Source organism: Drosophila hydei, unplaced genomic scaffold (assembly GCF_003285905.1).
Source record: "Drosophila hydei strain 15085-1641.00,03,60 unplaced genomic scaffold, DhydRS2 tig00000001-arrow-pilon, whole genome shotgun sequence".
In the NCBI taxonomy this organism is placed as follows: Eukaryota; Metazoa; Arthropoda; class Insecta; order Diptera; family Drosophilidae; genus Drosophila; species Drosophila hydei.
Window position 1 is genome coordinate 13,338,669 of NW_022045643.1, and position 71,069 is coordinate 13,409,737.

The window sequence follows — 71,069 nt, forward strand, 5'->3', positions numbered from 1 at the left end:
GAAGCTAGTAAGCAGTTGGGAGATATGTGAGCTATCCGAGCTGATTACGCCTCAGCCTCAGCCTCAGCCTCAGCCTCAGCCTCAGCCTCAGCTCTCACTTTCAACCTCTATCATTGGCATCTTCGAGCGCCTTGCCAAAATTAGCACTCGGAATGGACCCGAGTGAATTGAATAGCTGATTTATGATCGCACTTAATGTGTAAATATGTAGCCAGGAGACCCACTGTCCACTCCGCGCCGTCTCCTGCCCTGTCCCTGCTATCTGGCTGAGCAGCTTGTTTGTTTATGCAGCGCACATAGGCAAAGGAGATAAGATTGCCAAAGGACAGATGTGAGAGGGGCAGAGCAGCTGCTCCCCTCCCGGCTACCCAACTGAATTGACCAACATTTGCTTAAGCAGGCGTGTGAAAATTGACCATTAGCAATGCAATATATTCTCAATCTCAGTATGATATAACTTGTTGGTGTGTGTGAATGTGCGTGTGTGTGGGGCTCTGATAATTGGTGTAAAGACCGCAGGCATTGGCAAGGGACAAGCGCCAGAAATAGGCTCATTTATTGTCTCTCGCTCGCACACACACACACACACACACACACACACACACACACGCATGCGTTTAATATGCAGCTGCATAACTTATGGCAGTGGGAGCCATTAATTTGAGTCTGCACACATGCAAGACACATGCAGCAAAGGGAACAAAGGGCACACAAGCAGCCAGGCAGGCAGACAACAAACGTTGCATAGCCGCAGGCGCACGTGCGTGACCAGAGCAGCCTGCCTGCTAGGTGACAGCTAGGTACATATATATATATATATATAAATGTGGCACATATTTTATTTTAATTTGCTTGACAATAGCCAAAACGAAAACGAATGTTCGTTTGGTTTGCCGGTTGTCGCCGTCGCCGCTGCGTTGGCATCTTCGGCGTCATTACGAGTGCTTCATTTGCCTTATTGAATCTGTCACACGTTTCACAATAGTTGACGCTATGTAGCTGAGGAAATCACAATGGAAGCACAAAACAATATGCAAACAATTTTTACCGTTACATGACTGAAATACACAAAATGCCAAAGGGACGGCCATGGCAATGGCAATGGCAAAGGCAAAGGCAAAGGCAACCCAGACGCACTTATGGTCACGTGCGTGCTATATATATATATATATATATATATATATAAATATATATATATATATATATATATATATATATATATATTTATGTTATAAATGTAGATCTATATATATTTGCTAAATAGTTCACAACTGACCAGACACGAAACTGTTTGGGCGCCCAGTGAAATAATTTCACAGGTCTCGGGTCGCAGCCTGCCTCGATTTTCATTTATGTTTGCAGATATCGTATGTAATTCTATCAGAGCTGCGGCATCGTGCACATCATATTTTCTGTATCCAACAAATTCTTATTTAATGCAAGTAAAATAGCGCCAAATTCAAATTATGCTTTAGCAAAAAAATAAAAATAAAAAATATGGCAACGCTGAACGCCCACAGACTCCACGTCTCAGTTCACAGTTCGCAGCTGCTTTGCATGTTAATTAGCTGGTCCTTTAAGAGTTTGCATTCAGCTTTGCTCCACTCACCAATTTATATTGGTATTAACTTGATCGACATTTTCCTCCTTTTAACGCACAAAAACTTGTCTGTCATGACGTGAGTGCGTGCGCGTGAGCGAACGTGCGTGTAATTTAAGAGTATGTGAGTCCTCAGTGATTGATGGTGTCCTACGAAAGGGTAGGGTAAAAACGGTAAGGCCAAATCCGAGTTGACAATGCAATTATAATTTAATTTGGATATTTTCCAAGGACCAAGCAGTAAATATCCCTATGAGGTGTAATATTTTAGACCTAATAGCTAATACACATCGGAATATAAAAGTTGACACAAAATATTAACATTTCCCATGCAGTGTTTGTGTTATCGTTGTGTTTGAAACTGTAAGAAGCTAATTCGTTAAGTGTGGAGCGCAGTCCTAAAGTGTGGAGCATATTCGTTAGGTGAGGAGCCGTCATCACTTTCGTCAAATAAACTTGATTCGTCAAATTTAGAACAGTATTATAACTTACGTTAAGTATGTAATAGCAAAAGTAGCATACAGTGGAGAAGAGCGCATTCTTTAAAAATAGTTGTTTATTTGGCATTAGCGCTCCTTAGACGTAAACCACGCGTGCTGTGTATTGTGAGAGTGCTACCAGACAGTTCAATTTAGGGATTAGCAAAGTGCGCAACCTTGTTATACGCGTAATCGGTTTTATTTTGAGTAACATAAATATTAACCTAGTGTATTTGCTCTCTTAACAGCACTGTTAATATTACGAAAATCCCAATTTTAAATTTAATTTTTATTTATATTATTATATATTTATTATTTATTTATAATATCCGCACGTTATTTATCATTCATTTATTTGTGTTGCGATTCACTCAAGCGAAATGCTTAGCATGGAGTACCACTGGCGTTGAATAAGCAAAAGTTCTTGCTGAGCAGACCAAATCCTTTTAACAAATTAAATTTTTGTTTGCTTTCCGTGGGATGCCTGTGGCTTGGCTGCAGCTTTGTGAGCTGCTCCATAATATCCGTCAACATTTGCTGAGCAATGTTCGCCTTGCGCCTGAGCCACTCCAAGCCCAAGTTCCCCATATCCTCCACATCCATAAGACCTGAGCCAGGCTGCAGCCCACTGCATCCCCTACAGGCCTTCGGCGGCCCCCTCGCCTTCGACTGCTCGCCTGGGCTGCTGTTAGCCGGTGACATTTCTGCTCTTGCTCCCACTGGCTTACACACGACACTGATAACAATTGAACTTACGTAGTTGCTGCGGCAGCTGCTGCTGCTGCTGCTGCTTTACTTGATACACAAATCATTCTGTTGGCAGCTCCAAAGCTTTGATAGCCAACGGGTAAACGTTTAGGCAGCAGCTCGACTGCTGTTTTCCTGCGCCCCGCTCTGCGATACCCCTCTTATTATTCCGTGCTGACTCGTTAAATACTGCCGACGTTAAGCAGCCGCTGGCGCTGACTGCGTTTGCTAACGAAATAATCGTTTAAGCCAAAGAGTACACAGAATCCAAGGAAAACGTAAGAGTGATCCCAACTAGCGGCTACCCTGTATACAAATCCCATCCGCACACTCGATCACTTGCCTTTTCCTTATCTAAGAATGTCCCTCTGTGCATCTGCGTAATCCTCGAATGCCAGAGACTTGAAACTTCAGATATACATTAAGTAGCTCAAGCATGTTCTGATTATTGATCATTGAAGCTAGAGGCACAAATTACTACCAGTTATACGCAGTCTTCATACTAAGTGAGTTATCTCTCTGATTTATATCAGTATCAGACACACATAGTTATACATATATATTTACAATTTCGCCTGTAGCAGCTTGGTGTAGTTTCCAAATGATGATTGTGGCGTAATGTTGCAGTAGTATTGGTGTGATGCGGAGAGTTTGTGTAGAGTTGCAAAAGTGTTATCCGAGTGAGTGTGTCTTAGCTTAGCTACTGCTGCTGAGCGAAGACCCGGCTGTGGCAGAGTGAGAGCGAGATGGCTATATAGGAAACTACCGGATATTTCTGTTAGTGAAGTACAGCACCTCGGAAAGGTGACCATATATTTAATATAAAGTTCTGATAAACTTTCCGCCGTTGCAGAAAGCAATATGCCCAATTTTGCTCTATTTCAATGAGTATTCAGATAACATATAAAAACATTTTTGATTATTTAATTTTTATGTTCTTTAATGGTTTCCTTTTAGTTTCTTTTTTGTTTTTACATTAATAGTTTTTATTTTGTAGTTTTTTGTTTTGTTTTGTTTTTTTTTTTTTTTTTTGGTTTGTGCTAATTATATTGTTAAACATAAAAATGCTGTTTGCTTATTTTACCCATACAGACATAAGTATATCGTTTGGTTGTTTTTGCCTTTTGATTGTATTTTCTGGTTGTTCGAGTAAAATGCGATCTTTTGATTCAATCTAATTCGATTTGATTCAATTTGATTTGGTTTGGTTTGTAGACTTGCTATGTGATGTGATTTTCCTTTTGCAACTTTGTGTTAAATTCGTAAAATTCGATGTTAAATTTAATAAACCATTTATTACACATTATATAAATAAATGCATATAAAAACGGATTAAAAATACTGCAACGCCATTGCTGGACTATAAATATATATATGATTTATATACATATATATAGATAAATAATAATTAAAAAAGTGCTGCGTACGAATTCTATCAAGTGTCTAGTTCTGCTTAAATACTTTTTGTTCGCAAATGAAACTCGAATATGCAGACTCTCTTGGCTGTCCAGGGTCCATGCAATGGTCCGCCCTGGCCCTCTTCTGCCTGCCTGACAACCTATATATGGATGTATATATATATGTATCTCTGAAGTTGCTATATTCTTATAGATATATATATTTATTTATTTTGGTTTTATCTGTGGAGCTAATAAATCCAGTGAGGGCTTTATTTATTGTATATTTTGTTAATACGGTTTCTTGTTGACTTTGCTTCTAAACAAATTTTGGCACATGGTTTCCTAAACGGTTCTGAAGGTTCTCTCATATTTGCTCGGCTAGATTTCATATAAGTTTTGTTGGCTAGTTTAAAATACATCTAATTAATATGTGGAGTATTCATATGCACTAATTGTAATTTGTAGTTTGTTTTCTGCTCTCTTAACTTGGCCTTTCGATCTCTCCTTCCTCGCTTCTTAACGTTAAACTCGAGAGTTGTTGAATGTTTGCTTCTAATTTGATTACGATTTGCTTTTGATTTCTATACTTTGGTGTTAAAAACATCTATCTACACGTTGACGAACGATCGTTTATTGTAATGGAAACACTAATTGTGTAGATGCTGCGATATCGTGTCATATAACATATATCAAATACCATCATATCATCTATCAAATATGAATACTGATTCAGCTGGCGACTCGTACTCGTGTATACATTGAATATATCAAATACATTTAGTTAACATTCTTCATTCTATATATATTGGCTATATATGAAGTTATTTCTGTTTCTGTTTCTGTTTTGGTTTCTTGTTTCAGTCAATTTCTTTTTTTTTTTTGTGACTATTTACAAAATGTAGCGCTAACAACTAGAGATTTTCTTGGAGTGTGACTGTATATATGTGTGTGAGTGTGTGAGTGTATACGTGTGTGTGTGTGTATGTACAGACATTTAGATTAATATTTTAGACATAAATATAAATATATTTGTACACATTGTATGTCTTGAGTTAATTATTAGTTTGAATTTCGTGTTTTAAATTCCTCGTTTTACAAGTGGAGAATGCGGAATCAATTCGAGAGAACTTACAAAAATATCTCAAGTGCCTAAACATTAGCTATATGTATGCAAGTTAAAAAAGAAACAGTTTTTGCATTGATCAAACCACAAAATTCGTACAACCTCTCTACATACATACATTCATAGAAAAACAGTTGGATTGTGAGTAGTACGAGTAATACGCGTTAGTATGCAATAGTATTCGAGTTACACGTCGTTAGTAGTTCGAGTTACACAAGTCGTTAGTACTTAACGCTAGATTAGATTAGATTAGATTAAGTTAGGTGTATAACGTATATATGCGTATAAATATATGAATCTATATACAACATTTTGGAAGTTCGATAACTGACCTGGGTTGTGGGTGCATGCCGTACAACATGCACAAATCGTAATTACCTATGTAGTTGTTATTAATATTTGTATATTTGTATATGTAATACGGTTATACGAGCGCTATGTGATTACGGGGAAATGGAGAGTAACAAATGGGATGTGTGTGCGTGTGTGTGTGCGTGTGCGTTGGGCGAGAGTCCTCGCCTCTCGATGGTTGTGCAAATAATTTTGATATTGATTGTCCGAAAGTTCTTGTGTTGTCTTTGTGTTGGGGTTAGGTTGTCAAACTGGTTACTGGGTCTATGCAGTGGACTGGGGCAGTGTGGACTTGGGGTAGAGCGGATGTAATGGGAGTTGTTGGCATTACAAAGATGTAGGTACGGCTCAGCTGTTGTTGTTGTTGTTGTTGTTGTTGCATACCTAAAATTCACTCAAGGAGTCTTAAGACTCACGAATGCTGCCCAAATTTTGTTTTATTTCAATTGATTGCAATCTGGTGGTCTATTGGCCCGACCTCATCCTAGCTGCTGATCAGGCTTGGATCAGATCTTACCAATGTCTCACACAGATATCGAATAATCCGATTTCTCGCTAAGCAATTTCTGGCCTGGAGCGGGTGAATGTTGTTGTGGGCGTTGCTGTTGTAGGGGCTGCTGTTGTTGCGGCTGTGGAGACTTTGAATGTGCTCGCTTGTGTGGTGGTTGCTGTTGCTGTTGCTGGTGCTGTTGTTGCTGACGCTGCTGCTGCTGCTGCTGCTGTTGCTGATGCTCCTGCTGTAATTGGGATGTGGTGGAATTGGGGCGCGACCACAGCGAGGAGCGCTGACCCAGCTTCAGCTTCTTAATCGTATCTACATCGCACTCAACCTCGGCCAGCTCAATGTGATCGCCCCCATCACGTTCGCCATGGTGGAAGGCGCCGGCGCTGCACTCGGCCTGCAGCTGCAGTGGATGCAGCGTGCGCAGGATGCCAGCTCTGCATGGTTTTGTAAGGGGAAGAAGAGTATCCAGAGTTGTTTGATACTATTTGAGTTTCTCTAGCAACCAACACTCAAGCATTCAGAATAACAGAGAGAGAGAGAGACTTAGTTGTGTTCAAGTGTTCCAAGTTGTGTACATGGTGGTTGTTGGTGGTGTGATGTGCTTGCTGGCTGCTGATTAATGGGCTCCCTCAGGTCCACACACCTCACCGTAGGCCAAGTCTCATGTGTGATCTATGGGATCCATATAGGTGCACGATATCTCGCCGCCATTATAGCCAAAGCTGCTACTATCAGCCCCGCCACCGCCGCCATACTCACTCCCCCCATTGGCCGTATCCTATTTGGGCAACGGCAGCGTTGGCGCCGTAAAGAACTTCGAGGACAGCAGAGCCGTCGAGGGATTCAGCAGGCCGGTGCCTGAGACACCGCCCTGATGTAGCTGCTGATGGTGGTTTTGGTGTGAGTCATGCGCGGGCATTATGGACTTGTGTGGAATGGGTCGAAACTGTGAAGAGGGTGGCATGCAAGTTACGGGCACAACAGATGCTAGGGTACTAACGCCTCCATCCAAGCCCAACAGCTCCTGGCCATTTGCATGCGTGGGCGTCGGCTCTAGCTGGTGGAGCTTGGGCTGGATCAACAGTGGCTGCTGTTGCTTCAAACTACTGCTACTACTGCACTGGGTCTGACTATGGTTGGGGTTTTGGTTCTGGTTCTGGTTCTGGCCGGGTTTGCTATTCGACTGTTGTTTGTGGAACTGTTTCTGGTGTTGTGTGCTTATCGATGGCGATTTGACCAACGTGGGTATGTGGCATTGTATGGAGTCTTGTGATTTGAATGTGCTCGAGATGGATTTCAGATTGCCGCTGCCGTTGCGCGGTGATAGAATTTTGTTCGAGTTGTTCACTGATGTGGCTGTGTTTGTGTTTGTGGCCGTGTTTGTGATGTTGTTGTTGCTTTTGTTGCTATTGTGATGACGCGGTGTAGTATTGGTGGAAAACTGATATTGCTGATGATGATACCTGGAGCGACCGCGTCGTGGTAATGATTTTTGTTCGGACATTGGTGACAGATCGGAGGATGTGCTTGATTGTGCTCCATGGTAGATGATGCCTGCATCGCATAGAGCATTAACGTTTCGGAAAGAGAGAAAGAAAGAAAGAAAATACGGGCAAATAGAGAATTGGCATGTGGATGGGGTAACACAAACTTAAGACTAATTTAACGCTAACCAGCGAACTTTACAATATTAATTAGTTTTTATTAGTCTGTCTTAGTTTACTTGCTCTTCATACTGGTCAAAGGTTATAGATTAGTTTATATAAGTGCATTGTGTGGCAAATGTGGTGCAAAGCGCGTTGATCTACTATAGATAAGTTATCGATATGTTGTGATTTGGAAATTGTTGTATTAGTCTAGAGTCTGAGTCTGCAAAGTAAAATAACGCAAAAAGAGAGAAAGAGAGCCAGTAGATTACTCCTTTTTATAAGTCCAAGTCCACTAAGAGCTAGGAGCTATTGCAGGAAATTATCTTAAAGCACCTGGAAACATCGCGCTACCAAAGCCTAACTTAGCTTTAATAGTTGCAACTAGAAATACATTACAAACTCTGGAAACCATACTCCAGATCTTTATTAGAAAAGACTCTAGTCGACAGTGCCGGACTAAGTGAGTAAATGTATGCGGACATCAGGATCCTAAAGTTAAATGTACTTGATATGTGTGTGTGCTAAACGCGAATAGCGAATGACCTAGAAAAAAGTAAACTAAATTTGCATTATTCATACGAGAAGTCATTATCTATGCCTTGCATAGGATAGTTCTCACAGACAAAACAACAGACAGTAGATGCAGTTCTATCAAGTATTTACTTTCTGGGCTGTCTGCCTCACGCATATGCTTATGCTTACACTAGAGTATATAGAGTATATCTGTAATCGATCTTCATATGCGATACTTCCCAGGTGCTGTGACTAGGACCAATGGGTTATGACTTACTGTGCTTGATCTTGCCCTCGTGCTGATTGGAAGACTCGGTGCGGCTGGAAGTCAGTTGATCCTGGTCGGACTCGGATTCCTCACTCTCTGGCTCTGTTTTGCGCGAGTGACGACGTCGATTCTTGGACTGCGCATAGAACAAAGCATAACATTAGCTGCGACTGGGTAGCTGACCGCCAATTACGACTAGCGACTACAAAAGCGCCTGGGGATGGTAAACGCTCTCAAACAAAACAAAGGATTAACTAAACCAAAAACTGGCATGTGACACGAGGCAGAGCGCTTCGCTCAATGCCCACATGATATACGGCATTGCACTTAATGGAACTTAGATAAAAGTAAGGCTCGAGCAGAGAAACAACATAAAAAGCACGTAGTATTCTATGGAAAAATACACACTAATTGTAGGTCTATTGCCCCCTATCGAGAGGGGGACACAGAAGTAGAGAGAGAGAGCTAAAATCAAAGAAATGAATAAACAAACGCACGATATTATGAAACGGTGAGGTTTGATAATAATTATGAATTGTCTTTTGTGGACGTTGGTTGTGGTGGTGGTGGTGATGGGTGGTGGTTGGTTTTAGTACCGCAACTGGTGGTGGCGACGAGCAGCCCTCTGCCAGAGCCCTCTCATGGTACATGAACGAGTGCAGCAGTGTATTGGCTGGACCGGCATGATGTGGCTGTGACATGTTGCCCGCTTCCGACAACTGGAAGGTGGCATACGGCGAAATGTCCTCAGAGGTTTCTGTGAAAAAGCCCTAGGCTTAGAGCCCGCTCGTGTCAACTGATTGAACAGACACTTACCCGGAATCTTGTCATTGTTCTGCATAGAAACCTTGTGTATGGTCGCATAGTAGCGCTCTCGCTGTGCCGCCTCGGAGTTGGCGCGATTCTCGAGCGACTCCTTTTGTATGTGATTGCTTTGTTCTGAGCCAGGCAAGACAGACTCTTAGTACATTACTAGATGCAGATGGGAGCTTACTTACTATGTCGGTAGCAAATGATAACCAAGGCTATGGTACAAATCATGCCAGAAACGGCAGCAATGCTGGGAATAAGCAGATTTACGTTCCCATAGAAAACACTCGGACCGCGCTGGCCGCGCTGCACGATCTCCGGTGGAGGCGGGTCACCGTCCTTGGTGAGTGTTACGAAGCTGAACTCGGCCTGCGACACGCCCGCCACATTGTGCGCCTCCATGCGCAGTTGATAGAGTGTCGACGGTTGCAGGTTGGAGATGACAACTCGACGTTGCGGCTTCAGAGCATTGGAGACTAAGACAGAAAATAAATATGATCAATTGTAGCTGCAACTTTAGTTGGGGTTCTACTCACCTAAAATCCATTCCTTGTCGGGGTCATCTGTGACCGCGCGATACTGAAGCACAAAATACATTAGGGGGCAGCCGTTGTCAGGCCAGGAGTGGAGTCGGATGAGCACCGACGTAGAGTTCGGGGCCAGCAAGCTTGTTGTGGCTGGCATACCGGGCGCCTGACCTTGCGTTCGTACATGCAGCATTATGCTTGCTGGAGAGCTGCCGACCTTGTTGTGAGCATTCAGATGTATCTGATAGGTGCTGCCGCAGACCAGGCCCTTCAGCTCGTGGCTGGAGGCGTGTCGTGAGAGCTGCATCTCATCAGTGTTGCCTGTGGCGCGCCGGTAGAACAAGGTGTAGCCTGTGATCGGCGCATTGCCAGTAAAGCCACACTTCCAGTGCATCAGAATGCTGCTCGATGTGGCGCTGGTCACATAGAGCACAGGGGCAGACGGTGGTACCTGCACGAGCAGCATGTGCGTAAGGCGATCCGTGCCGATGCCATTGTCCACCTGGCAGCTGTAGTTGCCGCCGTCGGCCAGCTGCAAGCTGGATATGATCAAGTCGCCGGTATCCAGCAGCTGTGAGTTGTGCAGGCCGCCTTGACGTAGCGCCACATCAGCTTTGAACCACTCGCGCTTGGGCTTGCCCACAGCAGTGCAGGGCAACGTAACTGTGGAGCGCCAAGGACGCACAACGGAACCACCGAAAGAAATTATTCTGGCTGGAACACGATTCGTGGTAATCTGGGAGACAACCCGTGAGCTCTTTCCCTCACCCACGCGAGTTGATGCTGTAACCCAGAACTGATACTCCATGTGGGGATGCAGATTTTTGGCCTCGTAATAGGCCTGTTGTGAGGGCAGACTACGCTTCTCATTGTTCAACTCCTCCCGGCCATTCACGACGCGTGTGTAGAGGCTGTACTTGGTGATGACGCCGTTGGGCTCGTTTGGCGATTGCCAGGATACGAAGAGTGACTGTGGTGAGCTGACAACAACTTTAATATCAGACGGTGCCTCGGGCACATCCTCTTCAGTGTGGCAGAAGAGTGGTTTGGAGAGGATGCCATCGCCCATGCGAGTGTGCGCCAATACCTGAATGCTGTAATTTGTGTACTTGCGCAGCCCAGTCAGCACAGTGGTCAAGGCAGTGGTCTTTCGCGACTCGACCTCATCCTTATTGGGCATAACGTCATCAATGATGGGCTCAAAGATGAGCTTGTAACCCTGCAGCAGACCGTTCGTATGATAAATTGGCGGTGGCTGCCACGAGACTTGCAGCGACTGGGACGTCAACGCAGCACAACGAACATCCTCCGGCGCCCGACTGGGCACTATAGAAGAAGCTTATTAATACTAAAGTTAGAGATCAAGAGTGCGAACTCACCATCTTCCATAGTTTGCGCCCCAGTTGGCTCTGACAGCGGACCAGGACCGACTTGATTGAAGGCCTGCACCACAATATTGTAGCGCGCAAATTTAGACAGACCACTGAGCAGTAGTTCTCCATTGCCGGCTTCACCATCGCCGGCAACGGATGTGAAGTTGTAGGCACTGTTGCCCGAGCTTATCAACTTGTAGCCCACATTGTAGCCCTGTATATCGCCGTGCCGCAACTCTGGCAAAGGCGCCGCCCAGCTAATGAGGAGTTCCGTGGAGGAAAGTGGACGTGCAGAAAGATTCAAAGGTGGCCCGGCCGGTCGTTGAGGCTCCGTGCGAACAATCAACTCCTGACTGGGTGCACTGCGCCCTGCATTGCCTTCAGCTATGACCCTGAACGCATAGCGAGTCGCCGGCTTCAGATTCTCGATTAATGCATTAAAGCTGGGTGGATCCTTGATTTCCATATGCTGCCACTGGTCGATGAAGAGAATGGCTAAAATAGAATAACGTAAATATAGAGACTTACGCCTGGTAATAATATGAGCATAATGTGTAGCTTACGATCTGCCTCGCGGTACTCCACTATATACTTCGACACATCGCCCGTGCTGACCGCCTTGGGCTGCCATTTGAGGTTCACAGATCGACTGCTTATCATGGCCGCCTCTAGTACACTGGGTGGCTGTGGTGGTTCCTGCACCTGCAGCTGCACAAGTTGCTGATCATTGCCATAGAGATTGCTGGCACGGCAGAAATATGGCCCACTGTCTGTGGCATCCACTGTGCGTATCTGTAGCTCCGCTGAAACACCATCCGGTGTGGCCTCCTGCTTAACCGAAATTCTGTGGGGATTTAAGATTGCTAAATCATTGAGCGCATGTTCGCCTTGTCACTCAACTCACTTGTAATTGGTTGACGGATTCAACGTATTCTTGCCCGAACGCATCCACACAATGTTAATCGGCTTGTCGCCGCTGACGGCGCATTGAAGCAGAGCCGTGTCGCCCTTTTTGACGGTGACCGAGCGCGAGGTAGAGGAGAAGTAAGGTGAGGCTGTGAAGCGATAGAATATTTCTCATATTTCAATGATACAAATGCAATTGAATCACATTTACTTTCGTTTCGTCACATAACCTTTCATTACGTTTAACATATACTCCTGATACTCACAATTTACTTTCAACTGTATGACCTTTCCAATGCCCGTGCCGATGCCATTGTTGGCCTGGCACAAATAGAATCCCTCACGATCCTCCTTCACATGCTGCAGCAGCATCGAGCCATTCCCTAATAGCTTGGTAAAGGGGCGTTCCCGAACCTCTTCATACTCGCCAGACTTGCTGCCTGTTGAGGATAATTCAACATTGACAGCAGGTAAGATGTTATGCTCCAAACAATTTTATATATAGTTTTTAGGAATTAAATAAATAATCTTAGTCTTAAATAATCTCTTCGCCCATCAGCGAAATCGCTTTCCGAATCCAACAATTTGTATCTTAGAAAACGTTTGCGGCTTTAAGTGAGATACTCGTAAAAAATGAACTTGACCTACCGATGCAAATTGAACCTCAGCAGTAGTCACAAAAAGTTATAACCTGAACTACTCAATACACATTTACATTCTAGAGCTCGAATGTGGATCTTCTTTGATTAGTTGTCTAAATGATTGTTCCTCTATAAACACTTATTTCCGAGTATTAAATAGCTCTCGTAAATATAATTTATATATAGAAATAATTAAGAAACACAAGTCTTATTCATAACCCGAATAATTGATGTGTAGAGACAGATAAACGACTTAAGCATTAGAGCTGGTTATTTTTATATTTACATTTTTTAAATTATATTCAAAAATATTTTAAGTAGTTTTTGATATCTTGGAAAAATGGACATATCTGACCTGTTGCCTTTTTCCAAACGATACTGGGCGTGGGCACACCCTGCGCCTGACAATGCAACATTATGTGACGATTGCGCTCCACATTCGCATCGGCTGGCTCGACGATCCAGCGAGGTGGCACTATGGAACGTATACGTAATATGAGACATGTGTAACCGGTGTAACTGAGTTATTCAATAAGGTTCAAATTAAGAATCCTCTAAGACATACAGAATAGTTATGAGAGAGAGAGTTATAGAGACAGTCAGAGAGAGATACAGAGAGGAAAAGTGAAGATATTTGGCAAAGTATAAACGGCAAAATAAGGTTTTGTGACTATTCAAATTGGTTGAGAGTAATAGAAAGGATTGTAGCGTATAGAAAACGATTCAACTAATGTACAGTTGGGCTTTTCATATTTTACTTATAATTGTAACAAAAGGTTTTTATGCAACTCAATCAAAATCGAAATAATTTAAACAGTCGATGCTTTTAAACCGGATGCTTTATTTTACATAAGATCCGTGAGGAAAACTCTTTAATGAGGTTGGTTGTTGTGCAAGGATTTTTTAGTCATATTTTAATTAATTTTTATTATTTCTGTTTCTATTTTGTTCGTTTATTAATTTATGTTTGTTTTTGTGCCCACGCTCTGCGGCTCGCTGTTTCGCAGTTTATTGTACAACAAAATTACAAAAAATAACTGCCTCTCGTTGTCTGGAAAATAAATAACAAAGGCATGCCAAGAACGTATTGGAAAATATTTGCATTAAAATGAAATTGCAACAAAAAACGACATAAATGGTTTATATGCACGACTATATGAGTTGTATTGTTAAGCACGCAGATGGAAATGAGAAACTTTATTGCGCAAATCAAAAACCAAATTGGCCTTCAATAATTAGTTTTTAAAAGCATGTGCCACGCCCACGCATGGCCACAAAGTGCATTTCAATCATTTATAAGGCCAATAATTGCTTTTTATCACAAACTCATTTAATATCCAGCCTTTTGCTTGTCAAGCAGTAATTGATACAAAAGAAAGAACGTAATGTTTATCATAAAGGAAATTAAGAGCAATAATTAAAAAGCATTTTGTAGTCTTGTTTGGTTTGGCTCTCTTGTGTTGTACATAAAGCGGGTTTGGGTATACGACAGCGCGTTGGTTAATAGCGACTAGTTGGAAAAAATCTTTGCACACAACAGCAGCCTGGGTAATTGGGCATTTAAAATAAATGAAATCAATGTACACACGCCTTGCCGATTTCATTTTCACCTCGTTTTCGCCAAGCGCCATTAGAAGTTCTAGTTTTGGCAAATTCGATAAGTGCATGAATAGATTACATAGTTATTGCTCATTCAAGCTTGGCGAAACCGGGCTGAAAACAATTTCGAAGGCCAACTGCGTTTAAGAACAGAGCAGAGAGCAAGCAAATCATAAATAAAATAAATTAAAAATCATTCTACTATGCACTATGCGCATGCATGGCAAATGGCAAATGGCAAATGGCAAACGGCAGCTGGCATTGCAAAAAAAAGAATTGCGGTAAATTATGTACAGTTACATGCAAAAAACAAAAGCCATTAACAGAGGAACGTGCAAAGTATTCTGCTGCTGCCACAACATGCCTCATTGCTATGGTACATTCATTGTCAACTACATTAGCAAATACTGCGAAGCTTTAAATTTCTATATTATTTGTAATTTGGTTTCACTGTACTTTTTATTCTGCAAAAAATATGCAGATTAAAAAGGTTTACACACTCACACACACACGCAGAAGCAAGGATAAAGAAAATGGCCATCACACTCGCACACACACACCCACACACACAGATACACAGAGTACACAGAGACACAGAGTGTCAGCAGTTAAACAGAGTCCCAAATTGAAGCATAAGCAGGGCATCTTCAGTGGTTTTATAGCTGATTCTGCTTTATCGGTTAGTTTGAATTTTTATTAATTAAGCACAGCACATTTATAGCTCAGAAGTAGCCATTCAATAAATTTGTTTTTGTATTAGTTAGCGATTTTTATTATTTGGTTTTTGGTGGGGGAGCGGGCAAACAGCAGCCGTTGTGCGCTAAGTTTTGAAGCTGCAAGTCCAAAAAAATGGCAGTAACAAGAAAGGGTACAAAAATGTGTATGCATTGTATTCTATACACAGCGAGAGAGTTGGCAACAAAAAGAGTTAAGCAAATAAGCAAATCAACGTTAAGCCAGCTAATGGTTTCATATTTACGTTTGAGCATTTGAAAAATTAAAATTAAGGCAAAATGTTCTAGAAGTGCGCTTTTCAAAGTAGCTTTATCTTGACGTGAGCAGGTTTACGTTGTACGTTAGCTGTCTTCAAAATTAATTAAGTTTTGATAGTTACCAGTAATGCATATCGACTTTCAAAAAGCGCATTTCAACAACGGCAGGCCGTAGTTTCTTTTGCAGTATACAAAGCGTTGTAAATGAAATACGCAACTCATCGAGATGACGTGTGTTGTTGTTTATTAAATGTGAGAATACTTAAATATATGTTTATAACAAATTTTGCGGTTTTGTTTACGAAGCGAATAAGAAGCAGTGCAGTTTATGAGGTTACCTGGTGAAACTGTTGTTAAAAAACCCACAGCGTGCCAAAGCGTCTTAAGGGTATGAGGATTTGTATAAATAATTTGGTGGTTGTTTTAAGCTGGGCAAATTCTGACAGTTGGATTTATTTAGGGTTTTGTTTCTTATTAAATTATTTGATCTTTTTTTTGTTTCTTCTTATTTTGGCAGAGCGAAACCGTCAAAAACAAAGCACCAAGAGTTAGGCAACGTTCAGTTACGATTCAGCTTGTGGGACACATGACAGGCATCAAAAAGCTTATTTCTTAGAAATGAAACGAATTAAATCAAAAACTCAAAACCATTAAGAAGCGCTTTTCTTGAATACATCAGCGAGAAAGCAAAATTATTATTTAGGGACGATTGTGAAAATTTAAGGTGGTTAATTAGTTCCTGTTTGGTGTTAAATGCGACAAATGTCTTAGTGAATTGGAGTATTAGTGTATTGGTGTATTGGTGTATTATTGTATTGGTGTATTGGACTATTGTTGCTGATTGTGTATTGGTGTATTGGTTTGTAACCTATTACGCTACCTTTGACCTGCAATAGAGCGGTATATTTGATCTCAGCTGCCGGATTCTTGGCCACACATGTATATTCGCCGGAATGCGTGGCCGACAGCGAGGGAATGCTCAGCAGAGAGCTATACTGATCGAGCATGGTGATATTCGCACCCAGCAGCTCGGGCAGCGGCTCGCCATCTTTAAGCCAGATAAGCTTCAATGGCGCATCGCCGCGAGAAACGCCACAAACAGTGCGCGTGCGCATGCCCTCGGCCAAGCCATCCTGAAAGGCGAACGGTTCTATGATCGGCGGTACTGCAAGAAGGAAAGAGCAACCAGAAATGTTAACAAATGTCACTGCCAGACCCCACAGTCTGTAACCGTAGTTAGCCATCGTATTCCCTTCCTTTTATTAAAGTTGCTCCCGCGCTGAGCTGCTGTTTGCTGTTTGATGCTTGATGATTGCTGTGGATGTTTCCTAATTAAAATTACATACATACATTCATATGTACAACTAAACCTTCGCAGTTTTGTTAAAGGATTGATAAACTCTACGAAATAGTATATTACTTGGTTGTACAAACATTCCAAAACTTGAAGTGAAAGTGATTTATAAAGATATACGATATGTTTAATAACAATATGTGGAGTAGCTAAATGCTGTTTCTTTAACATAATTTACAATTATATGTATATATATATATATATATATATATATATATATATATATTTCTATATAAATATATATAGATGTGTATATATATGTTTAAGGATGTTGCAGGACAAGTGAAATATCGTTTGTCGACTCGTTAGTGATGTTGATTACATTGAACAAAGTGCATACGAAAAACGCAACTACTTTTAACTAAAGATAATATTTGTAAAATATTTGATACATTGAATCTTATAGACGAGCATTCACAACTCAGTTCTTTACCATTAACCAAGAGCGCCTGTGAGTTCTCCACCTCCGCCGCCGAGTTGCGCACCACGCACGAATAGTTACCCGTGTGATCGCTGCCCAGGTTGTCAATGACCAGAATGCTATTATACTGATCCACCTGCTTGACGGACATGTGCTGAGTAGGATCGATGGGGCGGCCATCCTTGCGCCAATTGATGGTCAGCGGCAAATCGCCCTTCACCACGGAGCAGGTGAGTGAGGCGCGATCGCCCATGTTCAGTTGCAGTATTGATGTTTGAAAGGGACTTAAACGCGGCGGCACTGCAAGTGGTGTTGTCAAAGCAAACAAGAGTCAGAAAAGTGGGAGGAGCACCCTGTACTGAGCCAGCAATCAATGTAATTACAAAAACTTTAGCTCTGGCCCACTTCTCTGCACCGCTAATACGCAATGCTGATTGTGGCGACGACGGGTAAAATCTCGGAAAAAGGTTACAAATTATCAACATTTAATTAACGTTGCGCTTCATTAGCACGCGAATTCATTAATTAAAGTAAAAACAAAAAATTAGGAAAAAAGGGTCGCTGGCCAGGCAGCCATAAGCAAATGCGCTGACTCGTACTCCTCCACACTTTGGCTTGCTTTTTTTAATTTACAAACTTTTAAGCTGGGATTATTGCGCATATTTAATAAGGGTATAAGCAAATGCGGCATACACACCGAAATTAAAAGCGAAATCAAAACTTCAAGCTCCGTACAATCTACTTAATTTGCTGTAAATAATTAAAATGTAATTTTCACTTGGCGTCATCGGAGCTTTCAGTTGCTTGTCCCCTTGTCATCCGAGCTGTGAAGGAAACTGGCCAAATGGCCGACAGTTGGCACTCCACAAATATATACTAACCTATGACCGTCACCTCGCCGCTGCGACGAGCACTGTGACCCTGTTTGTTGCGGGCCCAGCACGTGTAAACCCCAGAGTCCGTGTGCTTCTGAACCGGGCTGATGGTCAGCGAGCCATCCGGCTGCACACGCTGGCGTATATCATCTGGAAGCTCGCGACCGCCGCGCTCCCAGTGTATCTCTTCGATGGGATAGCCGGCCACTGGGCATTTCAGATTCAATGTCTCACCCGAGACAGCTGTCACCTTGGGAATGAGGCGTATGTAGGGCAGACCTGCGGAGCGAGCGGTTGACAAATGTAAGTGCTTAACAGATTTGTGTACATGTTGCTCATTTAATAATGCAGCAAACAGCAAATATAACAGAAAGCAAGCAAACAAACAAAAAGTTGGATGCAGCAAAGGAAAAGGAAAGGCGGGAGGCAGCGCAAATGTAATATGCATATCCTGGCTGCCGACAGAGACTGACTCTGACTCTAAGCCATGCCGCCGAAACGCTTTTCGCTGTGCTCCTGCAAAATGCGGAAGGAAACAATGCAGCAAATGCCGCCTAGCAACAACAACAACTTAAACAACGCCCTCACAGTTACATGTTGTTGTTGTTATCGTTGTGTGGTGCTGCGGCTGCCGCTTATGCTTGTGGATTCTGCGGAGTATGCATAATTTTCAAGCATGTCATACGTGAGCGGTTTGGTGTCGCTGTCTGTGCCTGCGCCTGAGATTTTTGTAATCACCACCATTACCAAGTCGCGTAATCAGCGACACAGCAAGAATCCAAACAAGATGAGCACTGCTTTGAGATACTTGCGTGATGTAGGGTAAAGCACCGCACCTGACTAGCGTAATATGTGCTGCGCATATAAAAGTTGAGGAAAATCTACATACAATTTATATGAATTTATGAAAATTTCAAAATGCATTTTATCTGATATTCGTACATTCAATGTGGCGTAACAAACTATCGGAGGTACAGTACTTGTAGGAAAGACCTTTAGTGGGACTAACACTTTGGGAGTCAATATTATGAATAGCACTAGTAAGGGTAAGGGTATTCGAGCTTCGCGAAGTTGCAGATACATATTTTTTCTTGTTTAACTTTAAGCGCAAGCGTTGGGTACAAACATGGCGCACTTTTATATTTATTTTTGTAATGCTGTCATTTTGCTTGTGCTTCCCTCCGCTTAGCAACGCCATTTTGTTTGCCCGGCGACACAGAAATATTTGATTTTTTGTAAAAACAAGGTAGACGAGGCCCTCAGCGAGCAGAGCTCTCTGTTTGTGTGTACATGAGGGAATGCGCCTTGAACAACACTTTAGAGCTGCAAAGCAAACTGCAGCCAGAGAGATAGTTGGACGAGGAAGGCGCAAAGAGTAGAGAAGTGGAAACAAAGCGAAAGCGATGTAAAAAAATGGTGAGCCAAAGTAGGCAACACAAAATCACCAAAAAGAGGAGACCAAAAATACAAACAAAAACTGAGAGAACTGAAAAACGTTTAAGTGCATGTGTAAAGTAGCTGTTTACACACACACACACACACACATGTGCATAAGGTGCAGTTGTGTGTGTGTTGCGAATGTAGCACATACCATAAATATTCAAGCGAGCTGCATGCTCCACTCGACCCGCACGATTCTCAGCTATGCAGGAGTATTCACCGCCATCCTCGACCATGACATGGCTTATGTTAACATGACTAATTACATCTCCATGCACGGTGATGTATTGTCCGATCATAAATCTGTGAAAAGAAGACAAAAATACCATGAGAACACATGCATTAGTACGAAAGACATTTGAATGGGCCACACGTTGTATGCGCAATGCGCAATGCGCAATGCGATATTCATTTTATATTCGTTTTTATTTTGTTGCATATTTAAGCGTTCAGGCCAGGGGCATTAACGAGCAACTACATGCATATTAGTGAGTGTACAAGCCCATGTACATGCACACTCTCATGTATTTTTATTTGCACACTCTCAACGAGGCGCATCTCATATGCAGGCTGACCCAAATCCTTTGGCTGTCGGCTTCATTTGTTTTCGACACAACACGGCGAATACGTAACATTGCATTATTTAGCTGTAATGTAGTCTGTCTCTATGTCGTTCTGTCGCTCTGTCGTTCTGACAAGCTGTCAGGCTTAGCATACTTTCAGTCCTGTTTTCAATGTCATGTGCAACGCCCATAAGCCACAGCAACGGAGACATCACAGACTAGTTCCACTTAATGCGGCCATTACGTTGTCATGGCAAATAATGAGAAAAAAGGATTTTTGTGAGAGCTCAAGCTGGCATAAAGTCTATTTGTTTGCAAGCCGTCTTATTGGCGAATACATTAATTACAGCAAACAGTGCTCCGTATACGCCATATGGCTTTCACATAAACACACAGCCACCACATGCACAGCTCAACACACACGCGGCTTTGTGGCGTCTCATTGTTAAACGAGGCATCTCAGCCATGAGCCAGTGGCTCATTAGTTTGTGGACGACGCGCCAGCAACATTTCAATTGGCATTAGAGTTTGAGGAGGCGAAGTAATTACAATTTTAATTAACTTTTGCAGCTGTCCGGGGCAAGCTTTATAAAGGCAGCTCAGCGATCGTAAATGCACTTTCTTGGACGCTGATTTCCCCAGAAAGTGCAAAAGTCAACCGAAAAACTTAGCGGCTGGCGGCTGGCGGTTGGCACTTTATGAAGTGCCCCACAAGTCGCGCGACGCTTGTTACAAACAACAACAACTGTAGTTAAATGAAAATGAAGCTGCTCAAAACTCAGACGTACAAACACACAACCACACACACTCGCACACTCAAATCCTTAAATGCTCAGCCATGGACATGGATGCTAACTGCAACAATTGAGCGCATTGAAACAATGCCGGGACAAAATTGCAACAAAGTTGCACACATCCGCACATGGCAGAACGAAAGTGCCCCCGCCTCTGCCCGCTACAGAGTGGCAGCTTAAACGCCATTACGAAACTTTAAGCGGATGCGAGTGTGTGAGATGTCTGGCAGAGTCTATAAGTCGGCACAAGGGGCGGGACTGGCTGTGGCATAAAGCGCTTTGGTTGCAACAAAATAAACCTAATAGTTGGCGCAGCTTTTGTATGCTGTTTTAGTTGATTGTTGTGTAAATCCGCGTGTGTTTGTGTGTGTGTGTCTCCCGAGCAAGCTTTTAGGTGGCTTAATTTCGACAAAAAAAGTAGTTCAAGCAACAACTTAAGATTCAGTGCGAAGTGAAAAAGTTTGTCTGCAAACTTACAAAATTATGAATTTCAATTTGTATGAACTGAGATTTCACGTGGCGCACTGCAACTCGTTGACGGTTAAATGGATAATATAAGCACGCTTATAACTTTTATAGATAGCAAATTTCTTAAAAGGACATTTATTACGCCCTTAATATAGCTCAATAATTGATCCTATTTAACTAAAGCACATTAAGCTACATTAAATTAAAAACTTTTGACATTTGAAAAGGGTTGACCAAGTCCGTTCAAATGAAGAAGTTTTTCAGAAAGTCACGAAAATATATATATCTACAAGAACGCAAAAAACCGAAATTATATAAATTTACTCTTCAAGTTATCGTTGTTCCAAAGTAAATGGGTTTTACAAAGTATATTTCTAACCATTTTAAATGCACAACATTAAACTGAATATTTGAGTAAATTAGAAGTTATTTTTGAAATGAAGGATGTGTTGAAAATGCGTTGATATATTGTGACGGATAAGTATACAAATGATAAAGTTGTGTACTCTACATGTATTCATATATAATTTATCAATACTTTGTTAGGAAAAACTATAATAGCAGCTCGAAATGGCGAAGTGAAAAATTTTCTGCAATGTGATTTATTTATTTATTTAAAGACGTTGACGAGTGTCAACAAAAAAGTGAGAGCTAAAATATTATTGTTGGTATTTTATTTGCTGTAGTGCGCAAGCTATCACCCAGTACAGCAAAATAGAGTCAGTTATGATTCGATTGTTGTTAGTGGAAACTTAAGAATATTCCCACAAAATTCTTAATTGTGTTGGCTTAGAACATTTTACATGTTTTAAGAGCTGGCACTAGTTTGAGCTTTAATTAAAATTTGCGCAATGACCCTGGCAATAGGCAAATGCTCTGCTTATTTATATAAACTTATACACAACTTTCTATTCGGGGCGCACTTAACGCCGAATTACTCAATCCAAAATTACACATACTTGCTCCAGACAGCCTGCAGCTGTAGACAAGCGCAGCATGAGCATACATGACGAGCGAGTAAGCGGCGACGCCTTCAATGTTGCCACACACTACATGCCTCCGACAAACTTCTCCAAATGGCGTAAAATGAGCGTTTGAGTGTTGCGTTACCTCGTGCGCGCAATCATTTAATTTCCGCCCCAAGGCGTCAGCTCCAGCTCCCACTGCTCGCCGAGCTCCGGCATAGCCTGCCTGCGTGCTTGCCTGCCTGCCTGCCTGCCTGGCTGGCTGGCTGTCTGTCTTCCTGCCAATCTCTCTGTCTGTCAGCCTGTTTGCCCGACTGTCTGGCTGGCTGTCTGCGTGTTTATTAAATAAATACAGTTACCAAGTTGATATACCTTTAAACCGAATAATGTAAACCACTTAAAACTCGGCAATTACAACAAGCGACGATACCAACGGAATGTTTGCAGCATTGCCGAGCAGTTGCAAATTAGGTTGCCAGCACCTTATACACGGGCATCTGCAGGAGTATAATGCCTCATGGCATTATTTGTCAAAATTGTGTTGCTTAAATAACTTTTAAATTGAAGCCAAGGGCCAAGAGAGCCGAGTATCAGCAAGTTTTGTGCAAACTTTAGCACTGGCCACTCGAAAATACTTGTAATCAATTTGTGCCCTGTGGTCGAGCAAACTCCTCGAAAAGTGCTGGACATATTCAAATGAAGCACAACGAAAAAGAGCTGACCACTTGAACAAAACATATTCATGGCAAAGTCTCAAGCACGTTACATGAATAATGTTTTTGAATATTTGAAGTTCAATTCGTCATGTGCTGAAGAGTGACAGATGTTGCTGATGCGAGCCATTACCTCCCTTGGCAACATTCAGTCTTTATAATAAAAAAGGAATTTATATAAGACTGTCTTGGTTTTCTATTTCTACGAATCTTTTCGACAAATGACTATCTCAGATATGATTTCTAAATTGTTGCAGGAATATATAATTTAAAATGTGTTTAAAGTCTTACAAAAAGCAAAATTGAAATGCCAGTTAAAGGAGTTTCGTGGTGATACATACTCTTTCATGTAACTATTTGTAACTTTCTGGTCGCCTTTTGGTCAGCACATGACATTAGTTTTAATTAAAAACAGCAGCTGCAACACAGGACAGCAACGAAGTGAAGTCAGTAGCTAGCTGAGGCGCTGCTGTGATTTTTTCATTGGACAGCAAAGAGAACAAACTAAACGACAGCCAAAGTCAATGTTAATAAAAAGAACTGGGGCCATTTTTAATCAACAGCAGAAGTCAACAACGGACCAACTTTGACTTGCAAATCATTACAGACGTAACTCAAACAATTAGTGGCAGCTGCCAACAAACTGAAAATGAAGTGCGGACTGAAGGGAGTGTAAAATGTCATAGTAAAAATCAAATGAAATGCCAGTGACAATGTCAAAACAGCGTCATCAAAGCCAGACCAGCTTTGGCACGGGTACGAACAGAAAAGGCAAAGAATGGGTAAGGGAGATGCAGCCAATCAGTCGATGTGCTGTTGCAATTTATTTGTTTGTGGCAAATAAAGGCAACTACTTGGATCGCTTGACCGTTGAATGCAAATGTCAATGTCATTAAAGAGCCACTGGGAATTTAATAAGCAGTTGAGAGTTGTCAGTTGGCAGTTCACAGATCGCAGCTGGCAATTGGAAATTTCTATTGGTTGTTGGCTCTTGGCCAGACTAAAAATGTAATTAAATGCGTAAGGCAAACAACACACTTGCCGAGCCTTAATTAACAAATAGAAAGGCAAAGTCGGAACCTTGGCCAGACACAAGAGTGGGCCATGCCAAGTCTTTAGACCGTTGCCTGTGGCTGTGCCCCGCCAAAGAGTGAATGAACGTTGAAGCCGGCGCCGACCCGCGCACTCAGTAGGCACGGCAACTGGCAGTCGGCAACCGACAGCTACTTTCTATACGTGCGATGTTTTAAAAGCCAAATGCTAAAAAAATGCAAAGAGAAAAATATACACAACGAGCGCAATAAATGCAGCTTCCGCCGCATTTTTTTCTTTCTGTTCATTTTCCTCTTTTTTTTTGCGGTGCCACCCACAGAGTTGGCAATAGTCGAGCTTCACCCACCGCCTAGTGCGCTGGCGGAGCCCGTTTTCAACAAGTTCAATTACCTTCCGTTTGATGGCAGAGGAAATCCGTCCAATGTCCATGAAATTTGCGGGGATGGATTGCCGGCTGCAGAGCATTTCAGACTTACAGCGGGTCCCGGCTGCAGCGTTTGCTCAATGAAGCTATAGAGTAGCACGGGTGGAGCATCTGCAAGGCCAATGTGGTTGCGGATATTCATATAAATATTTTAGCTGCAATTACTTGGCGGCTGTTCCCAATTCTTGGTCACTGCTACTTACCGCCCAGCTGCAGCTCAGCAGTGGCCTGAAATGTATCGCCCTCGGGCCGTCGCACTACACACTGGTACATGCCGCGATTCTCACGACTCACGCGCGGCACCACCAACGTGTCCTCGATGCGACCGGATGAAGGCAGCTGCCGTCCGTCCTTGTACCACAGGATGTTCTGCATGCCCACGGGGCTGCCGTTGCTGGTCACCAGGCAGCGGAACTCAGCCGTGCCTCCCATATGCACGCTCAATACATTCGGCGAGATTTCCACTTGTATGGGCGTGGCCACAGTCAGCCGCAGTTCAGCACTAGCCTCGCCACCCACATTACTGGCTGTGCACTTGTAGACGCCGGAATCCTCGCCAGTGACCGCTTCAATAGCCAGTATGGGCCCAAGTAGTCGCACCCGCGGGCCGCTTAGAACAGGCAGCGGGCCAGCTCCGTTTTGAGTATACCAACTAAGAAATGGAATACAAAGACATTAAGTATGAATGCCGGTTGGAAAATAACTTTGTAAACATGTGGAAGTAACAAGAGAACTAATTTATGTGCATTTTCCAAGAATTAGCTTGAAGAGCAAGGGAAATAGAAAGAATTATTCTGCGACAATTACGATCGTAAATCCCAACCCCAGCTTAATCCAACTATTTAAATAATTAAAGTAAGCTTCGCCCACACAGATGAGTTCAGGGCTTTCGTATCTGTCCCTGTGTCTGAATGTTTTATCTAGTCTGCCTTTGTTGAATGTTGCATTAATCCCAATGGTTGGCTCATTTGCCAATGTGTCTGTCGCTGTCTACCCGCCTGTCTCCCGACTTTATTAATTATGAAATGGCTACAGTTTTATTTTTCTTGTTTTTTTTTCTGTTTTATTTGCTGCTCAGCAATCTATCCATCTATCTGACAGTGGTTTGGCTTCCCTCATAGATTCTTTTGTTTCGCGTTTACAGTCTGGCATTGTATCTCGGAAATTTACAGCCGCTGCCTCCGCTGTCGGCTGCCAGCTGCCGACAGCCGACTGCCGACTGCCGACTACCGGTAGCCGGGTGCCGTGCAGCGAAAGTTTTTTATTACTTGTCTGCTTATCAAAGCGTAATTATGTGTGCACATGTGTCCTACACCTACCTCTAGTCTGCCTCCCTGACAGTTTAACGGCTACAGACACACATACATAGGTATGCATATATTCCTTTCACAATAATTCCACACACAAACACGTTAAGCCAACGCAGCGTTATCTACATCACAGTGGCATCCAGCGATCGAGTTCACAGTCCAACTTTAAGGTAGACAACGCTCAACTTCATATTTTAATTAGCGTTCCATGGCTGATAACTCTCTCGACACATTTTACACAATCACTGGCCATGCTCCAGCGGCCACAATTTTATTTATATGCTTGCAAGCCCTAAACGCTCACACACACAGGACACCTATTTGTATGGGTGTGAATGTATATGCGTTCCAATTAACTCATACAAAGGCAGTGCTGTCAACGTCAAAAGTTTCACCTGTAATGTCTAGCTGGCTGGCAGTGGCAGCCATCGATTTTACGCCCTGCTCTTTACCTACCTGTATTCGGGCGAAGGGCAACCCTGCGCCACGCACAACAGCACCGCGCCCTCATCCTGCGAGACCTGCACGTGAGATGTGTGCTCCACAACGCTCGGTGAGATGATGCCGCGATGCGCTGTATGAGTAGAGATTGACATTGGTTAGTCTTGATGTTAGCTCTGTACATCTGTGTGTGAGTGTCTCTTTGTGTATCAGCCAGTTGCTGTGATTGGGTCACTCACAATTAATACGCAATCGCGTGGGCGAGCTGACAAGAACCTGACGGGTGAGCCGATGCATGCTGCGACACCGGAAGGACTGCGACTCATCACTCTCCTGCAGATTGTGAATGAGCAGCTCACCAGTTGGCAGCAAATGGAATTTACCATCTGTAAAATAAGGAAATAGAGAATTAATCCGTGGTGATATGAAAGAAAATCGTATGGCTGCAAATTGTCTGATGCACCGAAGTTGTCAAAGAAACAAAAATAAAATAATAAAAGCAAAACGAAATTCATAAAAAAAGCAAAAAAAATGATCATATTCTTAATAAAATATAACCATGTTTTGAAGGAGCAAGCTTTAAATAAATAGTTTTATTATTAAATTTGTTATATACTCATAGATGATTAAAATGCAAAAGTAAAAGGCAAATTACTAAATATTTTTGGCCGACTTATAAATCGAAATTTAATATAATAATAAATGGATACATAGAATCTGATTTTTAGTCTAGGTAAATGAATATCTCTATTTAAAATTGCTGCGTCAAATAGACATTTAAACAAGTCTGCGATACTTGAATTTTATAAAGCTGCATCGCTAAGCGCTTGCCAAAGGCTTAACTACTTATCATTGCGCAGAGTTGCACCTTTGTTGGGACAGGGTTAAGGCAAGTTAAAAGCTCTTCTCAAATTGCCAAAGGACAATGTTAATTATGCATCAAAGCATAGGGCATAACACACGCGCATACTTAAACATACTCACACTCACACTCACGCACACTAACACACACATGCACACGCATTATGGTATATAGGCAAAGCGATGGTAGTTAAGCAGGCAAATACTGAAAACAAACAATGCACTTTGTTGGCTTGGTAAGCCGCTACAGGGACAAGGATGCAGGCGAGCACCGAGGACCGAGGACTGATGACGAGCCTGCGACTTCAGTTGAAGCCACGTCAGCAGCAGACATACAGACAGTGAGACAGATAGACGTTGCACAAGTATGAACGCCGGCGTTACTTACCGCCTTGTAGCGAGGGATAGATGTAGATAGCGGGTTCATGAACCCACGAGACCACTCGTACCAATTCCTTGACAAACGTGGGCACCACACAACGCAAAATGGCTGTGCAGCCGCGCGAAGCGGATAATACCTCCACATCCACTTTGTAGGCCTGGGCCACGACTGCCACAAAAGTACGAAAAATGTGAAAATACAAAAATATGCACAACTACATACATACATATGTGTCTATATATGATGCATTTTAGCTGACTTAAAACTTACCCGCCCGCACTTGGACGTCGCGCGACACAATGCGACCCACAGAGTTGCTAGCAATGCAGCGATATATCGTATTATGTATATCCTGATGATAGGCAGCCGCAGCAAAGGGCATTAGCACGAGCGTGCCATTTCGGAGCACACGACGCACGCCATGAATCTCTGTAACCGCCGTGCCATCCGCATGCACCCAATCGATCGTTGGCTGGGGACTGCCCGAGGCGGAGCAATCCAGCCAGCCGCCGGACGAGTTGGAGAACTCAACGCGACCCGGAGGCTCCATGACAAAGCCGGGACCACGCAAATGTGTTTCAAAGGGCTCGCTAATCGTTGCATCTGTAAAAATAAATCGAGAATATAAATATATATATGTATATATGAGTATAGAATGCTATTATATATACATTTAAAAATAAATAACAGTCCCATATAGGCAATTTCCTTTCCAAAAGTAACGCACTAAGAAACTTTTAATAATCCTTCAAAAATCATCAGCAAAGAAATATGAAACCCAAATATCTTGAAAGGCAATTAAATTGTGTGCCATTTAAATATTCATAGAGCAATTCTTATTTCTCAAAGTTCCATTAGCCTGCATTAAACTGAACCCCTTTAAGGGGTACTTAAAATCTTTTATATTTCATCAAGCAAGCTTTCCATTTAAGTCCATTTCAATGTACTTTCCCGCCTGCATGCCGCTTTGCAAACAGATTGCGCCTTATCTTAAATAAGAATAACATTTTTGTCTATGGCTTGGGTATATTTTTCTCTCTGTGCATACGTACACATATACTCGCATATATTTTATATGTAGCTGTGTATGTATTTCTCAAATTGACATTTCGCTTCAAATTCCACATGAATACGCCTCGGCTGTCAGTGCCACCCAAGCGGCTGCCCCTGCGGCGCTCAACAAATCCTTGCAACTCGTTCAAGTCTGGCACTAGGAGCCTCTTACTCCTGGCCACCTGCCCCGCTCGCTTGGCTGTTCCGCACCGTCAAGTCATTGTGTCTGCAATTAGAGTTGTTTTTGTTCTTTTTGCTTTTGTATATTTTTTTTATTTTTGTTGTTTTTGTTGCTATGCCTGGCCAGTCGCTTTTTGTTTTATGCTTGGTATCATGGATTTTTATGTTACTTCTTTCTGGTTTCATTTTTCTGCTCGTCTCTCTGGTCCGTGTTCGTTTCAGTTCGCTTTTCCCCTCTGATTTCATGGCTCCCGCTGTTTGGGAGCGAGCAGGACGAGGCCTCTGCCAGGCCATAAAATTATTGCAAGTATGTCTTGAGTACGCTTGGCACTCGGTATATTTTTTGTTTCGGCTAGAAAGGGTATATTTTACGAGCATGTGCCGCAAAGCGCACACACATGTCTGCGTGTGTGTGTGTGTGGGTGTGCGAGTTAGCTGCTGTATATATGTGTGTATGGCTGTGTGTGTGTGTGTATACATCCACTTGTAGGTTTTTTATTCTTTCCTGTGAAAACAAAGAGTCTACGCTGCGAGCGCTGCTGTGCGTCTGTTCTGTTTTCCTGTCTTTGTATGCCTTGTACCGACCAAGTACGTCTTCTTCTTCATCTTCGTCTTATTCTTTTAGCACCTCAACTTGGGCTTATTGCTGCGGCTTAACTGACGAATTCGACGTTCACGCGAATATTTTCGATTTGGGTTGTGCGGATTTAACGCCAAAGCCATGAAACAATTTAAGACATCTGGGATTCAGGGTGACACATAAAGAATTACATTCAGTTTCCCCTGAAGGCCGAAACTCCTAAACTATACTTTCAAAGTGTAGAATATATATATATAAATAAAGCTTATTTAAGAACTTCGTTCCAATTTCAGTATATATATCTATATATAGTCTTGAAATATAATGGAATAGCCATCGTCAAGATATCCACAGTAAGATACATAATAAATTTAGAAGGCTTTTAAAGCTGTTGCAATTTTACAACTTGTCAAACTGGCTACCAGTTCGTTGCACTCCCTTAGCTGCAGCAGCAACAGCAGCTGTAAGTGCAGCCGCGGTTGGCTTCTGCATCCTTCAAAGCTTTTCTTCGAATTTCCGCTCGAGTTTTTCGTCTCACTTTTCCACTGACTTTCATTTGGAATATGAGTGTGTTTCTCATCAACTTGGCGACTTGAGGGGTTGTTTTTGCGAGGCGACTCAGACTGTGTTTTTCTCTTCTGGATTATGCCCTTTTGGCACTTTTTGAAATTATTTCTTTTTCCTTTGAGCTTTGCGTGTGAGTAAGTTGTGTAGTTCTGTTGTTTATGATTCTGCAAACATGCTACATAAAGGCCTAGCCGTAAAAACAGCCTGAGGTATCCACACATTTTGATAGCCTCAAAACTAGCAGTTTCCAATTCGTATTAAAGCTGCGCGGCAAACACTTTAAAGAATGTTCGCAGCTGCGGAAATACTCAGCTGAAGTACTGCCAGTTGGTACCGGCACCGGAAATGATGGGCTGTGCCCTCTACGTAATCAACCCAGAAAACAGGAAATTCAATTTTTATGCGCTAAAACAAGCAAAGAAACGTCAACACATACAAACACGCGCCGGCACACTCATAGCAATGCGTATTTTCAGTTCAATACTGTTCTGGCCTAAAGTTGAAAGAACTTAAAACGTTTACAGACCAACGCGCATTCAGCAAGAACAATAATAACAACGGCAACTGTAATAATAATTGTAAATAACTTTTTTATGTTGGACCGACTGGAAACCAAAGAGATGGCCCTAAGCCCCTTTAAAGCCGAATTGCACACGAAACAGAAGCAAAGTAAAGCAAAAAAGGAAATCCAAAAAAGGCCACTGGATGGGAAAATTAAAATGTTTTAGCGCAAATTGTTTTTCGACAAAGAGCAGAACCAATTCCCACAAAAAATAGATATTTACCGAGTTAAAATGCTATTAAATTGAAAAATTTATTTTAAAGGCCGGACAACTACATTTTTAAATAAAATCATATATTTTATTGCAAATATTATTTAGGATTTTGAAAATAATTTTGTCATTTGAGATGTGAACGGAAAGAGCACAAGCTAGCCCATATAGGATGATGTCTAGGGTTTAGCTTAGGACCATTTTTCATTTTGATTTCGTAGCCAGCTGCGCTCTGATTGACCTCTGCCTAGACGAGCATTTGACATGAAGTTGAGGCGAACATTATTAATCCCACACGAAATTAAAGCGTTTGTCACAAAAGATTTAAAATACAATCAATCTGACGCAGCAACAGCCCAGTTTAAGCCAATCGCAAAATTCCATAATTTTGTTGTTACAGTTTTGTGGATAAACCACTTTCTGGGCTAACCTCGGCTGGTCTGGGCCATATCGAATTTTGGGGATAATCGAATTCTTGTTGTTTTCGGTGCTGAGTTTAAGCAGCGCATTAGATTTTATGTTTATTTTTATCCGCATGAAAATGAAATAACAACGTAAAAAATGCGAACGCCCTTCAGATATTGAGCAACAATTTCATTTGCATATTTTTCATTCGCTTCAAGCTCAGCTAGAGTGCGAAATCATACTATGTATATGTATTCATGGAACATCTATAGGTACGTCAGTTATTATTGCCAGAGCCATCATAAATATGAAAACAGTCAGGCTAGGCAATGAAAATTGGAAAATATCAAATTTCCAAAAGCTTCCTTATGTGCCTGTGTATGTGTGTGTATTGTGTGAACAATTTGATGGGTCTACTGTGGTTCGATCGACTCTGCTCTGACTCTGCTTCTGACACATTTCATTAGTCCGCTATGCACACACACACACACACACACTCACACTCAAGTTGTGTAGCATAAATTGACGCCTGGGTTTTTATCATAAGGCAATTTCATATTATGTATACGCAGTTTGCGCGTTGGCTGGTTTAGTTTTTGTTGTTATGACCGTCATTTTATGGGCTTGACGTAACATAAACGGACGAAATCATTTGCACTTAGTTCGTAGAGTAAATGCTTGGTCATAAATTATGCTAACACCTCTCTCTGAAAGCGTTTGTATTCATGTGAGCCCTTATGATTTATGTAGCTGCTAGGCTCAAACCTCAGCAAAATATTACATATATAGTTCAACTTCTTGAATCGGCAATACTTTATTAAAGCAATCGGCATGAAATATAGTGTCTGTGGCTTAATTAAGCATAGCATGAATCTTTTATATGTTCAAGCGAATTAAATATCGTAAAGCGCATAAGATAGGCCTAAAAGTTTCTTCGGTTGGCCGTTCGTCAAATATCCGTTAAATCTCTGAAAATCCTTATGAGCTTAGGCGCCTTTTAGAATAATAAGTTTTGGAGCGCGCAAAAGGAAAATATGCCAACAGCTGTTGATAGGTATTCAAAGCACACACTCAAACACAAATCTAAGCATACTTTGCGGCGCATTCCTAGCGTTTCGACAAAGTAATCCTATGGGCTATGGGGAAGAGAATGAGAGGGAAAGATGAAAAGCGAGGCGAGTTGCACCTACCAAACCTGAGCAGCAAACAAATCACAAAAAGGCGGCTACTAATCCACATGCTTTCCGGTTTCCTGTTTTGATTTTAGTTTTACTATTCGTTTCTTCTTCGTTTGTTTTTGTTATGGTTTGGCTTGGTTTGTTATGGTATTGTTGAATTAGCAAAGATTGCTTTTTGGTTCACGAAATTTTGTTTCAAACTGAGATGCACTGTCGAACGGATTTACATTTTAGACACTTGTTTTTTGTTGTTTTGGCACCAATGTTGTGTAGTGACTGCTAAGACTAAATGCTGATGATTTGTTGATTTTATGATGTTAGCGATTTTCTTTAATAGCCGGCACACTCCGATCACAAGCGCGCACTCACAACCTCGCTCAACAATCCTGTCCAGGCAACTGCACGCGTGCAAAGATTCGAGTTGACTGCGATGCCTTTTCCACAAGCTTGTCAAACTCTTCGTTGCGTTTCTCGGATTCTGTACTCTCTTTGCCGTGCTCTTTGACTAAGCGAATTCACCACACATTCGAAATGACTACCACTTGAACTCGTACTCGAACCGCTCGCACTCAAAGCCAAGCACAGCACTCACTTACAGCACTCACTGTACACTCAGCTTCCGCATTTCATGAACCGCCAGAGCCGTGCGTATCCTACGAGCCTCGAAAAGCAACTGATTTGAACATGGCTCGGCTGTTGCCTCAGCCATGGTGTTTCCGCTTTGCAGTGCAGTTGGCAGCACTGCAAACTCTGGGGCTCGGCGCATGCGCCCCTCTACTTTGTTGTCTGTGGTTAGGCACGAATGCGATTCGAATGCGGACCAGAAGGCAAGTGTGAGCGGCGGCATCAAACAGCTGTGTTTACACTGGGTGGTCAACCAGGCTGTTAGAAGTGTGGGTCAAAGGCTGAACTCGTTGGTCGAGCAATGCAAATGTTTTAATTATTGTATAAAACCTTTCATGTTTCATGTCACACACTCATTGCCGTGTGAAGTAATACCTTTTGGTCCGACACAAATGCAATTAATCTTAAAATTTAAATTTTAAATATATTTGATAAAATCGGAGCAAATCACACCGCTTAAATTGAAATCAGTGCAGACATGCTTATATTCCCATAATTTATTTATATAATTTACTTGGCATTACAAACAAACAATTTAACACTTAAAACGTTGCGGCCTGCGCATAAATATTGCCTGATTTAGCACGGGATGCGGCTAATGAGCATCGGGGGAAATTATATATAGTGAAGAGCAGCAAAAAACCGTAGCAAACGCTGCCAAATGTTGCTGGATGCCAAAAAGTGATAATTACTTAGCCTAAAAGCATGTAGCATATAATTTGTTTGTGTATTCTGCACATTCGGCTGGCCAATTTGGGCGCGTGAATGCGTAAAAAGCTTCAGAATAAGAGTCCGCATCACAATCAGAAATGAGAAAAAAAGCAAAAACCAAAAACGAAAGCCGCAACAACAGCAGTGCCTGCCGTTGACACACATTAGGTACGCCAAGGACAGCAACGAAACATCAGCCGCAACGGCAACAACAGCAGCACGAACACCAATAAAACATAAGCCAAAACGTGTTTGTTTGCCAAATTTATTGTCGGACCTGCTCGCATTTCCCACAGCGACCAATCTAGTACACACAGCAGCCCAGCCAACAAATGAACGTGTATAGGTAGGTGTGTGTGTGTGTATGTGTGTGTGTGTACCTGTCAGAGAGTGCGTGTCGGTGTTGTTACTAATGACAACGAAACCGCGACGCGCATCAACGAACGACACCAGAAAGTCATTGACTCATTGAGTTTTCCCTGTGTGCGATAACAACCGCCAATGCCACGCCTCCCCGCCCATACGCTCCCACGCCTCAACACCTACACACTTACCGCTGCAGCACTCGTTGGCTCTTGGAATGTTAGATTGTTTGTTAGCTAGGAGTTTGGTTGCCAGGTTGGTCGGTTGGCTGCATGCCTGCGTGTCTACACAAAGCCAACGGCACCACCAACAACACCAACAGCACCAACAACAACAGCAGCAACAAAATGGGCACTGCGTCTGTTGCTGTAGCGTTATGGCAATGATTATGTAGTGGCGCCTGCACTTACTCCATCATCATTAGACATTGTCAGGTGGCACTACATTGCCTTGGCACTTTCGTGCACTCGACGGTGCCAAAACTACGAAAATCCTACTCAAAAACTTAACTTGAACAAGTGCGACCAAATTTTCGCAGGCAAAGCAGCCACAAGTGTTGACATTAAGGCGTTTCTAATTATTCTTAAATATTAAATAATTTTAAGAAAATACACAATTTTCATACGAATAACACTTTTCACTGTTGCATCCCGATTGATATCATATATATTAGTATATCAACACAATTATTTAGTCAATAAACAGATCATTCATATTTATTAATAATGGATCTTTTATTTCAAGTTTTGGAACGCGTGCTCAATTATGTTATGTATTTCCGCATGGCTGTAGGCTCAATAATATTTGTTGGCTATATAAAAAGTAAACAACCAAATTAAATGACATTAACTTTTGAACGACAGCTAATGGTCCATAACAATATTTATCTCTTTATGCCTACATAAACAGTTTAAGTATTTAAACGTTCACTCACGTGAGCAATTGAAGTGGGGCCAATATTCTGGCCAATAGTTTTTATTGATACGGCAAGTTCCGCAGTTAGTAATTAGCTTACAATGAGTCCAATTCTAATGTGTTTTCTATCGATGGCTATGGCACTTGCAGTGGAGATCAACGACACGGTAAGTTTTCTCAATCCATAAGTAGTTTTATTTTAATATATTTTACGAATCAATAGGTTCCAGTGTCGGTCAATCGGAAGTTTGTTATGGAATCAGTACAAACCAATTGTGATCACGACTTTGTGGAGTATTTTAAAAATGTGCCTAATCAAAAATTTCTCTACACTTTCCGTGTAGTCAAACCGGTTAAAACCTTTACAATCAGCGTTGTCCTGCGTGCAGTAAGGTCCCAGCGAATTATGTACAAATTTAACAAATTGAGTGGCTGTCAGTATTTAAAAAAGCAGATAAGGAACAAATTTCTGACTCAGATGTACCAAGCTCTAGTAGTGAACCACTCTTTATTTGAGTGTCCGATCAATCCGAGCGTTTACTTTCTAAAGAATATGATCAATACCAAGATTGTGCCACACGGTCATCCCTTTGGCTATTATCAAATCAGTATACGCGTTGAAATGCCGCAGAGTCAAAACCCGTTTGTTATGGAGATTCTTTCAAAGTACTATATTGTACCTCTAAAATGAACAGAGGCAATTTTATTGAAATTAATAATTAACAAATAAAAGCTGGCCCATATTGGCAGAGCCTGACGCACTGATAAACTGATTTTTGAGTACATTATTATTCCTCTGATTCCATGTGAATGAATTCAAGTAAGAAAAATTTTGTGAAAATAAAGATTTGTATTTAATTAACTCGTGTTTGACAATATTTCCCATGATTTTTAAGTTATATTTTTCTCAAATCGACCAACATGGACACTTAAATATTGTTAGCTACTTACACAAAATTTTAGATTTAAAATGTGAGCTGTCTATATGAATTGACTTCATACTCAGAACGATATTGATCGATGCATATACCCAATTTATTTTCTAATATCGGTAAAATTGTAATTGCATTTGTTTTTCGGTTTAAGTTGAAGAAAAACAGATTCATAATATTTCGCTATTAGATACTTTCCCATTCCAAAATATTTAAAAAATGCTTAGCCCTGGCTTTTGTGTTGTAAAGATAATAACAATTCCATTTATGTCATTTAATGGTCCGTAGCAATTGCCCTTGATGGCTTTATAAATATTTGAAACTATCATCTATACTGGCTAATGATGTTTCGGATTTTAGTCACTTAATGATCGCCAGCTTGGGGCTTATAACGCCTTTATATCTGGATGTGACTGGTACTTTCAGTTGAAAAAGGAAGCCAACAACATACAATTTTCAACACATCTTAAGTCAATAATATTTCGACATAAATACATATGAAACGGATGATTGCTGTGGAATCAATGGAAAGATATTGCGACCACGAGTTTGTGTAAACGTATCAATCCAATCAACATTTACTGAATACTTTTCGGGTAGTCAAAGCAGCTCAATCGCTCAACATCAGCATTTTGATTTGTGCTGTGGAGTCCCAAGGCCAGTTTGTATCAAATCAGTATTTTAAGAAGATGTAAGCTGAAAGCAATGTGAACAACTCAACAAGTTTAATTGTAAACAATTCATTCATGCAAAAGCTGCCAAAGTAATTCACATATAGAAATCTGATCTTGATTGATTCTTCTATAATATCATTCAATAATTATTAAAAGTCATCAGTTGAGTATAGCAAAAATTCATAAACAATGAATAGAATACTTACATAATACTTCAAACATCATGATAAAACAGTTAAAACAGTACGAAATACTATATAACATCTTATTTCGATAATGATTACATAAATCGGGTATAGCTATCTATTATTTGAGGCAGTCTTGATTAATTTACCCTGAAATTCTGTTCAATAGGTTAATATATGACAATTGCATTCATTTATCAATTTGTGAGATCATTTAGAAAATAGAACAAAGCAATTGTGATCACAATTTTGTTAAATATCTGATCAAATTTAGCGGACGAGGTAGAGATGTGGTCATTACTTTTCATATGCTGAAACTAGCAAATTGTTATACTCGTTCATTAGGTGAAAAAAGTATATTAGTTTTGTGCACAGACCGTCACCGTTATTGAAACTTGAAAATATAATATATTGTAGCCAGATGCTTAACAGATCAACGAGAATTTAATATCTAATTGGCAGCATAAGTATTGTGACAAAAACAAAAATCGTATATTTCTGTTTAGCTCTTCAATGATGTTATGAAAAATTATTGTTAATGTGTATTGTTTTACACAATATGTTTTATTTTGAGCGCTATCCGATACTAGAGCCTTAGAACGTATACTTATGGGCATGACCGTTAAAACTTATATCTTTACACTAGTTTTACGCATGAAAAATTAAATAGTGGCATCACTTGCGACCTCTTCTGAAGAGTTATTGATTTATTGATTGGCCAAAAATTATATATATTAAATACAGCTTCCCTTCGAATTGACATTCCTCTAAATTACTAACTGATCGACGCGTAGGTCGGACAACCAAATAACAGATGGATAGACAATATACTTTCTGCTCGTCGTGAACGAGTATAAATATTAATTTGTTAACGCTTTGTGCCGTATGGACCAGAGTAAGAGTGTTCTAGTTGAGACGGCTCGACTATGAGATACCCTGCGAGTAGGTGATGTTCTAATAAATTTGTGATTGTTTTATACATACATTACAAATATGACATATATACATACATACGCATTTGAAAGAAAAAGGATGAGCTTCCAAAAAATTATAAGTTGCTCACTTTTGTGGTGTTTTGTGTTTACACTGACGGAGAAAAGAACAGATACACGAACATACCTAGACTTATTCAACCCATCGCCTTGATCATGATTATATATACTTAATCGGGTCTGCCACGCCTTCTTCTGCCTGTTACATACATTTTCACTGAACCATTATACCCTGAATCTATTTTCAATGGGTTCATTTAATGATACGTAACACCTGCTCATGATGACTATAAATATTTATGAATAATGGTTAATGACGTTTGGTAAAACATGGATACACAAAATATTTTCAGTCACTTGGGAATTGCCAGTTTGGAGTTTACAATGTCTCCACATCGAGTGTATTTTGTGTGGATATTTTTGTTACTTTCAGCGGAACGAGTAAGCTCTCTTTAACATATAATTTCCTTTTTATTCTAAATGTATATTTCCACATAGGTACATATGAAACGTCAATCTTTTGTGGAATCAGTTGAAACTAATTGCGATCACGACTTTGTGGAATATTTCAAAAAAGTACCTGATCAAACTTTGCTCTATACTTTTCGAGTAGTTAAGCCGGCTGCTTCCTTCAGCATCAGCATTACGATGCGTGCTGTGAAGTCCCAACGAATATTGTACCAATTAAAAAAGATAGATGGCTGCCAGTTTTTATCAAATCAGTTTTTTAAGAAGATGTTTGCTGAGAGCTATGCCACTTTAATTGTGAACAACTCATTCTTTAACTGCCCGATTTCCCCAAAAGTTTACTATCTAAAGAATTTGACCAATGCATTGATTTCACCGATTTTTCATCCAACTGGTTATTATCAAGCAAGCGTTCGTATCAGAATGCCGGAGACTTCAGCCCCATTTGTTATGGAAATTGTCTGGAAGTACAATGTAAAATAATTATTCGAGAAAAGTCTTTGACTGGGTCAAAAAGTTACCTAATTATTTCTATATTTATGGAAATTTTCTGTCTATTTGATGCTCCACTAATAATTAATGTAAGTAGTATTAGTAATATTGTCCGTGGCCTATACCAAAAATCCATGATCAAAGAACAGAATGCTTACATCGTACTGAATTTGCAGTAAAATGAAGCTATTAAATTAAATATCAAATCTACAAATGGTCTATAAAAAGTATTCTAAATAATTTTTGTATAAAAATGGATAAAGATGTTCACGCTTCCAGTCTGCGTAGTCATTGTTCAACTCAGAATTTGATTTGATTCCAAAGATGTGGTATTATTCATCTGATTCTGAGCAGAGCTTAGTCAAGTTAATTTGTAAGTCAATGCAAACAAATTGTCTTTCACAAAATTAAAGAATATTCCTGGTGCCTGCAATGTCTGTTTTGCCACTTTGAAATATATTCTCATGAGTACCCTTGTCAGAAAAGGCTCAAAGATTTTACCGATGGATGGCAAATGGGAGCTTGAAGAACTAAAGGCTTTATATATATGGAAAATGTATGTATGTGTTGACAACTTAAGTCTAAAGATATATATATTGAATATATTTACGTTAATTTGCAAGGAGTATATGTTCCATATTTCAATCTATTTATCATGCTTATACAGACAGACATGCAGGCTGATAAACCCCGAACAATCGAGTACGACTATGAAAATAAATTAATATTAGTAATAATGAAGTTAAAAACAAAATGTGAATATAACAATTGCAAAGGTGGACAATTCGTTTCTGCAGTAAATGATTTAGAAGAACTTAACTTGGTGAAGCAATATTCCCTCCAACTTATATAAAAAGAAAATGTTTGAATAATTTTTAACAATTAATATTCCCTCCAACTTATATGATTTTATATAAAAAAATGTTTGAATAAGTTTTAACAATTAAGCATTTTAATATTACCTTACGACATTTTCCAAAATTAGTTTGAAGATAATTAACAAATCATTTTGCATTTAATTTCATTTTATGCCATTGAACGACAAGAACAGTAACTAAAGTTAAATTTGTTCACCATTAGCAGATATCTATGTTTTAGTAATACTGATGAAATTATTGCAGATTTCAATGAAAGCAAACTAAAAAATTCTATATAAAATACAGCTTACACAAAAACGTTTACTCAGCATTAACTCGTTGACGTTTTGGTGTGGCTCGTTTTTACTACGCATCTGCCGCTGGATACTGGACACCAGAGCTGTTGAGTGCTGCCTGCAGCATGTCAACTCATAATTGATAAATCTACATAACAATTACGATGCTGGTTAGTATTAAAAACAATAACGGGGCGGACTTGAACAGCAGCAATGGCTATAGGTAGGGCTATGGCAATGTCCGTCATATTTCTAACAATGCGTTGGCATCTGCACAAAAAGGACTTATCTTCACGCAGCGCTGTTGTGGTTGTTGTTGCTGTTGTTTGACGTAGCATTTATGCTTCTGTTTGCATGGCGTTTTGTATGTAGGTCAACATTTGCACGCTGGATGACTGACGTCAACATGGATGGGACGGCACAGTCCGTTTCCGCTTCCCGTCTTTATGCAATGTTGTTGTTGTTGCTGCCGTTATTGTTCCTACACCTCTCTACAGTCTGCCAGCGATGCTATTGTTGTTGCTGCTGTAGGCTTGTCGTTCTGATTATTGCTGTCGTTATGACAAATACCCACACTACATGGCGAACAGCAGCTGACCAGGCAGCCTATATGCCATGCTATATACAGTGCTCTATGTGCATACATAGTGCATGTGTAATATGCATATAGTAACTGTGTGTGTGTGTCGCAGCATCATCGATTTTTATTTTTGCGTGTTTTTCAAGCGCTTTGTTGCATTTATTTGCGCTGTCATTGACAGCAGTTGCCACACATATATTTTTGTAGCATACTTTTTGGGGCGTTGTCCATTGCATTTAATTGGTATACATGCTTCTTCGCACGTCAACGCGATGGCCATGTGGGTGTGTGTGTGTGCCAGAGTGGATGTAAGCGTGTGAGCTTGTTTGCGTGTGTTGCAGACTCTTTAAAATTGTAAGCGAATGCCACAACCACCATGCGCAATGCCCCTTCATATGGGTGTGCACTTCAAAAATGCAATCGTCAACGCATTGCACATGTATTTTTTCTGGCCTAGGCAACTCCTTTGACAACTTTGAGAACAGCACATACACATAATTGCAGCCTTGAGGCAGCCTCTCAGCCCACCGTTTTACCTTTTTTATACATTGTTGATTGTTTATTGATTTTTGCATGCCACTGTGTACATATTTTGCATGTTTTTAATGACTTTCTGCCAGGCTGTTACTTCATTAAAATGAATGCCATAAAAATGTTGCATTTTTATTTTTGCGAATTGCGCTCAAGTGGGTCGGCACTTGAGCCGAGTTGTCGTTGGCTAAAGGGATTTCAATAAACTGATAGGCAGGAACATCTTTTGTGTAGTCTGGCATAAAAGAAATCATATACATCATTACAAAATTTATTTGCGCTCACTCTTAACCTCCGCCGACAACATGTGGGGCTGTTTCCAAAGACAAAGAAACGCAGCAGCAGTATCAACAGCAGCGGCAGCAAGCAGCAACGTCAAGTTGTGAGTTGTAAGTCTTCTGTTCTGGGCAGGAAGCACATTTGCATGTAACACGTGAGTTCACAAAGGCAAGTGACATTGTTTGGGGCTCGTGGGTCGCTGCCTGGCACACAAATTAAAGTGAGAGTGCAAGTGCGTGGTAGGGCTGCCTTTTGGCACAGCATATAGACAGACACAACCCGTCATCCCCTCAACTTGTTAACCCGAGTGCAAGGGGCAGCAAGGAGCCATGCGATGCACACTTGACAGCATACAAATAGCCCGGGTGAAGCACCAGAGCTGCATGCGGATGAGGCTCTGTTGATGCCGCTGCACGCCTCAACGCACACAACAAATTATGCGAAAAGCATTTGCCGCTTGCTAAAATTTCAGTAATTCCACATTAAATGATTGAAAATATGAAATCCTTAATACATAATCCATAATCCATTGCCCACAATCCAAGTCATTTACATTTGAGAAAATTTGCATAAAAAGAAGAAAACTCAAAAAGCAGATACTTCCACAAATCTCTAAAGTGCTTCTTCTGCCTCGTCTCCTTTTATAACTAGCTGTACTGGCAACTCAACAGCACTGGGACTTAGACAAATTATAGGCCGCAGAACTTTGTTTTTGTTCAATACCAAAATGAAAGTAGTATATATTAACTGGGAGAAATCGCATCTAAAATTTTATCTGAACGAAGATGCTTCACACAGGCCACCTGCTTCAGAAGTGTCAGCGGCGCTAAATGCTACATGTGCACTTACATTTTAATGTACCCAGGGACACACCAAACCAACAATCAGCAACATATCACGACAAACCAGCCCCAGCAAACATTTCAGAAGCTTCCAGCAGAGAAAAAGGTACAAAATACTCAAGAGGATAAACATTTTTACCTCAATATTGAAATAATCCCTCGCCTCAACTAAAATTCTCGCCTGCCCGAACAAATAAATCTAGTTTTACTTCGTATTTCAAAAGTCTAGTATAGTGGCTATACAGCAACAGCAAATTCGCAACACATTTAAAAATGCCAATTGTAAATAAAGTTTAGTTTTATAAAATCAAAATGAATTACTGCTGAGCACGCTTCATAACCCTTTTATCAATGGCAATAAGCAAGTTTTCAATTGGTTGCTAAGCATATGAACTCGAATAGTTGAGAAAACAAAGTTTTCTGTAGTTGGCTGTTTTCAAGTGGAGTTTGGGGTCCTTCTAAATAAATGTTTAAAATTGAGATGCTTTTTATTATTTAGGTATTTGGCATGGGTAAAACTAATTTGAAATCATGGCACATTGAGTATCATTTGAATACCTAATTCATTCTCTTGAAGGCAGAGCATAAATTTACCGAAAAATATTTATATGTCTTCTCTATTTAATCGTAAGCTTAGACACATAAAAGTCATCTTTTTCGATTCGGGCAAATCTTTTGAAAGGTCCATATTCAATGTGCTTTAAGAAATGTAGTTGAAGTTTTCTGGTTTTTAAAAATCATTCTGCGATTTGAAATGCTATGCCAAGAATTCTGTTGACGGCCATCTTTGCGTCCAAGCATTTGGCTAACATTTTGATCAGCACAAAAGCCGCTTAACACGCACTTTCCATTCACACAAACGTACATCATGTCCATGTATGGTACACACATACACACACAATAACGTGCGCCTGTATAATAAAGAATGGAGTGTTGCTTTTTCGCCCTATCATGTTGTTCGCAGACTTCAGGGAATATAATAATCACGCATTAAGTAACATTTTCAATTACTGTCCTGCTGCTGAATCTTGTTGCAGCCCTACCCTGCCCTACCCTGCCCTATCCTGGCGAGAAAGGCCCTTGTGAATGCCACTCAAAATGTCTTTCAGCTCTAACCACATAAAAAACTAATCAACTTATTTATGAACATTTGCAGTGAACAAAAGGAGCGTGCAGAATTGCGTATTCCGGCCAGCCAGAGAGTAAATAATGTTAAAAGACGTAGAGCACAGTCTGTGCCAGTAAATACACTTAAGGAAGCAGTCGCGGAAAAAGAGCGTCGCATGACCAGCAACAAAGTACAGAGTGGAGAAATGTCGTGGAACAGTTTATAATTTTTCCGCTAACTGAAATTACATTTTATGCGAGACACAGACGCGCACAGTCGTAGTTTACACACGCTCATAAAATATCGAAAGATTGCTCCAACTGCAGCATATTGATCAGCCACATGCAAACTCTCACACCCCCAGAGAATTTTAGGTGGCATTGTTTCTGTGCTGGGATCGTCTTGACCACAATTTAGGCCACTTACGCTACGTATCGAGTGGCAGTGACCATGTGCGACCATAAATGCCCGATGCTGTTCAGTTTATCAGCTGCGGCGCGTGTGGGGCATATCAAAATGGCATTGGGTTTGCGAGTGACGACGTTTTTATGGCTGGACAAAAGCCTTTTATGTTGGCTGAGGGCAAGTTTTATGATTTCTTTTAAGGCAACTCACAACGCGCAGCTTTCCGTATCGATGGGCAGTCGCTGGCTGATGGTGGGTGGGCGTGAGCTTGGGCGTTGGGCTATTGCCAATGGGAGGCTGTGCTATTCGGCACGTTAATTAGTCATAATTACCCGTGCAGCTTTTGAGCTTTGTCAGCTGCCTTTTGTGCGCCGTCACGCCTCTGATTTATGGCCAGCAATGCGCTTAAAGCCCCACAGCTTTAACTCAAGCAAAATTGCCACATTCTCACGAGCACACACATGCAAACGCACACTAGTCCACTGACAGCTCTAATGCGTGTGCTTAATGATTTGGAATTGATTAGAAGTAGCCCGAAAGCAAAATAGAACACAAAGCTGTACACAAATATAGCACGCCGATAATTCAGTACCCTCGAGGACATGTGTCATGACAAGAGCTAGTTCACATAATCGATTTATTTTATCTAGTCATTGTTGGTTTTTTAATATATACTAAAAATATTCACATTCTACCTTCATAATAAGAAAATTAGAAGAGCTTTAAGTTCAGTTGAAGTATTTAAAATAAATATTGTACTAATACTACTGATATTAAAATCTGAATATGTTTTTTAGTATCACTTACTAACAACAATGCCTTAAGTTTCTGCTTTACGTTGCACATTTCATGATGGAATCAGAGTAGCCTTTAGAAGAGTATTAAAGCGCACAACAACTGTGGGAAAATAAAAATAAATAAATTATCAAAGCAAGCTCAGATGAAATTTTTCTGCCAAGAAGACGGCAAACTTTATTGAAACTTCTGGACAGCCGCTGGAGGCGTGTCTGGTTATGGAAAAGGCTTCTGCACTTGATGGGGTTTCATGGTCCGCCTGGCCGTTGAAGATAATAAGCTTCACCAACAACAGATAAACAAGAGCAGCCCAAGCGACGGCTGATGGCGTTAAAATGTTGGCATATCTTGGCGGGTTTCGCATCTACTCTTTATCCGGCTGCCAAATAAACTTCCAAAATGTTGGCGCTTCATCGCCTCGTTTCAATTGTGCTGAGTTGCTGACAGCTTCAGATACGTAGAATATATGACACGATGCGAAATTAGCAAAGGCAATTGTGGCTTTATTTATGTTATGTTCAAGAGGGCTAGCTAGGATTAGTTTATACTTACAATTGAACTTTTTCTGTCAAAAGATGTAAATAAGCGGATGCTGATAGGGACTTAAATATTTAATAATTTAAAAGTCATGGAAAAACACTTGCTTCAGGAACAGTAACTAAAATAAATTTGACAAATAGTATTTTATCTAAAAAGCGTTGCTCGCGCGTATGTCCATGTCTATGCAAAGTTGTCACTTCGTGTTTTTTTTTCATAGAATTTGTTTCTTACTTACGCGCGTTTCGACGATTTGCCCTTGTTATTTGCTAACAACAACATATCACTTGTCGCCCTATTGTGCGACCCTCCGCCAATCGCTATTAGTTTTATTGCCAACATTTTCTGGCGGCATTCGCAGCCATTTTGTTAACATGATGTTTTCATTGATATGATATTGTTGTTGCTGCTGATGAGTTTGTTTGCTGTTATTGCTGATGAAAATATATTCAATTTATTATATTCTTTATAGAGACACTTATTTTGTGCACCCATAATGCGCCGCATAAAGCTGGGACATCCCTTCAATTTCGTGTGGAAAACTCTCGGATATATCCATGGTGACAGGCGAAGCCCGAGGAGCATATGTGTCTGAGTATCAGCGCATGGAGAGCTGCTAATATTATATCTGTGGGGGTAATGAATCTATTATTAAATTGTGTTGCTTATGCCAACAACAACTACAATGACAACCGCAACAACAACGATAGCATTGAGAGCGAAAACAAACAACAGCAACGTCGACTCCAATGTCAACTTCAACGCTTCCTCTGCACATTTTGGCGACGCTGTCGACGTCGCTGCTGCCGTCAAGTATCAATCAAAAACAGACGCCGCTGAGCGCTGTCCTGCTACACGCTCTGAAATTTATGAAGGTTCTTAATAGAGCAGGCTATGAATGTGTTGCCTTGGGTCGAGAATACCATCAACAACAACAACAACGAAAACAACAGAAACAGCAATAACACTCACATAAATATTTTTTGCTCAGTTTTTGTGGCTATTATTGATGTTTTTTGTGCTTAGTTCTGCAAGCTTAGTTCATGATTTGCGGAATCCAGTTGGAAGCAGCTTTCAAACTGTGTTTTCGTTTTAGACGGGTAAACTTTAAGCCCAGCCCTGATCATCACTGTCGCCTTTCAAAGCTCTCATTAGCAAAACGTTCAGAACTCTTTGGCCAACTTTTGACTTCATTATGTCGGATTCCCTTCTCTCTGCTTCCCTTCGCTTTCTAGTCCGCTCTCTCTCTCTCTCTTTCTCTTGTTGTTCCTCAACATCCCGCGTCGCTCTGTCGCCGCAAAATTGTGCAACGTTTCCGCTGCTGCTTTTGGCGCACATCCGTTGCCGCCATCCTGGTCCTGTTCGTCGTGCTGTTGCCCCCACTCTGTGGTTATTCGCCATTTCATTTTATTTTGCACATTTTATTATGACTGCCGCTTGCGAGGCAGCTCATACATTTTTTATTATTATGTCTGCTTATCAGCATGTGGCAAATATACTCCAGGACCACCGCCTGTGCCAGCGCCAAAGGCCCTCATGCCTCCCTAGCTCTGTACCCTAGTCGAGGAACCGAGCCAAGCCAAGCCATGCGTTGAAATGCGCGTTTAGAGCCGCTCGTTTGGGCGCGTCGCTTTACAGTTCGCTGATTGTTTGAATGATGACGACGTCAGCAGCGGGCAAAGCCCATAAAGCTGCGCTTTGATGCTAACTGGCATTGAATTGTCACGCCCAGTTAAACACTGCTTTACAGTATTACAGCCTAAACATCTGCAGTTCATGTATTTCAAATACATTTTGCCAAATTCGTTATATTTTTACAAAATATCATTTAGAATAGGACATTGAATATGAGATGCAGTTAATGTTTTTCAAATACATTTTGCCAAACTCGTTAAATTTTTACAAAATATCATTTAAAATGAGATAAATTTATGAAGCTTCAATTGCTGACTTTTTGTTGTAAATAATTTCAAATTTAAACATATAAGACCAAACTGAAGCCAGTATGGACCTACGCATTGTAGTTATGGGGTACTGCTAATAATTCAAATGTCGAAATTTTACAGCGATACCAGAACAAGACGCTCAGAATGCTTACATGTGCACCCTGGTATATCGACTAATTATAATATTCACAAATATGTTAAGCTGCCCCTTGTTAAAGAAGAAATACAACTATATGCAAACAGATACATTAATAAACTACATAACCATGACAATGCTCTAGCACTAAGACTACTGGATGACTCAAGCAACCACAGGCGACTCAAAAGATTGCATGTCCTAGACCTACCCCACAGAAATAGATAAATATGTAAGTAGGTAAATATATGGTTTGATCTCATTGGAACCCAAGCCATCCGGTTATGAAATATTATTGTTAAAAAAATTGTTTATTGTCTAGTTTAAGACAGATTACAAATAAAATCAGCAATTAAAAATAAACAAAAAAAAAACCAAGAAAATTTAAACATTTTATGTTTACTTATTTAATATAATATAATGTAATATAACAGATTTTGAATTAACCTTAAAAACAACTGTTCAGCAATTTATAATAGGGCAAACGACAGCGCTGACTGAAACGTACAGAACATTGTTTTACAACGACAGATACAAACTCTAAGAACTGATCTGAACAAATAAAAAATAAAAAATTATTGTTTAAGAACCGACACCAAATAAAGATTTATGCCTGACTTAATTTGTTTTGAGCTGGGCTAGTAGAAAAAATTAAATAAAAGCTTAAAACTAAGAAAAGGGTTTGATGAATTTGTTAATTGGGGCCACAGTATTGCGTTAGATTTTTTAAATCTAGAGACTTAAAATGATAACAACATAAAATATACTCGTTTGAATACTCTCACTAATGACGTGGAAAAACAGGAAAAATGTTTGACCTGGTATAAGATAAAAGCTTTTTAAGGAATGTGACTTAAATTTTAACAACTTAGTGGGGACTCCCTCTTTACATACCGAAAACGCTACTTGTTCTACAATTTGTAATAAAAATCGCCAATGTAGATAGATTAGCTAGTCCACACATAGGTTTATAAATGATATGGTCTGCCCCTTGGGCTGGTACAAATCCACAAATGTCGATTTTGTTATTGTTTGAATTTGTCGTACCCGATCGCAATATTCATTCTAGTTTTATTTAAGAATAGATGATAAATATATTGAAATGCTCAGCGCATTTAATATCCTGTCGGCCTAAAAGTAGGCAGTAGGAATATTATAAAGCCGACGGGCATTGACTGCGACGCCAAAGCGAACGCGGCCGCGACCGCCATTGTCATTTGCTGGGGCAATGTCAGAGACGCAGGCCGCAAAAACAAACTGCCGGCACCAACAACAACAATAATAACAAGAACAACAGCAGCAGCAGCAACGCAGCAACAGCAACAAAAAACCACAAAAAACACTCGCAATCACACATACATGCACACAGCTGGCGAGTGTGAGCGGCCAAACAGCAAATAACAAAAAGCACACGGCAAAACACTCAACCAACATCCATAGCAACAAAAACAGCAACAACAACGGGAGAGTCAGCCGGCTGCAGCCGTGAGCCAACAGCGAGCAAAGTAATTTTAATTAAAACTTATGGCAACGTCTGCGAGTGAGTAAAACACGGCGAAACGAGTTGATAAAAGCGCGCACAAACACACACACATACACACGGACACCCAGACACACAGGCACACTTAAATACAACTACAGCAAAGCTCACAAATACCAACATACTACGCTCGCGCATAGAAGCTCAAGGCCCCGTTGGCTTAAACGAGGTAATTAAAAAAGCGTAAGCACCTTCATTCCCAGCCAACAACGCCGATTCACCGAACCCATTCCTTATATGGACCCTTCTTCCCATCTCCCACATCCAGGTTCTTTCTATATCCCCCTCCCGCTTTCTCTCTCCGTGTAATTTCCATTTTATTTTATGCGCTCGTTTTTGTTTGCTGCACTCCTTTTTTTCGCTATTTACCTTTGTTGTTTTGTTATTTTTTTTTATTTTTTTGCTGTGCTTTTGTTTGTTTGCCTTTAAGCCGGCGCCGTAATCTGATATTACGTATACGATGTGAGCGCCAGATATTTAATAGAAATTCAACGTTTTCATGCTTGGCAGCCAATAAAAACTGGAATTTATCTTTAGTTTGTTTTTTTATTTTTTATTATTATTTTCCTTCCTTTTTAACAGATAGTTAAACTGTCGAGTTGTTGGGGCTTCAGCTAAGAAATGGGCTGATTCCTATTTATCACCTCCACTCCGTGCGCATATAAGAATAGCAGCGACTACCAATCAAAATGTATTCTCGTATATAAGTATATATATAACGAACGGGAGGATTTGCTGCCAATTAAGGGCAGTAGTCATTCGTATGCTTTCTGAATCAGATTATATATCACAAAACAATGCCACTTCAAGCACTCGACTGTGTTATACTCTATTTCTCTCTAAGACTCAAGCACTGTGTATAATATAAATTGTAAAATAGACTTCAAAATAATAATTGCATGGACAGTAAATTTGTTTCTGTTCACAATATAATCTGCTGCAGTAAGTTGTTAAAATTACCAGGCCAAGTACAATCACTCCTTACACATGCTTGTCACTGGCTTCACTCTTCCTGCCGCCCACTACAATAAATATGCTTGGACTTGCTTCTGCTTTCGTAATAATTATAAATCCTTTTAAGGCTGGCAATGTCTACAATCTCCCTTTTCTACACTCTGCTTATTTTGTTATGTGCATTTTGTTAATATGCATTTTATATATAAATATATAAATACATATATATATAAATACATAAAGAGAGAGAGAGAGAGAGATATCTACTTACTTTGCATTTGTGAAATAGGAGTTACTGGCCTCTTTCCACTCGAACAAGTGCAACTGCAAAGTGAAGCCAAAAGCTGTTCAGGCCGGTTGCTTGATTAACCATTCATTGCTTTGCTGTTTTATACTGCCTCAATAACTGAAACCGGACCTGAAACTCCTCTAGTTTTAGCAGTAGTTGCAGGTACAGCTCTAGCTACAGCAACAGCAACAGCTACAGCTACAGCTGCAGCTGCAGCTACAGCTACAGCTGGTCACTGGCTTCTGGTTGATGTTTGCTGCCAACTGCTTACTTGCCTGACTGACTTGGCTTTTGCTTCTCACTGAGCTACCCTTAGCTCATACTTTAGCCGCCTGACTGGGCGGCTTTGTGTGTTTCGGCCCTCTCCTCCAACTCGGATTCTGATTCTCACTCCGACTCTTGTGCCGGAGCCATGCAATTTACGCTCAAGTAGCAAGCAGTCAGTATTTGCGCCGCAGCTACTATAAGCTGTATTCTCTGATTATCGCTGCCAGCTTTGCCAGCTGTAAAGTGGCAATCCGTGCAGAAATTGTATTTAACTTTATTTTCAAAGCGAGCTGCAGTGGTAAAAAGCCAGTCAGAGTCAGAGAAAGCGCCAATCTGAAATGCTCGACTGTGCACAAACCCTGTATTCAACATTCTTTGCCCTGCATGTGGTAATCCCAATAGAATCAAGGTCTTACCTGGTTATAAATTCATATTTAAGTGCATATTAAACTCGATGTAAATATATATATATATATCAATAAGTAAATATCTCATCTTAAAAGAATAAATTTCAATCAGTTAATAAGCCCTATCATTGGCAAATCGCGTCAAAGAGGGTGTGCAAAGCGAATTCTAACAGTAGTTGAACAACAGGCAAGTGGCCTTTGCATGTCCTGTTAAAAATTTAATTAACATTTAATTTGGCCAAACTTGAGCCTGCCATATGGCTTAAATGCCCTGGGCCAACGCCAACTGAACGAGAACCAGAAACAGAAGCTTGACTAGAAAGTTGTGCACAAGTTTTTTGCTGGTGACAATCACAACATGGGCTGCTGTTGCCGCACAATATGCATTATAACATTACATTGGAGTTGGCCAAAAAAGCAGAAATTGCTTATGTATGCAGCACAGCACAGCCATGGCCAGGACTATGAAATCTGTGCCAAGCAACTACATCCTTAGTCTCGGATCCAGCCTCAGTGAATCCTTACACGTAGCGGAAGCAATGATCTGGCAAATTTTAGTTTTACTTGTAGTAGCTGCCAGAAGTTTCGCTTGCTCCTACACTAAATAGCGTTAGCAGCAGCAACAGGAGCAACAACGGGCAGCAAAGGGTACCTGGGGACTGCCAGAGTTGTTGACGTGCTTAGGTGTTGGCTTATGATTGCGCTTGCGGCAGCATTGCCAGCTGCTGTTGCTGCTGCTGCTGCTGCTGCTGCTGCTTCAACTTTCTGCGTCTCGTTTTGCCGTTGGATGCAGCGACAAAAACTGCAAGTAAGTTGCTTAAATTGCAGCGAATTTGAGATGCTACACTGAGCTTACCTGGCTCGAGGGCAGCGACTATTTATGTGAGCCTTTGAAATGGTCTCAGCTTGTAGCATACTTTAAACAACGACGTAAAGCTAACAAGTTCACTCCATCTGAACAGCATACCTTACGGTTTCTAAGTTGACGAGTTGTTTTCGCGTCACAATGCTGTTATGAAAATAAAGTATGGAGGGTATTCACTGTTGGAAGTAATAAAGTATAAATCAATGTTTTATCACATGACACCAAACGAAATAAATCATCTTTATTCCATAAATAAATGGTGAATTTAACTCACCTAAGAATTTATATTAAATGACTCCAAATTAAGGATTTTAAAATTTGCACAAATTGCATTCGAGTCTGATGCTAGGTTATGGAGATTATTAAAAATAGTTTTGGTTTTAGGTTATTTATCTCATTTTATTGTTACACTCTTGTAAAGGAAGGGCACCATCCATCGCTTTAAGCTGCATCATACAAAATTTTCATGGGATGGCAGATTAAATCAGGCCACTTTCAATTCAAGCAGTTCTCAAAACAAATGAAAATAATTTGGTTAATCTATTTGTATTGTAAAGGTCTAATTATAAGAGCTGCCCTTTATTAATTAATAAAAAAATGTGTTCACTTATATCATTAGGCGACAGACTAGAATTACTATTGTTCTCTTGATCTCTTTTACTAATTTGTCTAAATAAGAGCAATTGAGTTAACCTGTAATTTCTTGCAGTGCACAAAGTTGCCAAACCTACACACACACGCACACCTAAAGAGACAGACAGCCACAGTCATAACCCCTGGCACGACCACAACTTATAGTTACTTTCTACATGGGTATATGTGTAATTTTGCAAGATTTTATATTCATTGAATAATCCTTGGGTATAAAATGGAAAAGTTTTTCGTGCATCGGCGCTGAGAGGGAGACGTGGGAGGGTGCTTAGTTGGCAGGAACCCTTGCCAGCTCACGCAGGATGCAATTTTCAATTTGTTGGTAATTTTATTTTATATTCCACAATCTAAGTCAAGTCAAGTTTACCGAAAAACGTTTTACCGTGCAAATGATTTTCATTCTGCCCTGGTCGGGACGAGCAACTTGTCGTTGCATGAACAAGTTGTAACTGCAGGCAATGAGGCAACGGGTAATCGGATGTGGGAGATGCGGAGTGAGGCCAGCCTGCTGCTAAGCCAAAGGACAAAATTTCATCTTCGTTTCTGCGGCATTCGCCTCATTGTCATTTCCCCTGCCCCGAGTCAGGCAGATAGGTAAAGTTGGAGTTGCAATGCGAATTTAAATCTGAGTGCGAGCAGCTGAATTCATTCATGAAACAGGTGAAACCAGCCGACATACACAAGGTGTGCAGCTGGGGACTGTTGGCAGCCGCGCAACGGACAGTCAAATGAGTTTTTGTCTACGAGAAAGTTTTTAAAACGAAGAGACGGTTGCCATTTTGGATGCAAGCAAGTAACAGTACAATTATCATAGCGACGTGGCTGGAGCTTTTGCAACGCATACTGAATTGTTAAGTTGCAGGCACAGTAATAACCAAACACGCCAAGCGTGTGTCTGCTGGCATCACAATTAAACAAACACACAGTGACACACCGCCAAACATATATATGTGGCATTTAGCGTGTGCCTTGCCTTGGCTTGCCCCGCAGTCATTTACCAGAACCCGCATCTTTATTAAATCAGTTGTAAGATTTTTGTTTCATGCGGAAATATTTAATTTGGATTTTAAATGCGTGCCACGGCGTAATCCAAGACCAGTGGAGCGACCCTTGGCGCGCAAGCTCCAGCGAAAGCAACTTTACCTCTCGTCGCAGCTGTGGCACGACGCCAACGAAAAACGAGACAAGTGCGGCACAGAGTGCAGCACAGCACAAATGCCAAGAGAAACTTTTTATGGTCGTGTGCCTGAGGCAGGCAAGTCTCGTTCTAGGTCGCAGCCCTCTATCCTACGGCCTGTCGTCCCAACTTCAGGTGTGACTGACTTCAGAGTTAACAAAGTTTGAACGCTGCTGCCGGTGCCGCAACTGCGAAAGCTCAGATTTCTCTTCGTATTGGCTTCCACAACGTTAGTTATGCTGACAACCAACATCTAATTGATTATAGAAACTACTGGCTAATTGATAAGACTTATGGACCTTGTGCACCAATTGAACATGGCTTATAGAATATATATATAATCTGTATCGCCTGCGTATAATTTCTGATAGCCTCATTTATCCCAATATGAAACCAGAGAGCGCTTTAGATTTCTTCTTCACTGCAAACTCTAAATCTAATTGTAAAGAGTGTCTCCCCAACCTAAACAAGCAAGAAAGCTCTAGTCAGGGGATACCCTAAACCCTGTTCGATCTGGTAAATATTTTTTTAATAACTTCATTGTTTTTAGCGGTTTTCAATGACATTTTCAGCATATGGCTTACATATTTAATTGGAGAACTTGCCTGCTTCGTAAAAATACAAAATCTTTCACATATTGTCCCTATTTCCAACTAAATAAATATTTAAATAATTTCGGAAAATTTTACGCCAAAATTTAACAAAAATTCAAATTGTATAAAATTTACTTAAATCTGAATTCAAAATGTATAGCTCTTAAGCCGTAGGAAATATCATTTAATAACTGCAATTCGATCATGTTGTTAGTCGATAACAATACAACAAGAATAATTACCGATTATTTGAAACAAATTTATAGACGAACACACAAAAATTCAAGTATCTAACTCTTAAAGGTTCTAAGTTCAATGCGTTAACACATACGACCAGACAAATAGGCGGACAAACGAACATAGCTAAATCGACTCAGCTATTAATCCTGATTAAGAATATATACCTAATAGGGTCTGATTTATGGGAATTGCTACGCCTCTTTTTGTCTGTTACATAAACTTTAACAAAACCACTCAACTTTGACTTCCCATTTTCAGTGGATTCAAGGTATAAGAACTGAAAGCAAAATGAGAACTAGTCATAGTTAATTTGAACCAGTCATATTTTCAATAACAACTCTTAAACAACTCCCCAATCAAGAGCTCTTATTCGATCGAATTGATTACAGAGATTGTCTGCCTTTGTATTTGTTATATTATGCAAACAGTATTTCTTATATACAGGCAGTATTTCATGACAAATACATGTCAAACTACAGTTCCAAATTGGTAAGTTTCTCAGTATACAAAAATAGCTTATTCTGTGTAGGCCTAGATATAAAATAAATACAAATATAATAAAGCTAAAATACTGAAGATTCCTTTGTGAGTAAATTAGCCACATTAAATTATAGCTACATTATATTTTCAACTCTGCTTCTCTATTTTTTTCAACATTCAGCCTCAAATGATGTTCTATTCACATACATTTCTGCTGCCTGCTTGCTCAGCACAAGCACTTGAGAGTCCAGCAGGGCATGTAAACCCCTAACACAATTCCTTTATCAACTATGTCACTTCATATTACCCTTTTAAACAAGCTAACCTATTTGGCTATACACACGATGGGACAAGCACTGTGAGTAGCTGAAATCCGTTTCAGCTCTATACATTCTGCTCCATATAACACGAGAGATACTTCGCTTACACAACGAACATTTAATTTGCTACATAATTACGTAATTAATAAAACACGCTGCTGGCACACACATGCATACACAAACACCTGCTCAGAGCCCATGGGATGCACGTAGTAGAAACTATGCAGGTAAACAAGCGGCTCACATAACCTGAGTGATGGTGGCGTATACGCAATATTGACAGCGACAAAGATTTACAGAGCAAAGTTGAACTTTAACATGCACACACGTATTCACATACGCACACGCACACGCACAGGCACGCACACGCGCACTCAGAGCAACAGCAGCAGCCACAAGAACAACTTGAATAATAATAACAACAACAATCATGAAACGCTTGGAGGCAATGCTTACATTTGATTACAATGTCATTGAGTAATTAATGTGTCCTTGTCAATAAAAATGCCAGCAGGCATACGCATTGCTGCCTGTCAGAGCACAAAAGCTACAGCAGCAGCCGCAGCAACAACTACAATGACAACAACAACAACAACAAAAATGCCAAGTGTGTATACATGAAACTAAAATCCTTTTGTTTGCGCTGCCTTAATTAATCTCATCAGTTAGCCCAGCTGGTCGTCCTTTGACCGGATGTAACCGACTCTTGTTGTTCAGGTGTCAGCCAAAGCCCCAGAGCATTGTTCACTTCCTGCTGCTGACGTTGCTCCTGATGCTGCTGCTGCTGCCGCCGCTGCTGTTGTTTGCCTGAGGAAATTGTATTTCTAATTAATGAGCATAAAAAGCAATTTTCGACAATTTATTACGTATACGAGTTCGTAGTTTTCAGCAGCACCAACATACATTAACAAAAGTCTTAACAGCGCCCAGCAACGTACAAAAATGTTAAAGCCCCAAGCAAAGCAATCAAAATAATTGCCGTAGTTTTGCGGGCAATCGTAAAAGCAATTCAAATTATAATTAAGACTCAACCGCCCCCAGCAAAAGCAATTAAAAATCACAACAATTTTGATAGTGCGTTGAAAATAGTTTTGTCAATGCGACGACAGGATATTAGCCAAAAGTTCGAGGTAAATTGACTTTGTCTGCCAGCGGTTCACAATTCGATAATACTAGATTGCTGTGTGAGTGTGTGCGTGTGTGAACACATACAGCTCCACATATATATTTTGCTCGAGCCGGAATAACATTGAAATTGACCAGCTAATTTATTTGCTTGTCAAACTGAACCTGGCCAATTGATGAACACGCTCGAGATATTACAAAAAGACAACATGTTGTTGCAGGTGCTCCTAAGTATACAATCAACAATTTACTTCAAGCCAACTATGTATGCTTAGACTATATGATAACAATAACGAGCACGCATATTTCAATTAATTATACTTTCAGAGAATCTAGAGAAAATAAGTTAACATTTAGCAAATAACAAGCTGAAATTAAATTCACTTATATTTCCACTAAAGATTTTAACATATAATAGAGCAAGTCAAAACCAGATTATCACAGGGAGTTGTTGACTTCCACTCCAAGCCCTACAATTATGCGTAATAGAGATAAAAAGAGGCAGAGAGCGTTGCACGGGGGCGTTATTGAATACATAATATTTGTTCATATTTATTAAATTTCTAATAATAATTTAAGAACTTATTAGATTTTATATTAAACGTCAATTTAGCACGCATCTATTAGACGGCAAAGAACAACGTTTGGGAGTTTTACCACACGAAACCAATTTATCATGACCCGAGAGGGCGCAGATATGCATATAGAAAATTTTGGATCATTTTCAGTATCGGACAGACAAGCTAATATGCTCTTTGCACTTCGTGAACGAGCACAATAATAGCATCCGATGTGCGGTTTGTTCGTTTGATATTTCAAAGCGAATGTCAATTACACGCAATTAAATCGCATTTCTATGTATACGAAGGTTCATTTCCGCTACGGGCGCTATTAGATATTCGACGTCAGTAGCAAAACGAAAACGTAGGCGGTGGTGCAGACAAAACGGAAATTAATTTCATTTTTATTTATTGTTATAGAATATTAGATAGATTTGGATAATGCTTTTTATTTTATGGCTCAATTAAGTCCACACTTCAGTTCAATGCCCTGGCCGACTCGATAAGCATGTTATTATAATACAGCAGCTATAATGAACAGGCGTCCAAAGCTTAAGAGCACACACAAGCAAGCCAGCCATCACTAAAAGAGTATGGCCAAAGTTTGTGATATTTTCTGCAAACAAAATGCCGATGGCCGATGGCCAATTGACAGCAGCAGCAGTGGGCAGGGCCTGGACACTGCCAACAGATTGAAGTGCAAACAAAGTGTGGGCCAAGCTAAGCGAGCGGCTCTGTGCTGTACATCATCATGTCAAATCTGGCCACACACACAAGCCCAGAGACACATACTCACACACACACTCAAACACATACATACACTTTTAGAAGCAGACTCCACTTGTATTGTGAGCTTAAACTCTGGGGGGACTCTAGGCCAAAACAAAAACTAATACAATAATATGCAGCACACTGCTCTCCATGCTGTTTCTCTTGGCCACTCCGTGTCTATTTCCGTCTCTGTCTGTAACTCTGCCGTCTCTGTCTGTCTGACTGTGCAACTTTCACTGAGGAGCATACATTAAGGCGTGTTGAAGCGCATTGAATTGTGTATTGGGGTTTGTTTACAATGCAGCAGAAAGTTTTTACGTTCGCTTAGCCAAAGGCAAAGCAACTCCCAACTTTCTTAAGCAATTGTCCACGACCAGCAGCAACAGGACAACAGCAACAACAACACCAATTGCGATACTTGGGCAAAGCTTTTGGCATTTATTAGATGCACAACTCGTTGCAATCCAGTTGTCGGTTTGTCTCCTCCCCTGTGTCTTGCGCAAATGACATAAGTTTTTGCTCGGTTTTTGGCTTTGAGGCTTGAGCACAAGTTTCATAAATTTATTTAAAGCATCTTGAAAGCGACGTACTTAATTCGCGTCTTTTTATATGTATATATAGTTAGTTTATTTTAAATGCTTTTATTAGACTCTTTCTACTTTATTCACTTTATTCTGTTATGACAAATGGTGAACTACACCCTCGATTGATATATTTATATGTTCAGTTAGATTAAACATTGATTGCCTAACAAATTCAACAATGTTTTATTATTAAGCTCTGAACTTTATTTTTTCTATATTTCTGTCTATTCTTTATCACTGCCTGAATACACACGATATTTTTAATCCCTTTACATACGCTAAAAATCAATTAAAAACCCCTTAAAACATGAAAAACAAATCACCGCAAATACACCACAAAAAATAAGCCACAATAAAAAGTTGGCTTTCCGTTGCCGTTGCCAGGCAACTTCATATGCAAATACGAGTAGATGCTGCGTATTCATATGTATCTGCATTGTATATAAGAAAGGCAGTGTGTGTGTACGTGTGTAGGTGGGCGCGTTACATTTTAAATGAATTGTTCGCGCTTTTGTTTGCACAGAACGCGAAGGCAAACAGCAAATTAAATAAATAAATTTTATTTACTAAAAAAGAGGCATTCAAACAATATATGAAACGCTATCTGTATATACGCATACATTCATATATATATGTATGTATTTATGTAAAAGGCCCTATATACACCGTTGCTATGCAATGAAATGAAATATTAGATATTGCGACAAAATCACATAGAAACGGAATAATATTAGGTAGATAGCGATACACCTCAATGTTTGTATATTTTATATACGTTAGCTATAATGGATATAAGCCAAGCCTGTTGATCGCCTGAAATTAAAGACAGTTTTTAAAGAATTATTATTTATTATTATATCATATACCGCAGAACTCAAAGTTTCACTCTCGATTCCCCAATAATTTTATTTGCTAGTACATTGAATCCCTCGACTGTTACAGGGTATATTCAATTCGAAACATTTGAACAACTCCCTTACTTTTTTTTATTTTCTCAATGAGTGGGCGGCTTGTTGGGCTTGTGGGTCAATAAAAATGTCAACGCCAGCATAAAATTCGCCGCTTTAAATTAAATATAAGCCCGTATACGTAATATTTTCAATGCGTTTGCTTTTAATTTGGTTTTTACCAAACGGCAATTTAAATATTTTATTACTTTTATATAATGCGCCGGTTGTACATATTTGAAATTTTAATTTAATTTTTTTGCGGCTTATCTTTTCATAATAATGGCACCCCACCGAAAAACTAACGCTTTATATACACTTTTTAAGTTCCCCATTTAGCTTTGGCTTTAATTATGCCGGCAACCCTTGACTAGACCACTCGTGAGCTGCAACCGTAGAGGCCCCCACAAAAATGTAGCTCATGAACTGTGGTTCATTGTTTAAACTTTCAAGTTGGCGACAATAAACGTTGAAACTTTTAGTTTTATTGCCAAAGTTTCGACGAGATTTTCTGTCGAAACAACATACAGAAAAAAGTCTATGTATAATAATAGCCGCAAGGCAGAAGTTTTGGGCCCGACCACAAAGCGCTCCCAAAACTTGTCTCAACAACACTTTTGCTTTGCAGTTAGTTTGAGTTCCACTCACAAATCGACGACTAAGTGACTGACTGCCGAATGCCAGGCTGACAAAATGCCCGAACGCTGTTTGCCCATTAAACTGTTGAGCAGCCAAACAAAAATGCAAAGCGGCTCTAATCAAGCGCTGCCTCCTCTAGTTGCCGGCAACATAAGCAGTAAGAGACCCAATACTCTGCATGTCTGCCCTCTCCCATAACTCTTAAAGCCAGAGGAAGCCACAGTAAAGACGCAGCTCAAGTTAAACGGCGCCCGAGTCAAACTGTCCAAACCTGCACGTACCTGCACTTGATCTATGCGGATATTAAGATATTGAATTACCTTTCAGTTCGTGCAGCTCAGACTGACTTGGTTCAGCTGACGCCCATCCGCTTTTGGCTTGGTAACATGAATGGCACATTCCAGCGCGCACAGGTTCGAGATATGAAAAAATGCGAAATAAATCCTTGTGGCAATTGAACGTTAATAGTTAAATAATGCAGTGCCAAATATGCGCTCAATTATGCTTAAAATTCCAGGCATAACCCATAAGTGGTAACCCCTGAGACCTGGCCAGTCCTGTTAGACACAAACGTGTCCATGCGGCCGTCTAAATCCATTAAGTATGCAACATGCGTGCAGAGGCCGAGGCAAAAGGACATTGATATGGATAGAGTCTGGTGGAAGGTGCAGACTAGCGTGATGCTGATGAGCTTACAAATCTGTCTTGGCTTCTGTCTGTTTAGATAGAACAAAACGGAACATCTGTTGTTTTTAGGAAAATCAAGATGTTCAGACTAAAGGCTTCTTTAGCGGCTATAGAATTAGATATTCACATACATATATATATATAACAACATATTTCAAAGTTACAGTTGGTACATAATGTTCCTGGAAATATAATATAAGAGCATAGAAATGGTAAGTTTGCTGAAGGATTTTCAAAGTCTGGTCATAGGAATAAGTCGAAACTATTGCTATATATTTTTTTCATGTAAATAATACTTTCTTTACAATCCTTTTAATGTTATTAATATTATTATTATTACTTATATAAAATAGAGATTTAGATACAAAGCTTCAGACAAGGAGCAAGATATACTTTATTAGATTAACGTTTGAAGTAATTCGGTAAAATTGTAGAGCATAATGATAAAATACGTATAATTAAATTATAGAATATTGGAGAATATGTCATAAACTAACCAACAAAGCGACTTATTTATAAGCAAAGCAATTCTCACTTTTCAGACTGCAACTATAAAGATTTAAAAAGCTTTAGCTACAAATAAAAGCCTTTGAATCCTAAAGGTTTTGCGCCTTTAAAGTAAGCCTCTTATTACCAATTGTCCTTCTTACTTAAAGTTAGAATAATACAAAATCTGGGGTAATTTTACACTGTGTAGACAGACTGTAGAGTCTTAGTCGCAGCTGCGTCGTGCTTTATACATTATTGGATTTCCAAAGACGATAGCAGGAAATTTATGTCTCCGAGCGTAATTTAATAAAGGCGTAGGAACGCACAAGAAAACACAATAGCAACGGGCAAAACGGGCAACGAATGTTGTTTATGACTGAAAATATTTATAATTGGCGCAAATGGTGTGGCAGCTGTTGACCGCCTTTCGACTGGCGATGGGGCAAGTGTGATTCAGTCGACAGTTGCTTAACTTTTCGGTGGCTTTCTGTTCCAGCTCATAATTTGCGAGACAGCTAAAGTGTCCACATAAGTGCGTGACCGCAAGTTGTCGTATCTTTTTATAGCTCGCACTGTGGCCATGCCACTTCAGTGCAATTGCGTTCCGGACCTAATTGCAATGAGTGCCGGCTGACCCCACAATGTCGCCAGTGACGAGCTTATGAGGCAAATGCAATTCGTTGCAGGCAGTAAGCTGCAGTTGATTGGATGCTTTCTAACAGAACGGTAATTAAAGCTGCAACACGAGAGATACTAACAGCATAATTTGGTTGTTTCAATTAGCTTAGGCGATCCGCAGCGCGGTTTCTAGTATAAATTTCAATTTAGTTCGGCATTTACATAATTTGTAAGCTAAGACTAAAAAAGGAAAGAAAAACAAAAATAACAGAGCGACCTAAACCCCAAAAATGCAAATGTTACACGGGCAGGAAGCAGCAGTCTGAATATGCGACTACGGCTAAGACGACAGAGCCGGAGACGTTGACTTACGTCTTGCTGAACATTTGGTAAGCACTTGTTGCTTAAGCTGCAGCATCTCCTTCTCCTGCTCTCTCCAACAGTTACCCTTTTCAAAGTTTTCGACATAAAATTCACTTAGACTGTCGTGGCTGTCGTATGCGTTGCTGTGCTGTCTTGTATCTGTTGCCTGGCATCTGCATATTTGTAGCAACCGGATGCAAGAACATTGCAGGCATGTTGCTGTTCCGACTTGCATGCAAATACAATTTGACTGCCTTGTTAGAGCGCCCAGACTGCGATATTCCTCGCAAAACAATAAGACGCTCAACCACGACTAGGACACAGACCAAACTCAATCCCTTACTCAATGCCTTGCCCTTCCCGGCAAACGCCTTAGCTGCCACATGGACAGCCATTTGGCATAAGCTTAAGCCACGCTGTGGGCTGCCGCTGCGGCTGTCGCGTGGCGTCTCAAATAAATGCTACAGCAGCTCAGCTGACTGACACTTACCTCCGCGCCCACCCATCGCCGACTAATGTTATTTGCGTGCGGTACATTTTACGAGTCGCTTGGGTGCCATAAGTGTGTAAAATTCATACGCTTAATGCACAACATTTGTTATATATGTGGTCCAACACTCAACATTATCAATTGTGAAGGCCAAGGCAATAAAACGGCTAAGACAATGCCATATGGAATGTGTAATAAGAAAATATAATCAAGCTGATTAAGGCACACAAATCAATGACAGCTAGTCAACTTACTTAACTTAAAAAGTCAATAGCTACGATAATAATAGCTACGACATGACCAGGATTAGTATAATAAGGAGGGAATCAATGAATGAGAATATGTACGCCTGATCAAAGGAAAGACAGAGAGCAATGATTTCCATGTCTTACTGAAATTTATGAGATTAGTATAAGGTGTTAAAGAGAATTTTAAATTTTTCAGAGCGGACTAATCTTTATGTCACAAAAGAACACTATGAAATTGAAACCAAAGACGTTGTTTTGTGTATTACTTCTGATCCCAAGGCAAAGAAGTTGTGGTATTAGAAAATAAATTAGATGAGCCTAACTAAGTCAATAAATTCGACTTTATAATTTATAAGCTCGGCCAAATATTACTTTTCACCTGTTTGCATTATTCAATTTTATATTTAATTTCGATTTACAATATTGTTATTATTGTATTCTTGCGACTTTAAAGGAGTCTTTAATACCATAGATAATATTTTTCATACTCGTATGTGGAAGTAAATTGAAATTCAGCTGTCGCAATGTAATTTAAAAATGCGATATCCATTAGCAGCGCAGACAGAGTTCAAATGCACAAAGTACGTGATGTACGGTCGTATTCTTAGGATTGGCAGAGTAATTCAATCATGAGATGGGGCTTCTGCTGTTGCTAACGATGATGATGAGGATGTTGATGAACGCAAATTCTGGTGAAGTGTAATGCTTTGTTAAAAGTTGACCTCGTCAATGAAAATTGGGCGCCAGTCAGGCAGTCAGGCAGTCAGGCAGTGAAGCAGGCTCAGCAAACACAGAGAAGCCGACATGGAGGTGCATGCAATAAACCAAGTGTGCAGATTTTGACACACATTTGGAAATCGCTGCGGTTGGGTTGTGGGGTGTGTGCGTGTGTATATATATCTGGATATGTGGGTGAATATATGTGTGGATGCAAGCGAGGGTCGTTGTGCGGTTGCTGAAGTGAGACATGCCAAAGCAAAAGTCGTAACCACTTTGTAAGTGTCAAAAACATAGCAGCTCTGAAAATTGGATTGCAGCAGCAACAACAGCAGCAGCAACCGGACACGGAAGCAGCCACGTAAACCCCGCCTGACCCACACTCATAAGACGAGCCTATGTTATGAGCAATGCCCCGTCTGCATGTGGTTTTTGTTGCTGCAGCTGCCGCTACTGCTGCTGATATTGGGGCCATTATGTTGGCTAATACAATACATACAAATAAGCAGATGGGCGACTGTGACTGACCCAGCGTCAGCATCAGACAGTGTGAGGGAGAAACGACCAACAGATTGAGAGAGAGAGAGAACGAGAGACACACGACAAACAACGTGAACACGAGCAGAAAGCCCTCATTCGCAATGTGGTCTCTGGTCATTCATACGCAGCGTCGACCCCACCCATATACAAGTGCATGCAATCAGCGCCTGTTAGGTTGAGGGCGATAGGGCGCTAGGGCGTTGGCTGCAGCAGCAGCAGCAGCAGCAGCCCCGTGAACTGACCTGCCCTCAACTGGATCGTCGTAGCCCAGCCTGCCCAGAGCCCTGCACACCACTGCAATGCAACTCAACTGGGCCTCTGCTTTGAAAAGCTCGATTTATATTTGCTGTATTTGGCCATCGATTTTGCTCGGTGCATGGGCAATGGGCGGCAGCGGGGCTGCTGGCTTCGCATATAAATTGCTTTTAATTTGCTCATACAAATTATTGCATAATTGCTATTGCATTTGTAAACAATTTGCCCACTAAACCGAAGCCATGAAAAGTTGATTGAACTGCAGCGTGGAATCGTTTCCATTCAAGTTTAGCTTTTCCATTTTGATATGTATTGTGTATGTATGTGTGGGCGAGTCTGTGGGTGTTTGTGCGACATTTTTCATGTGGTACTTTCATATATGAGAAATATTTTATGGCCAATATAAATGTTCAGCACGCACTTGGGGGAACAATAACTTTGCCAAGCTGCCGTTGACGTTGGCAAATGCCAGCAGAGACTTCAACTTGAGCTCCCCGAAGACGCAACGGTTGCTGTTTAGACTCGCAAAAGCCCCCAAAGTGTAGCAGCAACGCTGAAAAACAGAAGCCAAACGAAGGCAAACTACAATGTGTGAAAATGCTCAAGAATCCTGGAAAAGAAAGAAACAACTTCGAGCTTTTTTCGAGAATTACTTGTATGGCAATGGCCAGTGGCTAGTAGGCGACATACAGATCAATGGCTGCAGACGGCCCATTTCGGTTTGCTTGTTCAGCTGTGGCGGTCCGAATAAAAACCCCTTTGACACTTGCATCCACTTAAAGTTTCGCTTCACTCTATTCCATCAACAGGCCGCCCTACGAAGAGGTACTCCACATCATCATCATCTCCATCGAGCATCCTTTTGGCACGCCGAAACGCTGCCCACGTTCATACGCTTGGCTGCTTTCAAGCAGTTCTTCGACTATGTCAAGCACAGTCTCGAACGCCAAGATGCACTGTTTGAGAACATGAAACCTGCTACATACACATGCACAAAGTCATGCCAGCACACATATGTATGTGTATGTGTGTGCGTGTGGTAATAGAGCAAATTCTACTCTCGTATGCATTACAAACCAAACATAAACAGCTTAAAGCAAAGTCCAACAAACATTTGTTATTGCTAGCAAAAAACAGTAAAATAAAATTATGTTGATAGTTTTGTAAAACGTAAGACGTAACTCGGTAAATTGATTTATATGATTGATAAATATTTGAGCTGCTTATTGAAATTGTCAGCCATTTCTATAAATATAATAAATTGATTTACAAACTGGCACTTGCCTTGTATCTCTTCAAAGCAAAAGTTCTTTTCAATGGGAAATAAAAGGCTGTTTGCCAGAGTTTTATAACTAAGCAGCCAAACAGGCACTTCGAATTTTTAATTATTTTCTCTTTTATATAATAGTAAAAAGACAAAAAAAAAATAAACTATTAAAAAAGTTTCTCAAAAAGTAGTGGTTGCTCGCAGGAGCACTTGAAAAAAGAAAACATTTTATGAGCGTGCACCGCAAAAACTAATAACACTTTGGCACGCCCCCTCGTCCACTAAATGCAGCCCCAATCCCGAAGCCCCTGTCTCTGTCTTGCGCTTGAAACTTGAGCTAAGAGTTGAGGTTGACCCAAGCTGCAATTGCTAAGCTTTTTCTTTTTGTTATTAGTTTTCGCCCAGTTTTTCTTCTATATTTTTCATATTGTAAAGTATTGCTTACAATCGCCATAGAGAAACAAAGTTCTTAAGGATCTGTTCAATGCGGAATGTGAGGAAAATTAAAAACATTTTGTGTTTAAATTTAAATTTCCCATTACTGACTTAGCTGACTAAGACACTGAGTTTTCACCAATATTATCCAAAACTTATTCACAAGATATTCGAAGAGGATTAGAATTGGATTGGAGTTGAGTTATTAAATAGATAACATGAAAAATAAAAAATTTTTTACTGAACCACTTAAATTATCTTTCTGGATTATGAATAAACGTAAACCAGAATTTCATTTTAAGCTCTGGTTACATAAATGCTTTGAGCAAAGCATGAGAGCATAACAATTGTATTCTACTGTCTTTTGTATACTATCTATACTCTTAATATTATGCTAGTATTTGCTGAGTGAAAAAAAAAACTGAGTATATCAAAGTCGATTGCTTTCCATTTCAAGTTTTTACTTGTTAGACTTTAACCACAAAAAAACTTTTAAAAGAGGATAAAATGAAAACTTATATTTTGCAACTGCAAAAAGTGTTCACCACGACTGTAAAAAGTCTTTGTAAAGTTTATTCAAATTTAATAAAGTGTTTGATTGAAACAAACAACAAAGCCAACAAAGTCTTTTGAATAGCAGTCATAAAATCTGTTTAAAGCATTTCCCAAATAATAGTTGATCTTAAATTGATCTTAAATAATTTTAAAGCAATTAAAATTTGCTAATATTTTTTTGTCTAAAATATATTTAAAGATATTTATAACATTTAATTTGATCAAAATCTGATAAATCTGCTGATACTTCATAGCTGATAGTTAATTCAATTACTAAATATTTACGCAAATGTCATGTAGTCGCTCTTTTGCTGACTGCCTCCAAGGCAGACAGTCAGTCTGTCATTGCATTTCCATTTCCTGTACACGTTGCAGTTGCTAAACTGCATTCGCTCGTATTAGCATTTGCATTTGGTATGCTTGCAACATCCCCTCCTCATAGGTGTATGTGGGTGTATGGGTGTCTGCGTGTGTTTGCGTATTTGATTGCTGCTGATTGTGACATTACACTTGACATTTACGGCGGTAACGGCTGCTGCTGCTGATGTTTCTGTTGCCTCGGCAGTCGCAATAGCAGCGGCAGCTAAGCATATCTCTCTCTCTTGCCTGACTTTCAAATTTCGTACCGCTCTCATTTTTCAAATACAGTCCGCCATTTTGACTATCCGCCGCATTGCGCATGCTCACCATGACAAGAGAGAAGTAACAAAAGAAGCATTTCATTTGCATGCCCTTGCTGTGTCTGCCGCACACACACATACACACAAGTTCATGCTGCCATACCACAATGTGCGTAGCCTACGTACTGAACATTTGCTTGCTGGCCACCCAGCTCATTGCGTCCATTGCTGCTAAGTGGCACATTTTTATGAGTCTCGGCGGGTTTTTGCTCCAAGTTGATAATTTTCACTGCTGATGCTGCTGCGGCTTCTGGCTGATGTTGTTGTTGCTGATGCTGCTGCTGTTATCATGTTGCATGTGCTGCGCATTTAATCAATTTAATGCAAAAATCTCCCTAGCGATTCGCTTTAGCCGCCAAGCGTCGCTGCTGAAAGATTGTTATTTATCACGTTGCCTTTTATTTAATTATGCACTGCCGCGACACAAACGTCTCCCTCCCACCCACTGGCCGCCCACTGTCCCAGCTGCTGCTGATGGCAATTTGCTGATTTATGCCTTGCTGGCTGATTATTATTGTGTTCTGCTTAATTGTCATTCCCCAAGCAGAGGCAACCCAAAAAGAGAAAAAGAAGTACAAAAGTGCAGAAAGAGTACGAGAGAAAGATGATTATTAATAATAAGCAGTCAGAAGTCACCGGCCCAAGTGTAGCCAATTTGCTGATTTAGTCAACGGGGACCGTAAAAACCTAGCTGTTGACACACTTATCAACACATAGGCACCCGTAACTCACACACAGCTCACATACATGGAGCATAAAGCACATGAAGCATCATTGCTTGGAACGTGTTCATTTGCAAATTTATTTGTGTGTCGGTAAGTGGCAGTTTGATGCGCAATGTGCTCTTCAAATGCCGCCCCATGCGCATGAAGGGGACTTAATAGAGATGCGAATGTGTGTGTGTGTATGCTAGTGTGTGTGTGTGTGCGTTGGCCAACTGGCGTTGTTGTTAATATTAAAGCACATCAACGACGCCACCAAGAAGTCATTGACTCGTTGAGTTATGCTTACAACGAGCCCCACGCTATCATTGTAGTTTAGGGTACCACACCGCACACACTCGCACATCCACGCACACAAACACATGAGAGACATCAGCAGCGGGAAGACAGCGCAGCCCAGCGCATTCGTGCCTAAAATTATGCTAACATTTTGTCCGTGCGGCGGTTTACGTTTGAGTAACACGTGTGTATGCACACGTATGCACGGCTGTGTGTGTATGTGTAGAGTAGTGTGTGCTGTCGCATAGCGGAAAGTCGCTTGCTCTCAGTAGAAGCATGTGTGGACGTACACAGCGCAAAACTTTAAAGCGTTTAAATAGAACGCAAATCACGAAAATATAGCAAATAAAGAGCTGACTGACATGCTGAACAAGAACTGAAACTGACTGATCGGTGAACAGTTTAAGTCTAAAGAAGGAGAAGCTTTTAAGGAAATCATTTGCTGTGAAAAAATGTATAACAAGTTTTTTTTTCATTAGCCATCGTTTTTATTAAAGGACTTTCGAACAAGAAAGAATATTTAAAGGCTGCTTTAACTTCGGGCATATTCTATTAGATTGTTAAAAAGCATTTTGCTACTCCTTAATTTTCTGTTTAATGACTATATTTTTGGCTTTGAAAACATTAGACTTTTACGATAATTCTTTTGACAAAAATATAAAACAAAGTCTGAAGAAATGGCATTGCCGAATGCATTTAAATATGTAATAGTAATTGAGTCTAATACTAATAAGACAATAAGGTCTGTAGGTCATCTTATTATATTAGTCAGCGGCATAGAGTGATGAACCATTTAATGGCAATTTGTATATAAAACATAATATTTCCAAGTTTCTTATCCATAGCTAATTTGATAATTGGATTTTCCATTATGGCAAATTATGAATTTTCGACAGGAGAAAGTTTTAAATGCTAAGTAACCCATTTATTATAAAGTTAATAAATTTTTTAATCTATTTAGCCTGTTTGCTTAAGACACATAAATATACTGATTGAGTTATAATATTTAACCAAGACTTTCATAGCTGATTCATTTATATTGCTGGTTGCCAAGCTGCCTGGCCGCCTGGCTGCCAGGCATCGACTCAGAATATAACTGAAAATGTAACTGGTGACCGCTTTAGCGACTTTGTATACCACGCACGTTGTTGTTGCTGTTGCTTAATGCGGCATTTTGCGACAAGTGTTGCTGAAACGTTTCTGGCATCGTCATCAGCACGCACACTCACTGTACACACACGCACACACTGGCGCTGGCAATTGTACGTAAATTGTGTTGGTGGGCAGTGGTGAGCAGGAGACGAAGGTTGTGGCAGTGGTGGCAGAGGAATCTCTCATTCACTCATGTAAAAACCGCACACACTTCACGTCAAAAGGAAGCTGCAGATGCCCCGAGAAGAGGGCCGAAGCGAAAGCGTTACATTCGCCCCGTCACAAAATTAGGCAGTAATCAAAATACACACAAGCGCACGCCCACACTTAGGCGGCACACACACACAGACACATACAGCCAACGTTTGTGTGTGCTTATGAGGGTTTCTTTGAGAGTTTTACCCAACCTACTTTCAACTCAAATTTGAAACAGTTTTTCGTTTGCCGTTTCAGTTGCCGCCTTTTTTTATGTCCTTTGGGCTCAGCACACTAACCTGTTGACCTTAATATTTTCTAATCTTGCTGCGTGCCTACACATGCCTTCGTCCTTTCCCAATGGATTTCTGTATGTGAGTGTGTGTAGCAATTTTAGATAAGCTCAAAACGAAACGAAATGAAATGAAAGCAAAGCGATGGAATAGAAATAGAAATAAAGAAGCTGCAGAGCATTGGCAGGACAGAAATGCTTATGAGACCCTACTTCGAATCTCATCGTAGGCGTCTATGTGTAGCAACTCAACTGATAAGCACTTGGTCTGATTTTACGAGTGGGGTAGCTGCTCTTTCAGACTCTTAATTAACAGCCTGGCAAATTCGTTTCGCGTAATTAAAACAATTTAATTATTTATGCGTGCATAATTGAAAATGCATTGCTGTCAGGCAGGAGCAACAATTCACGCACACACACACGCGCGAGGACTCTTAAAAACCAATCGATACTGCGGCCAACGCCCAATAAAAATGGCGGAAAACAACAATAACAACAACAATAACAACAACAACCACACCAACAGCAGCTTCAATTTGTTGAAAGTTCTACTATATACGACATAAACAAATATACATACAATAAATAAATTGGAGCAGGCGTAAATACAAAATACATACATATCCGTGCACGCAAACGCACACTCACACAGACTGAGGTGAACAGCATGCAGATGCAGCGTACAATAAATAAAATGCAGCAAACGCATTGCACAGAAGCAGAAGAAAGAGTGCTGAAGCTGACAACGATGTTTGGCTGGAGTGGAGAAAGAGAGCGGTCGGGAGTCAAGGGCTGGACAAAAGAGATTTGTGATGCGGTCAGGCCAGCTGGGCTCACGCACAACGAGAAGCCCCATATTAAAGGATTAAGGGTGAGGTTCAACTGCATAAGGCTATCAATATTCAATCCGAACTCCACATAAAATACAAATATTTTAGTATAGAAATAAACTCCTTTCTCCTCTTCAACATGATATTAATGATAGTATTTCAATTTTGTACTTAAATCTGAACAAAAGATGGATTATCATTTACCCTATTTTCTACATAATCTTGAACTTTAACATAGAATTCTAATAGTTTAAGTCGGCAAGCTAAGCTGTATCAAAAATGCATTGTTATAAAGATTTTTAGATTTTTCATTTATAATCATTTATATAAATCTATTTCGCCGCCTGACTGTCTGGAAACATCCTCTATAAATGTAATTCCATGAAGTGCAATTCATAAATCAATATATTTCTTTTCAATATTTAATTTGAGCGCCGGATGACAGATAATCCAGGCAACTTGTGCAGGTTCTTTGATTATTCGGCAGCCCTGGTCTGCAGCATAAATGAATAAATATTTTGCAATTTTTTATTTGTGTATATATTTTTCATTTTGTTCCATTTGCTCTTGTTGCTGCATATCGTATATGAGTAATGCAAACGGACAGACAACGAGGCGGGCGGCTGCGGCGAATTGAGGTGCGGCTCACAATGGGCGACACGGCGTATACGCAATACATACAGACAATCACATGCATACGCACTAGTGCAACCCATGAACGGAACTTGTATATAACTGTAGCGTACAGCCATATGCATATGTGTGTGTGTGTAAAGCGGATTTCGAAAGCATAAAAACGACGAAACGACAACGAGACCGGGAATGACCCACAATGAAAACGGACAGTGTGTACAAATAGAGGCAGCAGCTGCAGAAGCAGCAATGGATACACACA

General features: G+C 40.4%; 3 protein-coding genes across 5 annotated transcripts; 1 reads left to right on the forward strand and 2 right to left on the reverse strand.

Annotated features, from left to right (window-relative positions):
• Nucleotides 1-2,414: 2,414 nt before the first annotated feature.
• On the reverse strand, nucleotides 2,415-2,832 carry LOC111597624. The gene has a single exon (XM_023312422.2). It carries the CDS (start codon nucleotides 2,779-2,781, stop codon nucleotides 2,464-2,466), a length of 318 nt encoding a protein of 105 aa, XP_023168190.2. The 5' UTR covers nucleotides 2,782-2,832; the 3' UTR covers nucleotides 2,415-2,463.
• A 2,259-nt stretch (nucleotides 2,833-5,091) lies between these two features.
• LOC111597622 (Down syndrome cell adhesion molecule-like protein Dscam2) lies at nucleotides 5,092-32,937 on the reverse strand. 3 transcript variants are annotated; one of them, XM_023312419.2, is made up of 22 exons: nucleotides 32,296-32,937; nucleotides 27,818-28,150; nucleotides 27,554-27,715; nucleotides 26,544-26,690; nucleotides 26,320-26,437; nucleotides 24,757-25,205; nucleotides 24,520-24,664; nucleotides 19,725-19,876; nucleotides 18,140-18,412; nucleotides 17,271-17,558; nucleotides 13,248-13,367; nucleotides 12,518-12,691; nucleotides 12,250-12,400; nucleotides 11,909-12,189; nucleotides 11,352-11,840; nucleotides 9,982-11,298; nucleotides 9,634-9,921; nucleotides 9,452-9,574; nucleotides 9,232-9,392; nucleotides 8,645-8,771; nucleotides 7,669-7,759; nucleotides 5,092-6,639 (listed from the first exon to the last, which is right to left on the reverse strand). In XM_023312419.2, exons 1-22 carry the CDS (start codon nucleotides 32,342-32,344, stop codon nucleotides 6,225-6,227), a joined length of 5,853 nt encoding a protein of 1,950 aa, XP_023168187.2. In that variant the 5' UTR covers nucleotides 32,345-32,937; the 3' UTR covers nucleotides 5,092-6,224. The 3 variants fall into 3 exon arrangements, with proteins under 3 accessions (XP_023168187.2, XP_030081813.1, XP_030081814.1); XM_030225953.1 differs by having other exon boundaries at nucleotides 6,557-7,759; XM_030225954.1 differs by lacking the exon at nucleotides 5,092-6,639 and having other exon boundaries at nucleotides 7,705-8,074.
• Nucleotides 32,938-35,033: 2,096 nt separating this feature from the next.
• On the forward strand, nucleotides 35,034-38,630 carry LOC111597576. Its single transcript, XM_030225945.1, has 3 exons — nucleotides 35,034-35,063; nucleotides 35,120-35,284; nucleotides 38,178-38,630. Exons 1-3 carry the CDS (start codon nucleotides 35,034-35,036, stop codon nucleotides 38,628-38,630), a joined length of 648 nt encoding a protein of 215 aa, XP_030081805.1.
• Nucleotides 38,631-71,069: the final 32,439 nt, after the last annotated feature.

Bases quoted from the DNA above. Each gene is read 5' to 3' on its own strand.
- LOC111597624 (XM_023312422.2), bottom strand. From the start codon at position 2,781: ATGTCACCGGCTAACAGCAGCCCAGGCGAGCAGTCGAAGGCGAGGGGG.
- LOC111597622 (XM_030225953.1), bottom strand. From the start codon at position 32,344: ATGTGGATTAGTAGCCGCCTTTTTGTGATTTGTTTGCTGCTCAGGTTT. The intron at 8,772-9,231 runs GTACTAAAACCA...TTCTATGCGCAG, and splicing joins CGTCGCCACCACCAGTTGCG to TCCAAGAATCGACGTCGTCA. The intron at 7,760-8,644 runs GTAAGTCATAAC...TATGCGATGCAG, and splicing joins CGAGGGCAAGATCAAGCACA to GCATCATCTACCATGGAGCA.
- LOC111597576 (XM_030225945.1), top strand. From the start codon at position 35,034: ATGGCACTTGCAGTGGAGATCAACGACACG. The intron at 35,064-35,119 runs GTAAGTTTTCTC...ACGAATCAATAG, and splicing joins CAGTGGAGATCAACGACACG to GTTCCAGTGTCGGTCAATCG. The intron at 35,285-38,177 runs GTAAGGTCCCAG...ATTTCCACATAG, and splicing joins TCAGCGTTGTCCTGCGTGCA to GTACATATGAAACGTCAATC.